Source organism: Adiantum capillus-veneris, chromosome 18 (assembly GCF_014529385.1).
Source record: "Adiantum capillus-veneris isolate H3 chromosome 18, ASM1452938v2, whole genome shotgun sequence".
Taxonomy (NCBI): Eukaryota; Viridiplantae; Streptophyta; class Polypodiopsida; order Polypodiales; family Pteridaceae; genus Adiantum; species Adiantum capillus-veneris.
In genome coordinates, this window is record NC_140948.1 from 30,814,659 (window position 1) to 30,886,747 (window position 72,089).

The 72,089-nt window shown below is 43.2% G+C and overlaps 3 protein-coding genes across 5 annotated transcripts; 1 reads left to right on the top strand and 2 right to left on the bottom strand.

The window, feature by feature from the left end:
* The first annotated feature begins 16,714 nt into the window (after positions 1 to 16,714).
* On the top strand, positions 16,715 to 18,612 carry LOC147435427 (ethylene-responsive transcription factor ERF055-like). Its single transcript, XM_086488492.1, has one exon. The coding sequence runs from the start codon at positions 16,861 to 16,863 to the stop codon at positions 18,079 to 18,081; it is 1,221 nt and encodes a 406-aa protein (XP_086344618.1). The 5' UTR covers positions 16,715 to 16,860; the 3' UTR covers positions 18,082 to 18,612.
* A 5,782-nt stretch (positions 18,613 to 24,394) lies between these two features.
* LOC147435428 (pumilio homolog 1-like) lies at positions 24,395 to 52,338 on the bottom strand. Of its 3 annotated transcripts, XM_086488490.1 has the most exons (10): positions 51,431 to 52,334; positions 50,218 to 51,352; positions 49,758 to 50,115; positions 49,531 to 49,672; positions 27,108 to 27,215; positions 26,796 to 27,008; positions 26,578 to 26,688; positions 26,275 to 26,469; positions 25,031 to 25,205; positions 24,395 to 24,936 (listed from the first exon to the last, which is right to left on the bottom strand). In XM_086488490.1, exons 1-10 carry the CDS (start codon positions 52,133 to 52,135, stop codon positions 24,908 to 24,910), a joined length of 3,171 nt encoding a protein of 1,056 aa, XP_086344616.1. In that variant the 5' UTR covers positions 52,136 to 52,334; the 3' UTR covers positions 24,395 to 24,907. The 3 variants fall into 3 exon arrangements, 2 of the variants coding, with proteins under 2 accessions (XP_086344616.1, XP_086344615.1); XM_086488489.1 differs by having other exon boundaries at positions 49,758 to 51,352; positions 51,431 to 52,337; XR_015185082.1 differs by lacking the exons at positions 24,395 to 24,936; positions 25,031 to 25,205 and having other exon boundaries at positions 26,333 to 26,469; positions 26,578 to 26,698; positions 51,431 to 52,338.
* LOC147435429 (uncharacterized) lies at positions 52,245 to 54,139 on the bottom strand. Its single transcript, XM_086488493.1, has 4 exons — positions 54,029 to 54,139; positions 52,978 to 52,995; positions 52,466 to 52,632; positions 52,245 to 52,382 (listed from the first exon to the last, which is right to left on the bottom strand). Exons 1-4 carry the CDS (start codon positions 54,137 to 54,139, stop codon positions 52,355 to 52,357), a joined length of 324 nt encoding a protein of 107 aa, XP_086344619.1. The 3' UTR covers positions 52,245 to 52,354.
* Positions 54,140 to 72,089: the final 17,950 nt, after the last annotated feature.

Sequence of the window (72,089 nt, forward strand, 5' to 3'; positions counted from 1 at the left end):
GAGAACCTTGTTATAGAAATACCTGTTAACAATTGGGACAATACTTTGAGGGTGATGAATCCAAAGCAACCATACCAATCACTACTTAACTATGAAGGGAATGCTTGATGGTGGTGTTGGGGTTAGCATTGTGACTAAAAATTGTTGGGAAACTATGGGAAGACCTCACCTTGCGACCACAACCATAGTAGTGAAGATGGCCAATGGGTCTATTGTTAAACCTATTGGGATGCTAGAAGATCTCAAGATCAAGGTCTTTGGACATAAAATAAGATTACCTTCATTATTATGGATTTCTCCAAGCACACTATGGCATCAGAGATGATCTTAGGATGTCCTTTCATGAGGGAAGCAAAAATGGTGCATGACTGGTCTAAAAACCATGTCTACTTGCAGTTCCAAGATTCTGTCATTCGAGTGGATCTGGTAACTGGTCGAGCACATCCTCTAGGAAATAGGTTCATAATTGATCATAGATCTTACACCACAATTCACTCGGCCCCATTGCAATATTGTTACATGTGTAAAGCGGACACTGATGTTGGGCAAGATTCTCCTTATATGGATGTTCTACTTGGGATGACTGAGTCTGACAATGTGGATTGGGTCCGCCTAGCAGCAACCATAGACACTTGGGGAAATACGGGAACGACCTGGGTAACACCTGAGGGGGATGAAATGCCCGTACCCTTAAATATGCTACAAGCAATACCTATAGCTTCTGACAAGACTCATCTTAATGTAACAAAGAAAACATACAAATGGGTACCTAAAGCGTCTTTACGACCATAGCTAGTGCTAAAAGACAGGAGCCTGGTAAGAGACGTCCCACTCGCCCCAAGAAATGTAAAAAAACATTGCGTTGGATTCCTAAAAATTTATTGGAAGCCCAAGGCTTCTATCAAGGAAATGATCAAATCTAGGTACGCATGTGAGCCCAATCTTGTAGCTCCAAAACAATCTGGGTACCCATGTGAACCAAGGTAATTGTGTTCTTACCTGTCACCCATGTGAGCCTAATCTTGTAGCTCCAAAACAAATTGATGATCACGCAAAGGAAAAAATCATGGAATGCTACACACCCGCTCCAGAGCTGTTTACGAAGAAAGAACGATTTGTTCCACCGAGCTCAGGAACAGGGAAATCAAATGAAGCTTCTTGCTCTTCATGTAGTTCATATACGGAAATAGAAGCTTCGACACAATCTCCACCTACAATAGTGGACCTCCATGAAGCTACAAAGGAATCCACACCTCCCACTGTTCAAGAATCACGTGATGAACCACTTCAGGTTAGATCCTGGGAAAGTACCTTACCAACCTTGCAACTCAATGAGGCATCTAAGGTAATAGAAAACTACTGGAAAAAATCCTCACCTATTACCAACTGGAACAATTGGTTTCAAAGGGTGATGAGAACATTTTCAAACAGTATGATCTACTCAAGGAAGGGGGGAGTGTTTGCTGGCATGCATCATTCACTTGCTTCCCTCTCAACCTTCTTCCCTAACCTCTCAATCTCCAATCTTAGGGAATGTATATATAAAGCCTTATACTCACAAAAACAAGATAAAAAAGTAAAAGAGCAAGAGCCATAACACAAAATCATAAAAACACATTATGCACAAAAACACGACCCTTGTAATATTTGCACTCTAACCATCATCTATTTGCGTGTACAGATATGGCTAGTACGCTAGAGTCATCCACTCCTGCCTTGGGTGAGAGGTACCCTCGTTACTTTTCACAAATGTTTTACATGGTCTTTCCGGTGCTTGCATGTGTGAATGGGATTTGGTAGGTACGCTAGCATGTGAGAGGAATTTCAAGGAGTTAGAGAGGCTAATACGTCTCTTGACCACGACTGATCCATACTTAGTAGAGAGTGTATCTCTCATTGCACAAGCCTATCCTTTTGACGAAGATGACTATAGGCGTCGAGTGACCTTCGTAGTAAACATTGGTGCCTCTGATGATGATGAAGATTTACATGATTATACAGATGGCACATATGGTCTCACGGATGATGACTTTGTTTTTCTCGATAACGAGGATAGGGGTTTAGCCTTAGGGTTTCCCCCCAATCTTTACAATATCCTATTCCCTTGACTCTCTAGGGGGAGTGCAAATAATTAGGTTAGGGTTCCTTATGTTTTTTAATTGTGTTCAATAAGTGTTGGTACCTTTTTCCATTGATGTGCCTCCTAGAGGTATTCTTTGTGTTTCCTAGTGTGTACAAGAACGTGTTGTTGTTGTTAGGATTTGGACCTTCATGGAATCTTTCTCTCGTTCACACTTCAAATCAAGCGTGACCATCAACACAAACAGGTGTTTCTTGTCCATTAGCATTGCCCCTTATCTTTTTGCATCCATGTTTGTCTGCTTTAATTGTGATTGGTAGCATAATATCCATCACATTTGCTTAGTATCAAACATTAAATTCAGTGTAATTTTTTGTCATAATCACTTATGTAGGTTTAAAAATCAAGTTGTCCGACTAAGTTAGTTTGACCAAGCTAGGCGTTAGAGATCTTCTCTTAATACCATGGGGAATGCCTTCCTAATAATCAATGGTTACTTAGGTTCTTAATCCGATGTAGGAAGCATTGTGTGAAATGTACTAGGGCTTTCTAGTGGGCTTAGTCCCTATTAACCTTTAGCTTAAGTATTATAAAGAGAGTTTACTAATGTGATGAGCCTGGGAAGGGTAACAGTGTTATATGACCCCCCAAAGTTACAAAATTAAAATGCTAAAAACGTACCAAAAAAAAAAATCAAAGTGCCACAATGTAAAATCTTAAGCTGGAAGATAAATCTCATCTTGATTTGGTACTTCACTCACATGTATCACCTATGGTACTAGAGCCCTAGAGGTTCCCAGTGTGGGCGCTTTTCCTTGAAAAGCAAAAAACCCAAGGTATACAAAATAAGCACACACATCAAAATTGAAACAATGTGAAAAGACTTTGGGGGGTCAAAGAAAAGGAAATAAGTCAGGTGATGATTTCATGAGCAATTCCTTTTACCGTAGCTTAACTACAAGGTCTTCTAGGTATAGCCTCTAGTCAGCCCTCGAACATGAAATACTTGGCTCTCGCGATTAAACAACTTAATTGACCAGAGAAAATTGAGAAGCTTGCCCATGGTATTAATAGTCAATCTTTAGTGCCTTTCAACCGTTAAATTAGCGACCCCATACTTGTTTAATTTTTTATATTTACAACTGTTTATGCGTTTGATTATATTGCAATTTAAAGTTTATTGCTGACAAATGGTTTAAAATTTTGTTACCAATCAAATTGTCTGCCTACAATTGCATATGCTTTTTAATTGTATATTAGAATGCAATTATTGTGCCAATGTTGTTTGATTTTTCAGTGATTGAAGAAGGCTAAGGACATTCATCTCAAATGCTCTTCCACCTCGACGAACGAGCTTCAACTCAATAGCTTCTGAGGATGAAATCTACATCAGGAAGGAGGGCATGTTAACCCTCACGCACATTCCTATCACCTAAGACAAACGCCGTATTATTTATTTGGTAGAGTCAGGTACCGGGCTTGCCGGTCCAATAGGAAAAGGATAAGAGTGATCCCCGATGAGAGACGCACTCTAACTAGAACATTCAAGGGAAACTTGGCTAAGCATGGGCGCCCAAGTGTGAATGGGGCGAGCTCATATAAAAGTCAACTAAACCTAAAATTCACTCATTCTTTCATTTGTGCAATTGAAGAGTGCTCTTGCTCCATCTCCATCTTCTTCTTCTTCATCTCCTTGTGTGTGTGTGTGTGTGTGTGTGTGTGTGTGTGTGTGTGTGTGTATGCGTGAGAGAGAGAGAGAGTGTGTGTGTGATCGAGCATTGCGACGACGGCACGGCGGCAGCGAAGTGGTTGAGCACGGCACGGCGGTGGCTCCTTCTTCTTCAGGGCGAGGAATCCTCCAGGACAGCAAGCGTAGAGCGGTGAGTGACACACCATCGCCATCTTTGAGCTTACTAGTTTAGGCTAGTTGCGTGCTTGGAGCCATTTGTGGCTCGCACACAGTGTATCGGCAAGCCCCTTGCATTGACATGTGTGATAGACGCGCACAGCAGTGGGAGGTGGCTTTGACATCGGCGATTTGCCATTCCGACACTGACTTCAGAGACATCGTCTCGACCTCAATCCATCAACCTCGACATTGACATTGACATTGACATCGGCGATCTTTGCAACACCTCTCATTATGGGGGGATTTTGATATGTGACCCGACGCTAACGGACGATGGTGCTCATGACATGCACGGGTGAGGTACCTCTATCCTAGAGGAGTGACACCCGGCATCGGCATCAACATCTGCATCTAGCGTAGCTATTGCCATTTATGGCATAGCTTTGGCCTCGACTTCTTTGGCGGCTACTCGACTAGCACATTTTTGTCCAGTGGTGGAAATCGGCACCACTCACATTCCCATTCTACACCAACACAAAGGTACAGAGGGGGTTTTTGAGCCCACCTACACCACTTTCTCCAAGTTTTAGACACTTACATGCACAGCGCCTTTTAGGCAATTTTGGCAGTCATTGTGATAGCAATTTCTCTATGGACAGATGCGTTGATACATGTTTTGTTTGAGCACACCTAGTGCTATTGAGCTCTTTTGAGAGTAGATATCCCCGCAAGGATCCTTTTTACTGCACGCAGCAGCTCTTGGTGCATGTTCGTGTGTCAAGTCACTCATGTACGTTGAGTTGCGGTTACTGTCTAGTGTACTTTGTGTGGAGCCATTTTTTGGCTATTTTGGTAATTTTCTCAATTGTTTACGAGATTCGAATCCGAAGAGCCCTTTTTGAGATTGTGGCTAGTCGTTTTGCGTCTGCTTTATCCTTGGGAGGTTCATTGCATGAGGTTTTCTTTGGGTTGGGGTATCGTATTTTCAAATGTTGAGATACCTTCTGTGATACAGGTAGTTGGATTTCCCCTCTTACGGTACCCTCGCCATAGGATATGTATCTGGACGATTTCTTTTGCTTTTGACGTCGAGTTGGTGATCACACGGCAATTGATTTTGAGCAGTTTATGCCCAGTGGTTGTTTTGAGAGCAGTTTATGCGCTTACTTTTGTCCTGTCGGGTTTGAGAGTTTGCTCCCTGTATAGAGGATATTTTGTCGGATTTTTCCCGCGAGTCCATTTTATGTGTTTTTGGCACATTTGGTTGTTCTTACATAGTGATTTTACTACATTTGGTTTGAGTTTTTGCTCATGTTATAGGGGAAACTCTGTCAAAATTATCGGGAAATTTGCCATATGTTTTTGGCCACATTCTCTTCAATCATGGTTGTGAGTAGTGCTTCCAAAAGTGAAGAGTACTACATCAAAAAATTTGATGCCACAAACTTTGTTATTTTGTGGCAGCATATGCAAGAAGTTTTTATCAACAAAGGCTTGATAGCACCCTTGCATGAAAGAAGAGAGAATGCATACACTGATGAATAGTGGGAAGACTTGAATGAGCATGCAATGGCGACCATTCACTTGCACATTGGTGAATCCATTTACTTCACCATAATGGATAAGACCAATACCAAAGATTTATGGGATGCTCTATGTGTAGCATGGGATGGCAACAATGCCTCGAACAAGGTTTTCTTGATGAAGAAGCTTATGCACATGAACATGAAAGAGGGTACTAATGTTAGTTCTCACTTGAACGAGTTCAACAACATCTTTTCACTGATTACTTCAAAAGGTCTCAATTTTGGTGATGAAATGAAGGCCATTTTCTTGCTATGTTTGCTACTATCATCATGGGATACCTTCAACACAGTCATAAGCAATTTTGCGCCTAATAGCAAGCTAGTTTTAAACGATGTTGCTAGTGTGTTGCTCACTAAGGAGATTTGACGTCAATCTCTGTTCATTGTGGCCATGAGATTTTGTTTGAACCCTTGTCAAATTATATGATCTTCAACATACATTATTTCTTTTCCACTTATAGTATGCCTTATTTGTAAGTGTTTATAGCAACATTTCATTGCCTCTAGCATAATGGCCACTGTCAAAATTAGACCAACGTTCAAAAGGAAGTGCCGCTTTTACCCATTTAAGCATAAGCAGCGGAGGGAGCTCCAAGGTTTGAAAGGAAGTGCCACTTTTACCCATTTAAGAATAAGCACTAGAGGGAACACCAATTATCCTATAACAAGTAAGTGAGTCATGTATTCCTTTCAAGTGAATGTGTATCATGGGCTTTTCCAAACGATCCAAAGGAATGAATGCATGTGATGTTGGGGATGGATGAAACTGGATCCTAGAAAGCCTCCAAGATTAACCTTTTGGTTTGATCCTTGGAAAATGGGGCCGCTCATGAACCCTTCCTCAGCCCGTGCATCCTCTCCCGCATCCAGTGCCGACTACAGAGAGAGAGAGAGAGAGAGAGAGAGAGAGAGAGAGAGAGAGAGAGAGAGATACTATAGAGAGACATCCTCTACTCTCCAACACCATGTCCACCTCACTCTGCATCGTTCTCTCTGAGTTGTGCATGTGTGAGGCTGTGAGCCCATAGGGAGTGCCACAGGGAGATAGCGAGAATGACCACAATGTTTCGTGGCCGAGATCAGGCATCACATAAGCATGTTGTCACAGGAAGGAAACATCCATCTCTCTCTCTCTCTCTCAACGGAGGAGCGAGCTTGAACCTGCAGTGCAACATACACCTCAAAATGGAACGCTTCCTGTCAGCACCAGAAAAAAAATTCTATCTTTCCGTACGCCTTCACCTGCACATGGAATCTCCTTCTCTCTCTCTCTCCCTCTCTCTCCTCTCCAGCTGCTGCTCTCGACACCGCATGCCATTCCCTTCAATCACTACGGTCCGCCGTCAAACACCTCAACCTCCACTTAGTCTGCATGTGGCGCCGCACACTTCACAACATGCCCCTGGTCTGCTGTTGCTACAACCATTTCGCACCGGCACGGACTGGTTCTAGTAGCAAACCAGTGAGAGTAGGTTCATTTTTAAAAAAAGGGAAAATTACCAAAATACCCCTATAATTTATCGAGATTCCCAATGTACCCCTCAAATTTCAAAAATTCCCATAATGTCCCCATTATTTTTGTCACAAATTCCCAAATGCCCTTCAAATTTTTCAAAATTCCCAAAATACCTTTGGTCCCGAGATAATAATAATTTTTAAAAAAAAGCTTTTCATAAGAAGACTGAATGTCTATCATTACAGGTAATAAACTAGAATTTGAGTTGGTTATGTAGGCTTTGGAGATGAATCATTTCATTATTTTTAGACATAATCGCCTTTTTGGGGAGGTAATTTGTGACAAAGTACATGCTAACCACTCAAAAACAGTTCTCAATTGTCAAAAAGGAATAAAGATCATTAGAACATCTTGAACAATCCGATCAAAATAGATACAAGGGTATTTTGCAAATTTTACAAATTTGAGGGGTATTATGGGAATTTTCACAAATTAGAGGGGTATTTTGGTAATTTTCCCTTTAAAAAATAACAATTGCCAAAATGAGTTGGATTTCGAATGATTTATCTTTTGATGTCATCTGTCTCACTCACACGGTCACACCTACAATTGTTGTGTTTTGCCCATTTGTTGCTTCCTGCCCATAGAATCATGCCCATGCAATCCGGCCCATGCTAAATATAAGACTCTCAAGGATGTGGGATCCTTGAGAGCCTTCCATGTAGCCATAGCGACAATCCGCTTCGTAGATTAACCAGTTAGCAATTCGTTCCACCAACAGTGTTTGAACACATGCTACAAATGAGCACGAACTCTATTCAACACATCTTGGGATCTGAACTAGGGTGGGCTACGAATAGTACGAACTTTGTTCAACATAAGTCGGGATTTTAACCAACACGCTCAATTTATTCCAACATGGTATACCCCATAGCGCTAATTACAATTCCGATATTTATCCTAAGTCACATACAACAGTACTGCGATAGATTGGAGGGATATTGGATATTAGTCACAGAGATCAGCATGTATGATGTAGAAGAAACCGTTCTATTGTATCTCTGTCTTGTGATGGTTGCCCTTGTTTATGTGTTGCTGCAAAAGATCTCGTAGGCTTTGGAAGTTGCAAATCACCATTCTGTGAGCTGGGACTAAAAGATTCTTTCAATATTGGCCTAGATATCCTGGGATTAGATGATTCTCTAGCTATGCCATGACCTTGGGTGTTTTTAACAGTGAGAGCGACACTCACAATATAGAATCTCTTTTCTTCACGAATTTATCTATGCATCCACCAACATCCAAATGCACCTAAGACTTGGGCCTTTCCTGTGCAGAAGAACTTGCATTTGGCTCTGGGTAGTATCGTTCCTGTCTACTGATCTCACAACAGACTTGTTAGCTAGGCAAGAAATTTTCCTCAAGGAAAGTGGTTCCAAAAGCAAAACGATCAAATAAAGCAACCTTTTGGAGATCCCTGCAAGGCACGTCTTCAAGCTTTATTTTATCCTTAAATTTCCAATTAGGAGGGCTGGGAGAATGAAGAGGCATCTTAGAAGCCAATGTTGCACTAGCTTCCAATGAACTTAAGTGAGACCAGAAGTCTTGACTTGACCTTTTGGTAATTAATGAATTGGAGCTTCAACTTTTGGTAATTAGTAAACAAGAGCTTGTCAAATTTTTTGTCAGCTATTTGAGAGGAGGTATGCCACGTGGAATTGAATTGCATATGTTTCAAATATGAAGAGATTGCTTGTGTCTCGGGTATTCAATTTTCATATTGGTTCTAAAATCTCATTTTTTTGTTGATTGAGTGTTATATTTGTGGTAGTGAAAGTAATGTGCATGGCATACTCTTTTCTTTCACCATTGTTGCTATTGTATCAATTTGCTTGAATTTGTCTTCGCTCAGTTTTTTGTGCTTGGTAATTAGAAACCCCCATAGTGGCTAGCAATTGTGTTTCTACCAACATTGTCATCAAAACACAATTTCCTCCGCTTTAAATGCTATGGATCCAGTGTTGTGTTAAAAAGCAATTCAAAATTCTATTAACCAAGGTCAATGACCAATACATGCCTTCGCAAGCATAGCAAAAGGATCGAGCTATCATTGGCATATCTAATATGGCATCAAAGGTGGATAAATTCAATGGCATGAAGGGCTATCTTATGCAAAAAAAAATTATGGAGTGTCGTAAAGCCGTTATCCACCGACGAAGCAGGTACATCGGCTGCAATTACCAGGACATTATCCACCGAGCAACAACGCAAGGACGAGCAAGCATTAGGTATTATTATAACATCTCTTGAAGATGATGTTATTCATTATCTGGATGACATGCAATCTGCCAACGCTGCCTGGATATAGCTAGAGAAGGTTTTTGGTGCTAAATCTAAGTATTCAATGATGAGTCTAAAGATGGAGTTGTATTCTCTTGCTATGCCTGCTGATGAAAACATTACATCTTTAGTTAACCGACTAAAGAGTATTAAAACTCAACTCATTTATGCCGAAGTCCCAATGCTAGAAGATGATCTCATAGTTGTTTTGTTAAAAAGTTTGCCTGATAAATTTCATTAGATTGTTACTGTTTCAAAGGAGAAAGATCCGCTACCCTCCTTGGCTGGTATCATCGATTCATTGTAGGAAGAAGAAAGAAGGGTCTCCGTACCAGTTCTCCTATTATTCCTAGTGCATATACAATCTCCAATGCAGTATCTCCCATCAATTTTTTTGATACTTTGAGTACCTATGCAGTCATTAATTGTGCTTCTACCTCAGCTTCATCTTGACCATCCATTGTTACCAAATCTTGTGCCATTTGTGGGTGCAACAATCACCAGACAAAGGACTGTTTCAAGAAGAATCCTTGTGTTCATTGTGGTAAAACAAATCATGCTTCAAATAGATGTTTTCAAAAGGGTAAAAATCAAATTCATGTGATGGAGGGAGACAACAAATCTCCAATATTTTTAGTCGACAATGAAGCTTTTAAGATCAACTCTTTTCATGTTTTCCCTAGTCAAAATAAATTGTACGGGCTAAAGAGACTGCCACACATGAGTGGTAAGACCTCCCACATTATCGGTTTTTGGTTCAAGTCCTATTTTGTTCTGCTTCTCATGAGGTTAATGGGTACACCTTAAACCCAAGGTTTGGAAGTGAACCATTGGTAGCTCATCTTTTGATTTACACCCTATCTGTTCAAGGGGGGGTTTTATTATCATAGCATCAGGTTATACTAGATACACCAAAATCCTTAGTTGTGAGAGAACCTAAAACTCACCGTTGACGAGTACACCAAAAACTTGAGGTATCGTGAAAGTGGTTTGTCTAGTGCGGGCTTGAGGGGGGATTCTTGGGTTTCCAAGTCCGTGGGGAATTACCCCTTGTGGAGCATGCAAATGAACTACACTCTTTTGAAAGCTTTGCATGGTTACAATTATTTATATATTGTAAAATATCTTAAACTAAAAAATATAGCGTGTATTTGTTTCCCTTGCAGTGTCGACTCTCTCTCTCTCTCTCTCTCTCTCTCTCTCTCTCTCTCATTTCTCTGCATCCTCCTTGCCATGGCACCACGCCTGCATCCACCTTAGCTAAGCCCTACAAGCTCATCCATGAAATGCATCCACCTTAGCTAAGCCCTACAAGCTCATCCATGAAACCAAAGGGTTGGTCCTCATGAAGATCTTCATGTGAACATCCAAGTGGTAAATTCTTGATAGTATCATTGTTCTCTCAATAAAAGACATCTCAGATATCATAGCCTCTCTCTAATGAGAGTGAGACATAAACTCCTCAACAAAATCTATTTCATCCACTTGTGACATAAGAGAATAAATCACCTATTAAGAACCATGAGTATTTTTCGAGTAGAAACCTGCTCATTATTGGTAGTTTTAGAGAGGCTAGAATCTTGGACTAGAGTGCGAACCCATCTAGGAGGATCCTTGGGTTTCACATGTGTGGCATAGTATATGATAGTAGAAGTACCACCAATAAGAATTGTCAGAGAGAGATGTGAGAATAGACAATGTAGAGGAAGAGGATGTCAATGATTTGGAGGGTGAAGAGGAACCAATAGTAGGTATAGGACGGGCCCACCCATCCTAGTACTATTTTGTGCATACATGCCTCATAGCTAGTAGGCACCATTGATAGGTCACAAGCTGGGCCTAATGTTGCACATTAGATCATATGCTTTTGAGGAGAAGAGTATCATTCGGGAATTTGAATTGGCATGGAAATGAGAACAAAGAGCCAAAAGAATGCTCAAAGAATATGAGGAAGCATATAAATATTGGCTAACGTCTTTGAGCCCATATACAATAGCATGTCATGGAAACTATAATTGCAACACATTGAAATCTATAAGGATGCATTCAAGGCACATTATGAAAGAAAAAGAGATTATATAGTCTTGAGTAAATTTCTACATTCTAGTCCTCTTGTATCCTGTAAAGGAAGCATAAACAATATCAGACGCAAATCAAATAGAAAATGCAGTTTGTCTATTTGTTGATATAAAAAATGTTGATATTAAGAATGAGAAGCATTACAAGCTAGCATATCACACAGTTCACCGGAGCATCGGATATTTGTAACATAAGTAATGGAACATCTTTGCATTAAAAAATGGGTTTTTCAAAATTGAGAGGCTTGCTACCATCTTCGAACCGCTTGTACATTTAACTTTGACCCACATCACCTTCTTTAACTTTCTTCTTGAGCATCCCCTGATGTGTCATGGTGTTCTTTCTTGTTTTCCTTAGTAGTCTTGCCCATTTATGTGACCAATGTGGACACTCCAATGACAAGTGACACATTTCTCTCCATGTATATCAATAAGCTTAGGAGCCTCCATGTAATCTTCATTCATATTTTATATCAAAAAAGAAAAACTTTCCATCTACCAACAAGTATTTTAATAGCCATGGGGCTAGTTTGTAGGTGAGAAATAGCCATTGGCTTGTTTCCCACGATGAGCCAAACTTTGGCTCAATCACAAATGTTCTAATTGGATTAGCCATGCACTTGTGACCGTTGTCTTGAAAAGTGTTTTGCATTCATTAAACCATTTTTTTTCTTGCAAAAAATTACCTAGGTGCTTGAAGAATAGTGGCCTTCTATCATTCAGCTTAGACCCATTCAATGTATCACATAATCTATGTGGCCAAAACAAACTCAAAGCTCATAGCCCGTATACCTAGAAATCACACACAAAAATGTCTCCATCAAGGTACATTCTGTGCATGAGCTCTAGAGGGACACATGGAAATGCATAGCTTCCCACACCAAGAATTACCTAGCATCAAACCTCACAAGATAGTAAGACTTCCTTGGCTTCTTCATTATAACCTGGCCATATGGAATATGCTAGGGTAAGAAGAACATTTTATTCTCCGGACCCAACTGTGATTGAGAACACAATTCAAGTCTAGCCTCCCTCTATTCCTCCACCTTGCACTGACATCAAGTGTGAGGTTGGAACATGCACGTGGAAAAGCTATTTCCTCTGGTTTGCTGATGTCTGCATTGCGAAGGATTGTTCAGCATGGCATGGGCGCGATGCGCAAGAGCAAGCCTTGCTTTGCCATATGCTGTGCTATGTGATGTGTTGCTATTGGAAACTGCAAAAAGACGAAAGTTTGCACGAGCGTAAGGGAGAGAGGGAGAGAGAGGAGCGATGGATAGGGAGACAAAGAGATGCAGCGGATGCCTGGGGAGCGATTGTGACAGCCTTCATTGGGGGAGGGAACGGGGGGCTTTTTGCAGGTCGAGTCATGGATTTGCACCATTGCAGACCGAGCAATGGTTTGTGTGAGGGGGGAGGTGGTGCCTGTGAGGCCGAACACGGACGGACAAACAGAGGGCACATCGACTCTAGCACGGCAGACAAGCAAGAAAGGGAGGGGGGGGGGGGGGGTTTGATGGCGACAGCTTGACTGGGTTTTTGCTTAGATTCTCCAAGAATCACGATCACTAATTAATTAATATATGCATAGTAGGTCCCTCAAATATATAGCACACAGCATAATTATATTTTTATCTTGCACAACTCGTCGAAGGAGCGCCAGCAAGGAGTCGGGGTGTGATGGATAGTGAGGAGTGTGGAGTATACTAATCATTACGTCTGTAGTTCGAGTGAACCGTCGATTGTGTTTTATTTTGGATTGAAGAAGGCATCCATGATTTCAAATAAATACCTGAAAGAATCGAATGAGGGGCCAATGATTTTAAATAAAACCGAAAGAGTTTAAGGAGATATCGACGGTTCAGCAGCATTCGTTTACTGGGAAAATTAAAGTGTGAAGGAGAAGGCCAGTCAACACAGATAAGGAGTATTGGGTGCGGCAGGGGGCGGCAAACAAGGAGGGAATGCGCAAAGGCGAGGGGTCATGGCACTGTGCATCAAGTTGGTGATAGTCTTGCATTATGCCAGAAGACATGCAAGTTTTTATATTGCCAATTACACTTCTATAGCTCATGTGATTGCCTTAGTTGTTATGGGAGTTCAGCATTAATCATATGTAAGGAGTGTGTGAGGTCGAGCCATGAGGATAGATTGTCTTTAAGATATGCACCACTGCCACGTGTTGTGAATTTGGCTAGATTACTTTGGTAGCTCAAGAAATCATATAATTTATAAACTTCTTTAATCTAGCTTGTCCGCAAATGAAGGAAAGCTCTCGAATGCTAGGTACACTCAACTACTAATTGATTACGTTTTTTTCATTAATGCTTAGGCGGCACAGAAAATACATTTTTCCTAACCTGTGAAAATAAGGGCAAACTTGAAATTCTCCCAAGTTTTAGGTCAAAAGTTGAAGCTTTTGTCGATAATTACACTTGAACATGTAATTTCCTAGTTTTTTAAAGGCAAGCAGCTCAAAATCTAATTGGGATTTTTACAATTTTAGTCGGTTAAAATACAATGGACCTTGGGTTTTTTTCTAACAGTGCTTAGGCCCTTGGTTGGGGTTGATCACTTGTTATGAGACACCATTTTACACTTCAATGAATGGCTACATATAGGAGAGTGAATGCTAGAGCCCTATGCTAATAATGGTACCAGCCACTATAGAACACTACATGGTATGCACTTGGGAGTTATTTGATAGGTTGGAAAGTGCCCTTCGAAGAATTTCAAAGACTATACGTGGAAAGCGCTAGAATAGTATATGCTAGGTGCCCTCGACTTGTTGCAAGCACCGATGGCTCTACTATAACAATCCCACACCGACGTGGAATGGTTTCGCCGACACTTGCGACAAGCTAGGGGAAAAAAAATTTCCATGATTGAAATTGGCTCCAAGTTTAGTTGCATGGGATTAGTCATCATGTGATTTGAGTTTGGTTGTGGGATTAGTTTTCAACAATGGAAAACTTTCTTGTACTTCTACAATTTGCTCTTAGTATTAAAGAATGTTCGAAGGGAATTGCTCGATTATTATGTTGCTTGGAAATACTCGCTCGCCAATTTGTATAACCCGCCACTATAAGCCCTAGGCCACCCAAATGCAGCGTTCTAAAACGCTGTGAAGAACTGCATTTTGAGAGGCTATGCAAACTGTCAACAAGTCACCCACTGCCTTGATCGTTTCAGCATGCAGATGGAGGTCTTTGCATGCACCACCAACTACGCCTTGACACTTGCGTTTTGAGATGCCAACCCAACCAGTCGACTTGCAGACCATCGCATAGGAATCGCCAGGGCTCTAACTGCGTGTTTTAGAACGCGCTTTGCAGGGCCGACGTCATCCACAATCGCATGTCCGCCTGCGAGCGTCTTGAGATGCTAGCCCGCATGTGGCTCGCCTTGCCTGCAGCACTTCAACAACGCCTTGATATGCAGGCAGCAGTGTCTTCCTTTTGATATGCATGCATAAGTGCTTGCCTGCGCGCGCCTGCTCTAATACCAGTGTAGGGCTTAGCTAAGGTAGATGCAAGCGTGGTGCCATGGCGAGGAGGCCGCAGAGAAACAAGAGAGAGAAAAGAGAGAGAGAGTCGACACTGCAAGGGAAACAAATACACGCTTTATTTTTTAATTCAAAAGCTTTTACAATATATAAAGGACCACGGGCTTGGAAACCCAACAGAGCTTGCCATTGCACCTTCATCTCCTACCACTATATATTCAGAGTCGCATAGTGCCATTGCTTTAGCGCAGACTTGTTGTTTGTGGTTGGACTAAACACATGGAAGTTTTATAACATTTTGTTCATGATTATACTGAGGCTGGTCGTATCAACTTGGAGTAATGTCCCACCATTGAAAATCTTGTAAATTTTCTCGCCAAGCCTCTATCTCGATCTTGATTGGATTACTTCTTTAACAATGTGGAGTTGGACCGCCCATCTCACGTTGAAGAGGACGGGTTGGAGATCTTTCTTCACTAGATGGTGGCATCCTAGCCTACATGTCATGGCATATTGGAGGAATCAACAACCTGCCTTTGGGCTCATGAATCAAAACTATCAACGATCGATGTCATGTTTGTGAGAAGATTAGGGGGAACTATTCACACTTATGGTGGATCCATTCCAATGAAAATGTTCCCTGCAACTTCCATCTCATCTTACTCACCTAAATGCTACATTTTGCACTCCATGTGTTAACACCCTATCTAGGTTGTGAGGACCATTTAGAATGTCAAAAGGCATTAGCAAAGATATGTTTGCCTCTCTTTGTTCTCCTCTACGATGGGTTCTTTTAGAGGTGAGTCACACTATGAGCTAGCGGAGGTAGTGTTCTTTAGAAATGGAAAATGACGAATTTGCTCGGTGAAAATAGAAACCTTGCTATGGTTTTGTTAATATCTTGAAAGTGAGGCATCATGCTATAACTGTTGGAGAAGCTCATCTATCCTCATTTGCAACAAAAACTCCTCAATGACAAAATTTATTGCGAGTAAAAGTCTCCTCACCTCCTCTCCCCACTCTGTGAGTGACCATGGTGTGAGTCTACTCTTAGCCTAAAACAAAGTGAGAAGTGATGCAGGAGTGATGTAGACCAAAAAGAACTCTAAGCCACGTCGAGTATGGTCTTATCTCATGGTTGCAAAACCTCAAAAAAAAAAAAAAAAAAAAAGCTCATTTTGTTTGGACTCTAAGTGGATCATGGATGTGAGGTTTGAGCCCATGGAACGATAATTAAACAAGGGCGCCTTTGGTTTGATGATTTCGATCCACACAAAAAATGTAGTTTTTAGCAAAAGGAAAAGCATAGCAATAGCATTTAGAATAATTTGAATTTAATAATTAATACCTAAATTGATGGTGATTTTTCAATCATGCTCAGGTTGGTTCATAAATTAATCGACACGAGAAGTCATCACATATCAAACTATTGTATACAATGTATACATAATGCAGCCCATGACGTCACTTTTGGACTTTTGGATAAAAGCCCGTCCCGGGAAATGAGTTTGACCTCCATGACCAATCAGCTTCTGACAGCGCATCAAAAGCTTGCGGCTGCAGAAAAGGTAAAATTTTGCTCGGAGGACACGTGTCCAGAAGGCAACGGGCAGCTGTCGGGAGCTCGGGGACACGTGTTGAACGATAAGAGGCGTAGAAGACAGTGATTGGACACGTGTCAATGAATCAGCGGCTGGAAAGACGATGAGCGTTCGGACACAGCTAACGAAGACAAAGATCTCCATCTTTAGGCCTTTCATTACCACACAGGAAGCACGCATACTGCATATAACCATCAGGTACTTAAAAGCAGCGGAGCATACACAACTGCTTAAAGCCATTGATCCAACCACCAGAGGATACACACACATACAAAGAGAGACGCACCATACACAAATATCTCTCTCTCTCTCTCTCTCTCTCTCTCTCTCTCTCTGTACACAATCAAAGTGCTCTGTTCCTGTACATGGCCCAATGCGCAGGTCCCTTCCCCTGCATATCCAATCTCACAGATTGGCTCTTATCCAACGATGGCCTCCATCCCCCTGGCAATGAGCTCCAGGATGCGGTTCGCCCTTACACCAGCTGCTCCTCTGTCCCCTGCCTCTCCGGCGTCGCTCCAACCAGCCCCGATTCCTCGTCCAGCAGCTCTTCTAGCTGTCTCAGCACAATTGAGGATGTGGGCTGCTCTCCTCACGGCCCCTCTTCTTGTACAAGCTCCACATACTGCAATGCCGATCAATTGCCCACATACGCTCTCAATGACATATCCCAGATCTACCTCAACTGGATTTCGTCCACAGGTTGCGACCGGATCTCACCAATGCCCCCTTCACAACCAGTGCAAGACCCCCGATACATGTCATATCGCGCGCCTGCTTGTTGGCTGAATGCATCGCTGAGCATCCCACCTATCTCTGCCTTTCACGGAGGTAATTCTGACCCAAGACTCAGCTTTCTCTCCTTGGGCCCAAAGGCTATTCCCATGAAACATGTGGATAGGAAACCCATGAAGCTATACAGGGGTGTTCGCCAACGCCATTGGGGAAAGTGGGTCGCAGAGATCAGACTTCCCCGCAACCGAACAAGGCTATGGCTGGGAACATTCGACACTGCCGAAGAAGCCGCCCTTGCATATGACCGTGCAGCTTTTAAGCTTCGGGGAGACCGAGCACGCCTCAATTTCCCTGCTGCTTTGCAGCGCACATCTGTGCCATTGAATGGCTTTGTGTTGAGTGAGAGCACAATAATCAATCTGGATGCCAAGCTTGAGGCGATAGTAGCCGAGCAAGCTACGAAAGCAAAAGCGAAGCATCAGGAGAAGCGGCAGCATGCTGGAACATCTTGCAATGTGTCAGACAAAGCCAAGGGTGTGGCAAAGCACAGAAATGGCAAGACACAAGATGCTATGGAATTGTCAGATCTGGATGATTTGGAAGAGGGTTCCATTATCCAATCCTTTGTGCAAAATGATGATTTTGTAGGCATTCCTGCAATTCTAACACCTCCCGAAGATAGTGGAGCCACAAGTTCTTCCATTGACGAAGCAGACGCCTTCATAGATTTCGAGAATTTGCTTAAACAGAGCTGGAAGTCTCCCCCTGTTCAGTCCACTCTTAGCTCGGCACGCAGTGTTGATATCGAGACCATATGGGATATCGTCTCGAAGTTGAATCCAAGTTTGTAACAGAGTAGCAATTCCTAAGCAGAGGATCATTTTGGGAACCCTAACTTTTTGAAGGGTGCCCAAAAGCCGTCCTCTTTTCGAAATGTTCATACAGAGCCTCATCTGTAGGATCTCCACATAGCCATGTGAATAGTTTACTCCTGTCGTAGTTTTCCGTCAGGCTAGACCACATGAAGATAAAATCAAGCGGCGTGTTTTTTTTTCTGCCCTTGGTTTCATCTCAATTAGAGTTTATCTGTACATCAGCATCCCAAATCCTTCATAGCAGCCACTGGTTCTGTTGAGTGTTTGGGGGAGTGAATAAATGGTTTATGTGAAACAGAGCAGCCATCTCTTTGTTACATGGCCCTGATTTTCATAGAGACGGAGTCACGGTGTCGATCTCTCAAGCACCGTTTTCCTGTAGCTCATCAGCTGTTTGAAACATTGTTGTGGCTGTGCTTTTTATTTCATGCCACACAATAACATCTTAACATCTCTGGTGCACTTGTAAATGATATATAATCAACCTTTCAGAGGTTATTTGTTTTTTATGCTCTCTTATGTTTTATGCATCATTGGCTTCACTTGATCCCTTGTTTTGCACTAAACACTAATCAATGAAACCGTGCTAGACGAGTAATCTCAAAATTCAGCTTCTCCTCATAGGACGGGATGTTGAGAGGAACACTACCATGCCTGATGCAGATCCTCTGGAATTGGATGACAAAATTATTGGATTGGCCAGTGAAGGGCATTGTTCTTGCCCCATCCTCAAATTAGATGAATTTTGTTTGCTCATGTAAAGTTCTTGCAGCTGATAAGATGCAACCCTAATTTCCTCCTTTGAAAACAACCTAGATATCATCTCGCTTTCCTGTTGGGACTATCCCTCCATAAGTGCACTTCAAGCGATGACATCCCAAACACAAAGCTCATTAAGAGCTTGTAAAGCTTTCATGAATACACTACACTTGGGGTCTACATGTTTGCAAGAGCAAGATATGCAATAGCCCTGCAAAACAAAAGCAAACTACATACGAAGTAGCAAGTACAACCGTGCATACCTTGCGGGATGCACTATCTACTGAAGCACACATTGGCAGGAGGAAGGAAAAAGTGAGAAAGAGAATGTGGCATGCACACCTCCTAGAGCAAAGTACTATGCAAGGAGAGTGGAGAAGAGTGACAAGAACACGATTCCCCCCCATACAGAAGTGAGCTTTTTTCTTTTACATGTATTTAGTTTATAGATGAATTTTGTAGCTCAAAATAGATACATTCCACTTTGGGTAAAATATAAGAATTGCCCTATATACAACAAAAATATATTTGTTCTAATAATTGGTGCACACCATCTGCAAAGAAGATATGGTTGTACAATGTAAACTTGAATCCATGGCCAACTCATCTTGCACTTACCCATTCATTGATCTGCTAAACGATAACGCCACATCATAGTATCGTAATAATTATATCAATCTTCAATGCACCATCAACGAAACCAAATCCAAAAAAACAATAAAAACATCCAAATATTCATTTTCACTACAATGTCAACCAAAGCATTGCCAAGCATGATGTTTTCTTCCGAAGAGTTCCTAACTAACAATCTCGTCACCTATCACCTTCTTGCATAATGCCACATGCCTTCAAGATGTAAGTATAGGTCATTGCATTGAGAGCCCTCTCTTTTGCATCCTTTGTAAAGTGCCTAGAGCTTCTTTGGGGTGATACCCGCCCATTCCGTCCATAATAAATAGTCCACATCTATTTTGTTCAGTTCTTGTAGGCCATACCGCATTTAATGAGAATCCCTAGCTCCACATTTGCTGAAAATAGCTGAGAGTTGTCTTCCCTAAACATGACCCCTCGTACCGCACCCTAACCTTATTGAGCATATCTTGCAAACATTGTATTCAACGAGAGTAGATAGCAAATGGGATGCTAATCAAGAGCTTCTGTGCTTTCAAAAGTATCCAAGGTTGATATTCTTGTGCAAAAAAGTATTGCTTCTAACTAACCACACATGTGATCACCCAAGAATAAGCATAGTTTAGAGGCCGCCACTTTGCATCCTCAATAGGGCATATGTCAAAGCCATATAGGTGGATGTAAAATGCAATAAGTACAATCCAAGAACTAAGAGTTGAGTCTCACATTGCTTTTGTGAGATTAATTGTTTTAGCATGTGAATTTACTAATTATGTGTCCCACTTGAAAAAAAAAAAAAAGCTATTGGTTGCACGTTTGTCTTCGAAAAGTAACTTTCCTTTTGAAAGATAAGCTATATGGAAACCATTGAACGCCGAATTCTCATTGGTTACACTCCCTATACAAAGGGTAATACAGAGAAAAACTCGTGTATGAAGGATGTTACAAGACTTTAAGATCTTGTCTCCTTGATTCTACTAATATGAAAGAAACTCAATGTGACCACTAAGTAGTAAAATCAAGTTAACGTTACAATTACCACAAATTTAATGCAGGTATCGGCTCTAACACGACGGAGCAAAGCAATCCAATGTAAATTACGATTGGTGTCGAGCTCAACATACACATCACTTACTCCCTAAGTATGGATTAACCCACTTTCATGAATAACAATTGCAAACATTTACTTTTTTCTCAAGAGTCCTAAACCTCATCATACTTTTTTTTGTCCACATAAGCTTCTTGCATTATGTCATAATCCTCCAAGAGGCCAGCATAAGTGGTTGAGTGTATATAAAAACCATCACTGCGTACTTGTAGTACTCTAGTCATTGTGCATATGTTCATCGTGGCATACATATTGGGCAAAGCAATGCCAACCACAAAACATTTTCCTAAGAGCCTTGACCAACAACTTTTTTTCCCGAGTCAAGTTCTTGCACAATGCCACATATCTTCAAGATGCAATCATAGTTAATCCCATTTACAAACAACCTCTTGCTTTGCATTCAACAAGAATACACTAGATCTTCTTTCCTCTTCTGACGCTGTATATATATTGCAACAAATGCAATTCAAGAGCCATTTTGGGTAGAAAGTACATGAGCTTGCCATAAGAATACATCGAATGTACGGGTGCCAGAAAATGCTTCTTTATTTGATCATCTTTGAGTTAATGTGTTGTTTGTGTGTCTGAGACCATGGACAATGGAGATGCCAAGAATTTATGGTTAAATCTACAGAAAAAAAGCACCGTCGATTTGGCTATTGATTGTGGAAGTGCAGTGTGTGTAAATGCCAAATAAAATGTGTTTGCATTGGCCACCTTTGCAGTTATTGCATCTTGTGTAGGCTCATAAGGTTATGTAGAGAAGCTATCAAATGCACTCGTGTGGGTAGAAATAAAGCTAAGTAGAATTTCTTTAAAAAATTGGTAGTCACGCCTTCTCAAGAATATTTGAAGACTAAAGTTGCAAACTTTTAGGCTCTCATTAGTTGGGTGATAATGCCCAAAGGAGTGATTAGAGTACATATCAAACCTTGAGAGCAATCCTTGCCACACAAATTGATTATGCACCACTTTGATCACTTATATGACAGAAAATAGAGGTATAACATGCACAAATGGCATAGCGGCACTACCTCCTCGGAGGTCGCACATCGGAGTGTTGTTTCTGTTTGGTCTAGCCAACTTGTGCAAGTCTTTTAGTTAGGGGACCACTTCTAATTCACAAATCGTCCCCTTAAGCCGTACTTGGTACTTATTATTTTCTTTGTCTACTCCTCTTGAGGTCTCTTGGTGCTCGGAAGAGTATAGGACAATTCTCCCTTGGCTCTTGTCTAGCCAATTTATACAAGCCTCATACTAAGGCACCATTTATGGGTCATAAGTTGAGGTTATCCCAGCAAGAGGCTCTCAAGCATGTGTCTTTCTCAAGTCACCCAATGTCTATTCTAAAGCCTTGGTACCATCTTTTTTCTTGTCCCGTCATAAATTTGTTTGCCCATGTCAATCTTGCATAATGCCACAATGTCTTTAAGATGTAAGCATGGGTGACTACATCTAGGGAAAGAAAAATTAACTCCATGTGCTTGGCACCCTCTTTTACTCTCAAATCTCAAAGCTTTGACTCCATTATACATAATGCAAGAGCCCCTATACCTGCACAAACACCATAGCTACCAAGACATTGGTATGTGCATAGTGAGAAGAATGAAAGATGGTGGAAGGAGGATACCTCCTCCTATATCACGTTGGTAGCAACAGTGCTACCACTACATAACATACAAATCCCATAGGGGGATCACCTTGTCAGTGCAAGATGAGGCAAAGAGCACGAGCTCAGAACAACACAAGCAACACATGTGCATCAATGGCTAGTGTTCATAAAAGGGTTGCCTAAGTTAAGCTGGTTTGAAATAAATCCCTCTTGGCCAATTTGGAAGAAAAAAAATGTGATTTATATAGGAAAATGGCTCAAAATTCTTGCAAATTCTGGCAATTCTCCTAGTATTTCAGTTTGTATCTTTACAAAGAGGAAAAGGACTTCCCAAACACAAATGCTAGTTATATTCTTCAAGGTTACTTTTCAATCTAAAGTTCACCTCTACTCCATTCATAATGCTATTGCAGTGCTATGCATATTTCTTAAGTTCCACCTCCGCTTGGAATTGAATCAGACATTACTATTATAAAATACAAAGCTTTTTTGCTACTCTTATGCTTGCTTCTGACAGAATTTGAGTTCTTTTTTTTATAAGAAATAAAGTGCATTGTTTGGACATCTTAATACATTGATTGCAACGTTTAAAAATTTTCTGACAAAAGACTTTACAAACCCCACAAGTGCCAACTTTGGGATGAAAGGCCTCCATTGCAAAAGGGTTCTGAATGTTTGTTCCAAAATGGAGCAAAGTCCATGAATGATGAGGAACTGTCTACTTATTATCTATAGGTGAATCTTTTGAGAGTCTTGCTTGACTTGCAAGGCAAAAACAAAGAATTTAGGCTCCATATTTTCAAAGTATTGTATGGCCTCCTTTCTTTTACTTGCAAAGGGGAAACATGGCACTCTCTATCAACAGCACGGTAGTGTATTAAACAAGATTTGCAAGATCTGACTATAAAATGGCTAACAATGTGCTTTTGCGCTGCTTTTTTCCAACCATTAATGGATTGCTGGTCATCTGTCAAGGGGAGACGAGAAAGATTGATTAGTTGTACGAGCAATATATTGTGGGGTAGGTGGGATTCTCTGTTTCTTTTTGGGGGGCTATTTAAAGAGAACCTCTGTATTGTTGAACAATGTCATTGTTTATTATATATTGTTAAACAATATGTAGTAAACAAGAAAAAACACCTTCAGTATGTGGAATGTTATCAGTAGGCACTTACTAGTAATAGGGAATGTAGGCATGGTTTAGAGTAACTCGGTGGGAGCTGCCATAACATCACTCTTGCCACTCCCAGCCTCTTTGCAGCATTTACTTCAGAGATCATCTGCTCCTTGCTGTTGAATGAGATAAATTTACTTGCAATGGTAACACCATAATACTGCCAATTTCGACAGTATCCAAGAATAAGGTGCACTACCTTTAGGACCAAATGGGATAAAAGGGAATCTTCACCGAAAGACCTTACCCATTGTACAACAATAACTGCCCAATAATTATAGCCCATCCTGACAAATCTTCTCGGCCCTTCAGCTTTCAGCCACCCTTCTTTGTACATACTTTTAAAGATACTAGATTTCTCCTACGTGCCTTTATGTAGCACATTTTGCAGACCACTACTTTGCATATATTGTCCCAGTGATCATGAAGAGCAAAGAGCGTGGTCATTCACCGTCAAACTCAACAGCATGACAAAAGTCAGGAAGCTTTATAACAATGTTGCCAAAGAGTTTCTGGCTCGCATTTCGGGCTCTACTAAGACTGGGCATGGTTGAAGGGATGGGACTGATAAATTGACAGCCTAACAAAATCGAGGTGGCTTTATGGAAAATTCCAAGCGATGCTACCAATGAGCCTCTGCTGCACCTTTTTGCGTATATCAAGACTGGACATGGTTCAAGGGATGTAGGAAATGGATTGAGATGAGACTATTCTCATTATCTTAGTGAAGAATGCACCATAAAATAGACCCAAAAACTTCTAGTGACTTGCCTTGTAGAAGCACTGTTCCTTGAATGTTTGGAGAATTCATACACAGCTTTTCGCACGCACTAGACTGTAATGGTAGTGGCACAACTTAGAGAAGCCTTTAGAATCAGCGTGCTGGCAGCTCTGGACCTCAGATAGATGTTTTGGTGCTTGAGAATAAACATCTGGTAAGTAGGTGTGATCCATGAAACAAAACTATGCCAACCTATATGCCTAATCTTTGCATCCATCCTACACAGATATGTACAAAAAACTCGTTGCATGCATGCAGAAATTTCAATCATACAAAAGTTACTGGAGTGGTAAAAGTCATATCATAAAAGCCTATGCTTCCTTCGCGGACACCGTTTCGAGTCTGTACAGCTAATCACAAATCCCAACTATCTGTACAATGCATCCATAGCCATGTTTTGCATGCCCACTACAAAGGCAGCAAATCTGACAGACAGGAAGGACTCAGAACATTCACTAAAGGATGAAATCCCACCCTCAGCTAACCTTGCTACATTTTACATGAGAACTGCCGTCCTAAAGAAAGATACATACCGATACAATCTGCAAAAGCACTCATCACTCGCACTTATTTTCTTCTACTTTACTTTGGTGTTGGGTTGTCGAAATTGCTTTGAGTTGAAGCTTCAATTTTTAACTGGGGAATCGAGAAGACTTGTAATGGCCACCACTCCCCTCCGGTATACTATGCACAAATTAGGTGAAACAACTTCAAAGGTAAGGTGTTCTGTTCAGTTGTTCAAGCTGATAGTTGGGCCCCTCGTCGTTCTGTAGCACTCTTCCAAGCAGATCAGTTAGATAAAACCTTACAGGACCAACACGCTTACGCTTACAAACCTTGAAACAAAACGATCCTGCTTACCTCCAGCAGCTACCAACTTCTCTACACGTGCCACAATATGCTTTCCATATGTATATTTCTTCAGAGCATGAAGGTGGACACGGATGCGAGATAGAAGAAGCTCCCGCTGCTGGTCGTCACATGTCTCTAGGACTTTCTGGACAACATAGTTGGCATACTGATCTTTCATCATTGCCTGCAATTCAAACAAGACAATCCCTGACAAAAAAGAACTTGCACAGTCTTGAAATATGGTACCCTGCTCCATTGCTATTGATACAAGCCAGATAGGGAAAAACGATAAACTCAAAAATTGCTTGGAACAAAGTACTCGTTCCTCAATTTTTCAAGCCAGTTCACAGTGCCTAGTCATATAAAATGTGGCAACGGATCTCAAACAGAAGTCTCTATGACTTTCTCGCCAACGTTGGAGTACTGTTCTTGCATCATTGCCTGTGATCCCAACAAGATACACCCTGATATTCACCACACACGTCTTACTGAAGTATAGTAATCCGTGGAAACTGATTGAGACCGTGAGATGATGAAAAAACAGAAACTCGACAATTGCTTGGAAGGAAAGCACCTCTGACTTGATGTCAATCACTCTTAGCTTGGGTTAAAAATACTCCATAAAAGTCGAGCATAAGCTGTCAAAGATCCTCAGGCTTCAAGGGAGAAATAAAGAGATCCTCTTGATCCACATACAATTGAAGGAGTAGCTGGAACTACTTGTACCTCAAAACCCCATCCGCATTTTCTAACAGACCCCTTCTAGCAGATTCAATACCCAACATTATAGTACCCTATTCGTGCCCCCGATGCGTGAGATAATGCAAACTGGATATAATTGCAAAACAAAAGACAAGATCATCTGTAACAGATCTTGGGTGCAATCACGAGGAATATACCCAAGCAGTACCACACCTTAAAAGAGTTATTTACGTGTCCATCACATTTACCAGCGACTATCATGAGGAACATACCCAAGGAGCTACAGAGCTTCAGCACCAGAGAAACGTTTAAGGTGGTCAGGCAAAAAAAAAAACTCCCTGCTACCGTCACTCAACCTGTTGTTACACCTTGGTAATGAAAAGCTTCAACTTCTTATCTCATTGTCACTCTTCACATCTTGAATCCTCATCAACAAAACTTAGAACAAGGTAATTCAAGCAACATGCTCATCAATTTTCTTTTTATCACGTGCAACTTTTAAGACAAAACTGTGTGAGCAAAACACCTCTCTCTTTTAAAGAAAGCACTACCTGCAGAGGCTCATTCTCATCCGTGTGACCAAGCATCTCACTAATCAAAATTTGTCTTTCTGTGGGACCTCCAAATTCTAAACATTTTTCGACTACATTTGAAGCGAACTTGTGTTGACTCATTTGTACAATCTGACCAGCTAGTTTCGTCATTATCTCACTCTTTTCATGGGGCTTCCCATGTTCCAGGACATGCTGTAATCAGAGATAACTTTTTGACTCAGATCTAGATGCATTCAACTTTTATAGCATGCCCCAAACAGGCACACAAAAGCTCCTACTTGTAAAACAGCCTTTACTGACCTGCACAACGTAGTTACCATACTGATCTTGGGCTAAATTACAAGCAGACCGCAGGATGTCTTCCATGATACCACCCTGTTTTTGCTCATCAGTACAGTGTTCCAGCACTCTCTGTTACCGACTAAACACAAGTCAGGCAGTATTATTATTTCGCACAGCTAGAGATAAATTGTAGAACCACTAAAAAATGGCAACAGTCATGAGAAAGTACACCCTGCCTGAATGACTCGGCAACCATAAGGATGTGTTGAGAGCATCACCACTTGTCCATAAAAAGCAGAGATGATGAATTGTATATGCTCAGGAGGAACACACTCAATACATTTTTGAATGACATGATTGCCATTTTGATCACGCACACATCGCATAACATGGCCATCAAGCTCTGAGACTATCAAAATTTGTTGCTCAAGACCAACAACTTCTAATGCCTGCAAAAAGGAAGCATAACACCAATAGTAAAACAGCCAGTAGGACGCACTTGAAGCCCATGGACGTTAAAACCTTGAGTGATATGTTCAAATAAGCACCTTCTGAATTACACGACAACCGTACATTTGAAGGCTGAGACTCAAAACATGGCCTATCAACTGTTTTGCAAGTTCCAACCTCTGCTCACGGCTTCCATGCTCAAAAAACTGCAATATAAGTCAAGCTTTAGAAGTAAACAATACATTCAAAACGAGCAAGGAAAAGGGGAGAAGACTAACGGATTTTTCAGTTGGAGCCTGGAAAGAAAAAGGGGAGGAGGGTCCATACGTACATACATATTCAATCAGTACCATAAAGTTGTATAGTACAAAGATCTACATGGGATTTTCTTTTCCTCTTTTTTTTTTGGGTATGGGGGCGCGGGCGGGGACCCGGGGGGGGGGGGGGAGGGGGGGGGGGGGTGTCACAAGGACATGGCAACTGCTAACCTTGGTTGTTGGTTTCTTTCCAATGATTTTTGTTTAATTTTTGAGCCCCTCTTTTTGAAGTTGCAAATGGTCGGACATTTTATGGCCAATGTGAACGGTAGTTTCACCCGCAGGCGGGAAGTTGGTCGCGGCACTGGAACTCGTGAAGTAAAAGGATGTCTAGGCTCAGTTCAAGATCATGTAGGTCCCCCCGTCGCACTTAGCAAGTTGGTGGATACTAGGAAGTGAACTCAATAAAGGCATAAAGTCACCAAAGGAAAGTATCCGACAGTTGGGCCACATTGCATTATTGGATGCGGTCCCAATGGGGATAGATGGTCAAAAGACCAGTGGGAGCCCAACGGAAGCATCTCCTAAAAATTAGGGAGCTGCCATTTTGGGCCATGAAATCTGTTCGCACCATTAGCTTCAAAATGACAAGGGGAACATTTTATTACTTTGCTGCGAAGTCAACTGATGCACCAGTTGAGAGATTTTTAAGCAGGAAGCCCAATGCGGGGAAATTGCATGTATGAGTGCCAAGTGGCACTTTTTTGGCCAATTTACCAAGTCTAGGTGAACAGAACTCATAACTAACTTTTTGGTGCACTTTTGGAGGCTGATATCAAACTGTGATTTTCAACCATTTGTCTCCATTTTTTAGCTTCCCGTAACTTTACCTAGGAACAAGGAGCTCATTTTCAGCATTGAGAGGCATCGGATGCATGTTTACAGGGTTGTTTTGCTACGTTTTCAACAATACGCAGGTTTTGGCAGACATGGAAATCTTCCCCTTTTTGCATCAATTTGTTCACAGATGCATTACAGGTCAAGGGCAGAAGAGGGGGCGCTCGATTTATGCTTGGGGGATGCTTCATTGAGAACCGGTCACAGGTTAAGAGCTATGGAGTGCTTTCTTTCTCTCTCATGTACAATGTGGTGCTAGGAGTGATGCCATGCACGCTACACACTGCTCTCTCTCTCCCCTACGTGCAATTATGTGATGCCCCACTAGAGGGCTCTTCATTTGACTGATGTACAGTTGTGTGGGTTCATGCTTTTGTGCGGAGGCAAGAGCCTCCTTGAGCAGGAACAGGGGTAGCTAACTGCTACTCCAAAGCAGGCACCAGTGAGGGTCATAACCTCACCATACAGGTGCGTTTTCAGTGCTGTGTATGCGCTGTAAATTTACTGTTTTTCAGCCATATGGACGCTAGAACCATTGGGAATAGTGCCCCACTGGCAGAGGACAATTAGGGGACTGTTTGGAACTGAAAACAGGGCAAAAATCAGTAAATACAGCATGCTGAATTCACTCTTTTTGGGCAGGAATCAGAGGGTTTATGCCAGTGGAAGTGAGTTCTAATAGGGGAATTAGTTTCGCGCAAGTTTTGGGGCTGTTATGTTGCCAAAATTTGGCCAAAACTGGTGGTATCTAGCTCGATACAAATAAAGGATTCCCAGGACTCTTCTTTGTAATTTACCCTCCTAAAGAATAAAGAAATACCGAAAGGGGGGCCAATTTTGGGGCCTACAAGTTGTCGGCGTCTGCTCGAAGCATTCTAGCTTCGGAGCCGTGTGTGTGCATAAGTGTTAATTCCCGTCGCAGGTTCCCTTTGTAAAGTGCACTGTTGTGTGTGTCTAAAGTAAAGAATTTCGAGTGAAAGCCAAAGCCTACTGCCCCACGGGCCGGTTTCAAGGTTCCATTGTCGGGACATCATTCACTTTTTCCTCAAGAAGTGAGCCTCGGTTATTTTGGGTAAAGACACAGAGTACAAGAACGCAGGACTATACTATGGTCGACAAAGGGAAGGGCATTATGGAAGAGGGTTCCTCTTCGCAAGACAAACAAGAAATTCCGCATGCTCGCCCTGCCAAAAAGTGGTCAAATTAGGGTTGATTTTTTGTTATGTTTTTAGGGTTTGCAAGTATGAACCAAGATGAGATAGGGAGAGGTCTTACGGTGGTAGATTGGCCACTAGATCTCCTGCGGGGGTGATGTGGGTCTGCTAAGTGGCACGCTGCTCGCCGATTCTCTGGGGCAATTGCTTGGATTCTTTGACGCATTGGTAAATCATCTTGAAATTTGAGCTTACTTGGTCGTAGGTAGTACCCTACAGTGTTGTGGAATTATGCTCGGTTGCAGAGGCAATGTCAGGTGCCGCAAAAGAGAATAAGGATTTTGCTTGGATCTAGTACTCCGCACACAAACACAAGGAACACTTTATTTCACTTGAAAGAACTGAACTGAACTGAAAGAAAGAGAGACGACGAGAGAGAGAAAAGAGACGACACGGGGATGTCGGGTCCCAACCCTCAAGGGCCCCCTTGCTCTATTGCCAAAGCAAGTACTTTCTTTATTCTTGCACAATGTTGCTACAATGACTAAATGCTGAGATGCTAATGCTAATGGGTATTGATGCTACCGATGTTGGGTACTGAGGTACTAAAGGGGTACTGAGGTACTGAAGGGGACTATGTCGAAGACGATGATGTCGACGACGCATACTGCAGGTTCTATGTCGAAGATGGGGAGGTCGACGACGAGGTCTATGTCGAAGACAAGGTACTAAGGGTCTTTGTCGACGACGATGGTGACTGTGACGATGACGACGATGATGTCGTCGCTAAGTCCGGGACTCAGACGATGATAGGGATCTGCGATGATGATGGCGATGGTGTCGTCGTCAAGATAGGGAATTCGACGACGATGACAATGGCGACGACGACGCCGTCAAGGCTGAAAACTAAAAACACTGGGCTGTCTACTGAAATCTGAAAACGTCAGGCTGATCTGGGTCTTCTTCTTCTTGAGAAAATGCTAGGGCTCCTGATGAGGTGCTACCTGCCTGCTGGGTGTCTGCCTCCTTGTGTCCCTGCTTCTTATGCTTCTATTGAGTGCCCAATGGGTTTCTTTGATAGATCTTTAGCAATTTGCCCTACCTACTTTTCCAACAAACTTACAAAAAGAATTCCAAAAGTCACTTTTAATAAAATAACTTATAAGAGGTGGTTCACGCGGTAAAATGCGTGCATGATGAAATGACTGTTCTTGTGCAAGAGAGGGTATGCATCTATGAGACCGGCCTAGACATGCACGTCCAGCTAGAGGCTCACAAAGGTGTCAGGCTCATTCCTAAGCTAAGACTCATGCTAGACTATGGTAGAAGCGTGTCCACGTGGCGCAGGTGAAGTGGGCACGTGACAGGCAAGAGCCTCTTGTACAGGTAAAAAGTTAAGGGACACGTTGCAAGATGCTATGTGGTGAAGCTCAACAACTATCCACCTATGGATGGAAAGTGGATGAAAGAGCATGAACTGTCAGGTCACCAAATGTATTGTAGCTTTACCTTGAGGTCTTTGGGTTACAGCCTACTTATGCCCCAACCCAACGTGTCCAAGGAGGGGTAAGGATAGAGCTAGCACATCAAATCTACTCATGGATTCAGTGCAATAGCAGTGTAAAGTTTGACAAAAGTATGAAGGTTTCATTAAGTCATTTGTACACATGTTTTGACAGTCTTTCTTGCGGATACATGCGATGATAAAAGAGTGCTAACAACACAAGATCATCAGTGGCATGTATTTATGGTATGCAATCAAGGACGTTTGCGATTTCAAGAGGGGGGTATGTCACGAGGACGTGGCAACTCCTAACCTTAGTTGTTGGTTTCTTTCCAATGATTTTTGTTTAATTTTTGAGACCCCATTGTATGGCCAATGTGAACGGTAGTTTCACCTGCAGACGGGAAGTTGGTCGCAGCACTGGAACTCGTGAAGTAAAGGATGTCTAGGCTCAATTCAAGATCATGTAGGTCCCCCCGTCGCACTTAGCAAGTTGGTGGATACTTGGAGGTGAACTCAATTAAGGCATAAAGTCAGCAAAGGAAAGTATCTGACAGTTGGGCCACATTGCATTTTTGGATGCGGTCCCAATGGGGATAGATGGTCAGAAGACCAGTGGGAGCCCAACGGAAGCATCTCCTAAAAATTAGGGAACTGCTATTTTGGGCCATGAAATCTGTTCGCATCATTAGCTTCAGAATGACAAGGGGAACATTTTATTACTTTGCTGCAAAGTCAACTGATGCACCAGTTGAGAGATTTTTAAGCAGGAAGCCCAATGCGGGGAAATTGTATGTATGAGTGCCAAGTGGCACTTTTTTGGCCAATTTACCAAGTCTAGGTGAACAGAACTCGTAACTAACTTTTTGGTGCACTTTTGGAGGCTGATAACTCTGATTTTCAATCATTTCTCTCCATTTTTGAGCTTCCCATGACTTTACCTAGGACCAAGGAGCTCATTTTCAACATTGGAAGGCATCAGATGCGTGTTTAAAGGGCTGTTTTGCTGCGTTTTCAGTGATACGCAAGTTTTGGCAAACATGAAAATCTTCCCCTTTTTGCATCTATTTGTTCACAAATGCATTACACGTCAAGGGCAGAAGAGAGGCGCTCGATTTATGCTTGGGGGATGCTTCATTGAGAACCGGTCACAGGTTAAGAGCTATGGAGTGCTTTCTCTCTCTCATGTACAGTGTGGTGCTAGGAGTGATGCCATGCACACTACACACTGCTCTCTCTCTCCCCTACATGCAGTTATGTGATGCCCCACAAGAGGGCTCTTCATTTGACTGATGCACAGCTTTGTGGATTCATGCTTTTGTGCTGAGGCAAGAGCCTCCTTGAGCAGGAACAGGGATAGCTAACTGCTACTCCAAAGCAGGCACCGGTGAGGGTCATAACCTCACCGTACAGGTGCGTTTTCAGCGCTGTGTATGTGCTGTAAATTTACTGTTTTTCAGCCATACGGACGCCAGAACCATTGGGAATAGTGCCCCACTAGCAGAGGACAGTTAGGAGACTGTTTGGGGCTGAAAACAGGGCAAAAACCAGTAAATACAGCGTGCTGAATTTACTGTTTTTGGGCAGGAATCAAAGGGTTTATGCCAATGGAAGTGAGTTCTAGTAGGGGAATTGGTTTCGCGCAAGTTTTGTGGCTGTTATGTTGCCGAAATTTGGCCAAAATTCGTGGTATCTAGCTCGATACAGATAAAGGATTCCCAGGACTCTTCTTTGTAATTTACCCTCCTAAAGAATAGAGAAATACCAAGAGGGGCTTGGGGCCTACAAGTTGTCGGCGTCTGCTCGAAGCGTTCTAGCTTCGGAGCCGTGTGTGTGCATAAGTGTTAATTCCTGTCGCGTAGGTTTCCTTTGAAAAGTGATCTGTGTGTGTGTGTGTCTAAAGTAAAGAATTCCGGGTGAAAGCCAAAGCCTACTGAAACCGGCCTGTTCAATCCAAAAAGGGCGGTAGACTTTACTTTAAACCTTGATTTAGCTTTCACCCATTATTAGTCGTCTATTTTACGTGTACTTTCAAGACACAACAAAGGGGAGAGGGATATAGGCTGCTAGATTGCACCTGTATGAGTACACCGACACCAGATTGGCCCCTAACTTAGGCGCCCCTTTCGGTATTTCTTTATTGTTCAAAAGAGGGAATAAACGTTGTGGATCCCTACAAGCTGCCCCGCACAAACTCGGCTGAATTTCCACTGTTCCAGCCCGATTTTGGCAACATAACTATACTAGGACACTTCACAATCAATATTCCCACGCATTGACTGACCTTCCCGACGCATACGGGCACTTTGCAAAACCTGGCGAGAATCTGCAGCACGCTGAATTCTCTGTTTTCAGCCCTGAAAATGCGCCAGATCGCCTGTACAGCGGTCCCCTTGCGTCCCCGCACCTCCTGGGGGTACTAGGGTCCGTTCAGGGCCAAAACACGTTCAGGGCCAAAACCCTAAACCTGCAAAAATACACAGCAGGCTGTAATTTACTGTTTCGGGCTCCGTTTCGCGTGCCGATCACATCCGTAGCAAGTCCTCGAGCTCCCGCACCTGTAGGGCTACTTGCCCTTTGAATCGGACGAGATTTTTGGCGTGAAACCTCTCCGAGTTCACCTATACCTGCGGGGGGATTAGCCGCTAGCTAATTCAATACCTGTGCAAGAGGCTCTTGCCTCGGCAATCGCGCATGAACCCACACAACTGTACATTGGTCAAATGAAGAGCCCACTAGTGGGGCATAACATACTGCCATAGGGGAGAGAGAGAGAGAGAGCAGTGCGTAGCGTGCAGGGCATCACTCCTGGCACCGCACTGTGCATAAGAGACAAAGCAAGCACTCCATAGCTCTCAACCTCTGACAAAATCTGAAAATGAGCCTCTCCCAGCTTAAAATTCAGCGCCCCCTTCTCTTGCATGAGGAAAGTGCACCAGAAGGTGCCACTTGACACATTTATAAGCATTTTCTTGTTTCGGGGTTGCCCCCTAAAAATCTCCCAACCGGTTGCCCAGTTGACTTCACGGCAGAGTAAGAAAATGTTCCCCTTGTCATTCCGGAGGTAATGACGCAAACACATTTTCAGGGCCCAAAATCCCTAAATTTTAGGAGATGCTGCCATTGTATCTTTCTAGGTAATCCGACCCTCTTTGTACACTGTGGCCACATCCAGAACTGAAGTGTAGCCTCTGTAGCAAAGGATTCCACTTTGGCTAGTCAATGACCCCACTTTGGCTAACCATAGTCCTTGTCCAACCTTAGTGCTCTCTTGCCCTCAAACCTGGACTCCCTATGGACAGTTCCACACTAAAAATCTCCCAACCGGTTGCCCAGTTGACTTCACGGCAGAGTAAAAAAATGTTCCCCTTGTCATTCCGGAGGTAATGACGCAAACACATTTTCAGGGCCCAAAATAGCAGTTCCCTAAATTTTAGGAGATGCTGCCATTGTATCTTTCTAGGTAATCCGACCCTCTTTGTACATTGTGGCCACATCCAGAACTGAAGTGTAGCCTCTGTAGCAAAGGATTCCACTTTGGCTAGTTAATGACCCCACTTTGGCTAACCATAGTCCTTGTCCAACCTTAGTGCTCTCTTGCCCTCAAACCTGGACTCCCTCTGGACAGTTCCACACTAGCTATGCAATGCACGGCAGTTAGATTTCCCGAGGGGTGTTTCCAAAAAGTGAAAGTAAATAGATAATAAGAAAGAAATCAACAAAAAGGATAGATAGTAGTCACACGTTGGTGACATACCCCCCTCTTGAAATCTCAAACGTCCTCGTTTGCATCTATGTCGTACATGCTCACAGTCAACACTGATGTATTCAACACCTGTCGACACATGTACGACACATACATGCTCATTGTCAACCCTCGTGTATTTAACACCTTGTCGACACATGTATTGCCTGCGTGTGAACCCTGTCCCAATGACATAGTGGTAGCTTCGCACTCTGCCATTGCTTTGAGTCACTAACTTTCCAATGACAAAATGGTAGCTTCACATTTTGCCACTGTCTTATAGTACACGTTGGATCCCATAACACTTTCGAGCATACCCAAACCGACAATTTAAGAATGCAGTTACACATGTACTCTTTAATAGAAGCAATTACTGTATTCTTGATAAACTGACAAGAGATACTCACTTCTATAGCACTAAGCAAACTTTTGGACATTCCATAAGAGCAATTGCCAAACCGACAATTTGTACAGCTCTAACATTCATGTAACAGGTATTTCATTTGAGCTCACTTTAAATACCATGTACATCATTTGTTTCAGAAGCCATTGTCACACTGACAATCCATGTAGCTTTGAAACTCAAAGGGTCAAGGTAGGTTGCAAACCGAAGGCTTCAAGGTAAAGTGATAACACAGTTGATGACTCTGCAAGTTCACCTTCTTCCATCCACTTAGCATCCATTGGTGGATAGTTTATGAACTTTACCAAGTAACGCCTAGCAACCTTGCCTTTCACTTTCCTTTCTTTGTGTGCCAAAATCTGTTCAAGGACCAAGATCCCGTCAAGTTCCTCGACTTCCGGCTGATCTTCAGCTGGCATATCTTCTGGCACATCACCCACATAGGGTCTGAGAAGACTCACATGAAACGCATTGTGAATCTTCCAACTGTCAAGCAATTTCAGCCTATATGCAACATCACTGATTATGTCGCACACTTGAAAAGGCCCATAGTAACGCATGCTGAGCTTTGGAAACAATCTTTCCTTGCCCTTCATCTTCTTTAACCTTGCCTTTTCAAAGCGTAAAAGCACCCAATCACCAAGTGAATATACCACTTCACGACGGTGACGATCAGCTGCTTTCTTTTGCTTTGCCTGAGTCTTCTCTAAGGCCACTTTGACCTTCTTGTACATTTCATCCATGTCCTGAACATACTTATCTGCTTCAAATATCTTGTCCTTTGTGTGTAGTATGGGAGGAACTTTCTTGCCACCTTCAACTATCTCAACAGGTGCCTTGCCAGTTGATGAATGCACTGTATTATTGTATGCATACTCCACCAATGGCAAATACTGCTCCCACTTTCCTTTATGCTTTGACACATAGCACTTCAGCAGATCTAGGAGAGTTTGCCTCTTCTGACTGTGCCCATATTCTCAAACAAGCCTCTCCAGAACAAACTTGTCATGCGTGGATCACGGTCGCTAACAATCGACTGTGGCATGCCATGATACTTGAAAATATTGCTCATAAACAAGCATGCCATCTGATCTGGTTTTATCTTCTTCCTGACAGGAATAAAATGAGCCTGTTTGCTAAATCTGCAAATAATGGTCCAAATACCATCGTTTCCTATCTACGTTCTCGGAAGATCAAAGATAAAATCCATAGCAATACTTTCCCATGGTTTATCTGGAATAGGTAGTGGTTGCAATAACCCTGGTGCCTTTTGCCTGTCAAACTTGACCTTCTGGCAAATTAGGCATTCTCGCACAAAGGCATCCACATCCCTTCTCAATGTAGGCCAATAGAAGAATGTCTCAACCGCTTTAACTGTAGCATCGATACCACGATGCCCTGCATACGGTGGGACATGACTCTCTTCCATCACTTTGCGTCGCAATGGCTTTGTGACACACAATCTACCATGCATCATCATGAACCCGTCTTTAAGAAGATAGTGTTCATGACGTTGTCCTTGCATTAGCTGCTCGAAGACCCTTGCAAAATCTTCATCATTTTCATACTGTTCTCTCATATCATCAAGTGCATGATGATAAGGAATTGACACAGCTGAAATTTGTGGCTTCCTTGACAAGGCATCAACCACAACGTTCTTCTTGCCTTCCACATGCACAATCTGAAAATGGAACATGGACAAGATATTTGCCCATCGCATATGCTTCTCAGATAACTTTGTCTGTGTCAAGAAGTATCGCAAGGTCTGATGGTCCGTTTGGACAACGAAATCTGCACCTAGCAGGTAGTGTTTCCAACTTAAGAGCGCATGAATCACAGCCAGTAACTCTTTCTCATAGACCTGCATGGTCATCTTTGGCCCTTGCAAAATTCTGCTCTCATAGGCTACTACCCTGCCATCTTGCATTAGCATTGCACCAATGCTACTACCACAGGCATCACACTGGACCACAAATGACTTCCTAAGATCTGGCAACACAATGACTGGATCTGAAGTCATCTTTTCTTTTAAGAGATTAAAAGCTGAAATCTCTTTCTATGTCCATCTAAAGGTGACTGCCTTCTTTTGAAGAGCATGTAAAGGTGAAGCAATCTCAGCGAAATTTCGGATAAACCTTCTGTAATAGGAGCATAGTCCCAAGAAGCTTCGGACATCATGCACCGTCTTCAAATCTGGCCATGACTTGATCGCTTCAACTTTTGCAGGATCCATTCTGACACCATCCTTTGAGACAATGTGTCCGAGAAAATGAATCTCTTCCAGAAAAAATTCACTTTTCTTTGCATTGATGAGCAATCTATGACTGCGTAACTCTTTGAACACAATGGCCAAGTGATGCCTATGCTCCTCTTCATTCTTTGAGTAGACTATCATGTCATCAAAGAATGTACCAACAAACTGCTGAATCAGCTGGCCTTTGCTTTGTAGGACAATTGTAAGCAATGTGGCCAGGCTGCTCACATATAAAGCATTTGTTCTTTGACCTCAGGACCTTCTTTTGCTCTTCAGACTTGGGAGGAAAACGTCTTTTCCATTTCTTCGCTGGTCCCTTTTCTGATTCAACCGAAGCTTTGCCTTTTCCTGCGTTGGCTGGCTCCTGAGTCACTTTAGGAACCTCCTTGGAAACATACTTCTTCGCTGAATTTTTCTTGGCTGATCCTTCCTTGACGCCAGTATTGAATTCACAATCTTCTCCCTTGAGCAAACCATTGCCAGTGTTTGCTACCTCGATGAGCTGCGTCAAAGTAGTGACTTTGGTCTTCGTGCAGTATTTTCTCAATCCTTTGGGTAGGCCATAACAATATTTTTCAATCTGTTCTGTCAATGGCACAAACCTATAGGAAGTTACTGGAAGTAGAGCTTTCCAAAACTTCCGATTGTAGTCATCCAGATTCTTGCAAGTAGCAGCATTAAGCTGATGCCGTTCTGTCATGACATCTGCTTCAAAGTCATCAGATAACCATGCTGCTCCAAAAATCTGCTTGAAGTAAATCCATGTGGACGGAGCTGCCCTTGAAGCAATAAAGTTGTCCACCATTGTCCCGCATTCCCTGTCAAGAAAGTGGCTGCCTTGCGGACCTTTGAAGCCTCTGTAAAGTTTCCCCCTGCATAGGCCTTGTCAAACTGCTGGAGGAATGAGAGAGCCTTCTTCCTGTCATCAAACCCTGTAAAGGTCGTGAATGACACACCTTTGCCACCTTCTTTGTACGGAGTTGGCCTCTCCAGCGGCGTTAAATTGTCATATGGAAGTGACTGAAACATGGGAACACTGTTAGGGTTCATTTGTGTTCCCTGACCGCAATTAAGTTGACCTGGAAACGCCACATTTGGCTGCTGATTTGTAATTCCAGCCATACCAAAATTTGCATGTGGCATTCCAAATTGGCCCTGAGTGCTCTGAAACCCTGGTAGCATGCCCGTGACACCATACATGGGGTTAGGCATCATCGTTTGAGCACCCCCGAACACTGTTCCTAGCGTGTAAAATTGATTTCCAGGTGCATGACCAGCCATGCCAAAATTTGTATGTGGCATTCCAAATTGGCCCTGAGTGCTCTGAAACCCTGGTAGCATGCCCGTGACACCATACATGGGGTTAGGCATCATCGTTTGAGCACCCCCGAACACTGTTCCTGGCGTGTAAAATTGATTTCCAGGTGCATGACCAGCCATGCTCTGGAATATCGATCCACCTCCAAAATAGCCAGGGTGTACTGAAGGTGGTGGGAAGACCTGTTGCATAGCCTGTAGGTTGCTTCCTTGCCCATTAGAACCAGCTATAGGCTGCTGAAAAGTGGCTAGCTGAACAGGTAGAGCTTGAAATACTGGCATCTCAGCCACCTGTTCTTGCACCTTAGGCACAGGTTGTGGAGACTGCATGTTCTCCGTCAAGTGTACAGGTGTTTCCATTGACTGAGCAATATGAATCACCTCTGCTCGAGCCTTAACAGACTTTTGAATATGATCCAGTGACCCAACTTGCTGAGACGGAACAGGAGGCTGCAGAAAGGCTAAAAACCTCGGGTTCTGCATTACTTGTGTAAACATAGCCACAACCGTAGCCAACTAGGTCCTGAATATATCATCATCCGTCTGTGGTGGTCTTGAGGACTCACCCACTTCATGTGTCTGTTGACCCTGTGAAGAGGAAACCTCTTCAGTCACATCATCTGGTCTGTCAGCCATAATTGCAATTCCCTGTGTCTGGTCTATGATCCCCTGTGTCTTCAAGCCCAACTAACCAAGGCTCACTTCTATGGAAAAAAGTGATTTAGTCCCGTCGATGGAACCATGAAACCGGCCTGTTCAATCCAAAAAGGGCGGTAGACTTTACTTTAAACCTTGATTTAGCTTTCACCCATTATTAGTCGTCTATTTTACCTGTACTTTCAAGACACAACAAAGGGGAGAGGGATATAGGCTGCTAGATTGCACCTGTATGAGTACACCGACACCAGATTGGCCCCTAACTTAGGCGCCCCTTTCGGTATTTCTTTATTGTTCAAAAGAGGGAATAAACGTTGTGGATCCCTACAAGCTGCCCCGCACAAACTCGGCTGAATTTCCACTGTTCCAGCTTGATTTCGGCAGCATAACTGTACTAGGACACTTCACAATCAGTATTCCCACGCATTGACTGACCTTCCCGACGCATACGGGCACTTTGCAAAACCTGGCGAGAATCTGCAGCACGCTGAATTCTCTGTTTTCAGCCCTAAAAATGCGTCAGATCGCCTGTACAGCGGTCCCCTTGCGTCCCCGAACCTCCTGGGGGTATTAGGGTCCGTTTAGGGCCAAAACCCTAAACCTGCAAAAATACACAGCAGGCTGTAATTTACTGTTTCGAGCTCCGTTTCGTGTGCCGGTCACATCCGTAGCAAGTCCTCCAGCTCCCGCATCTGTAGGGCTACTTGCCCTTTGAATCAGACGAGATTTCTTGCGTGAAACCTCTCCGAATTCACCTGTACCTGCGGGGGGATTAGCCGCTAGCTAATCCAGTACCTGTGCAAGAGGCTCTTGCCTCGGCAATCGCACATGAACCCACACAACTGTACATTGGTCAAATGAAGAGCCCACTAGTGGGGCATAACATACTGCCATAGGGGAGAGAGAGAGCAGTGCGTAGCGTGCAGGGCATCACTCCTGGCACCGCACTGTGCATAAGAGGGAAAGCAAGCACTCCATAGCTCTTAACCTGTGACAAAATCTGAAAATGAGCCTCTCCCAGCTTAAAATTCAGCGCCCCCTTCTCTTGCATGAGGAAAGTGCACCAGAAGGTGCCACTTGGCACATTTATAAGCATTTTCCCGTTTCGGGGTTGCCGCCTAAAAATCTCCCAACCGGTTGCCCAGTTGACTTCACGGCAGAGTAAGAAAATGTTCCCCTTGTCATTCCGGAGGTAATGACGCAAACACATTTTCAGATCCCAAAATAGCAGTTCCCTAAATTTTAGGAGATGCTGCCATTGTATCTTTCTAGGTCATCCGAACCTCTTTGTACACTGTGGCCACATCCAGAACTGAAGTGTAGCCTCTGTAGCAAAGGATTCCACTTTGGCTAGTCAATGACCCCACTTTGGCTAACCATAGTTCTTGCCCTCAAGCCTGACTCCCTCTGGACAGTTCCACACTAGCTATGCAATGCAGGGCAGTTAGATTTCCCGAGGGGTATTTCCAAAAAGTGAAAGTAAATAGATAATAAGAAAGAAATCAACAAAAAGGATAGATAGTAGTCACACGCTGGTGACACCTACCACCCCTCGGGCCGATTTCGGGGGGGGGGGGCTAGCACGTGGGTCACTTTTGTCTGGGGGTTAAGACACCTTATATTATCACAAATAAGTGCACATATAGTTTAGAAAGACTATATTGAGTATACAAAGAATTGTCTATAGAGTGACTAGTCACCAAATGTTCTCGTACTTTTTTCACACAGTAATTGTATCGAGTCTCTTCTAACATTCATTGTGTATGTCACAAATTGGTGCCATGGCAGGCTCCCGGACACACCCTGCAGACCTTCGTAAAATGCACCGATAGGCTGACGTGGCAAACTGTATGGACTCCCGCAATCTACATTGACTGCTGACGTGGCACTAGGCAAGTTCTCCGCAATTTCCATTGAGTTGCTGACGTGGCAGTACGTACAGATTTCCGAAAATTTACGCTGGCTGATTTGGCAGCTTTTGGGTTACAATTGCTTTTGAGTTTGAAAAGCTTTTGAGTTTAAACTTTTGGGGCTCTGCTTATGGGCATCCCTTGTAAGAATAAATAAGTCCAAGGGCCTCACTACTTGGGGCATCTGGACGCAAAGTCTGAGTGTGAGTTCCCGCGGACTCTCTTGTACTTTGCACACAAATTAATATAAAAAGAAATAACGAAAGGGGCGTCGGTTTTTGGGGCCAATACCTCTTGGCACGGAACTACGCCAGGCCGTGTCGTCTTTTGTGAACTGTTTTAAAGTGAATCTCTGCTGTGTTGCGGTAGAATCTCGACTTGGGGTGTCCAAGTTTGTTACAGAGGTATCAAAGCGCGGCCGATTTCTTTTCTACCGGGAAATCCGATCCTTTTCTCGCGACACTTATGGACTCCAAGAAAAATCAGTCGACTTCTTCTGCATCTGCTGATACGGAAGGAGATCATGAAGAAGATTTAACCGAATTAACTGAGAAACAGTACGGGTAACCTCGGCCTACTCAGTTCGAACTTCAAGAGATGAAACGTCGACAGCACGTTGACGAGTGCACAAAGCAGATGACTAAATTTGCGAAGGATCCTCAGTTTGCAAAATTTTTGTCTCAGCAATCCAGCGCAGAAGTGGCAGAAAGCCACAGAACCACCCCTCACACCGGCAATCAAAGAAACCTCCTTCTCCGAGGATGTTTAAGGAACAAGAATTACGGGAGGTGGTTCGGACACAGATCAGTTTGCTTTTGGACGTGAACAATCAATCCAAAAAGCAAGGCGAGAGAGAGAGAGTAGACACGGCATGTCGGGTTTCAACCACCCTCAAGGGCCCCCTTGCTCTATTGCCAGAGCAAATACTTGCTTAATTACTTGCACAAATGCCAATACAATGACTTAAATACTAGTGGATACTTGATGCTACTGATGTTAAGTACAGCTGAAGTGTTGATGGATACTGCGGTGCTTGATACCGCGGGTACTTGGTACTTGGTACTTGGGTACTGCTGGGTAGTGAAGGTGCTACTGAGGTGCTAAGGGGTGCTGCTAGAGATGCTTGGTGATGCGTCAACGACGACGATGATGACGATGACGACGACGAGGCTGTGGGTTGATCAGCTATCACTGGGGACAGCGATGGGCTGAAAACTGAAATCGTTGAAGAGGCTATGTGCTGAAAACTGAAAACGATGAGGGTACTGCGATGAGGACTGCAATCGCAAGGCTAGGGAAGTATGCTGAAAACGTTGAGGCTGGTGGCTAAAAAACGCTAATGGCTGTAGGCAACTCCTAAGAGGGTGCTGTCGATACTACTTCGTCTTTTGCCTTCTCTAGCGCCCAAAGGGCTTCTTTTATAGGTTTTTTTAGCCATTTGCCCTACCTACTTTTAGTAAATGTCATGTCAAAGTCACTTATTAATAAATGACTTAAACGATTGTTCATATGCCTATATGCTTAAGTGACTTAACTATGCAAGTGAGGGTATGCAACTATGACCTGCCTCATCATGCACGTCCTTCTAGAGGCTCACAAAATGCTACGCTAGATCCTAAGCTAACTAAGACTGACGCTAGACTATAGCAGAAGCTTGTCCACGTGGCGCGAGTGAAGTGCACACATGACACTTTGTTTGTAGTATTAACATTTTGGAGTGATGCATACAGGTATTTAACAAATCTCCAAGATGTATTCTAGCTTTAAGGCTTTTCAAAAAGAAAATTACACACCTAAGAATTCAAACCATTCCTTACTACGTACCGAACACTGCATACCTCCCCACTTTGGATTTGCTAGCCTCTTACGAGGAGGCCATGCAACTCCGCATCACTTTCTCACCTTAAACAAGAGGCCCGGGTGAATGTCATGGCTCTGTGTGTCACATGCACATGCTAAACCTACTTCCAAAAACATATAATGTTTATAGTTCCTAGGGATCACAAGACCTGCATGCCCACACCCCCTTGCATAAATGGCTTTGTACATGTGTTTGACAACCAACGTGTAGCTTAGGATAACTGTAACGCATTGGGTCCAGTTCCAATCTGTAGGAAAAGTCAATCGACGCGCTCCTTCAGACTCTTAGTACTGGTTTTTTTTTAAAAGAGAGGAAAGGCACTATTTAGGTTTTAGAGAGAGAAAAACTTGTTATAAGTTTTTCTATAGAGCGAGATCAATAGATTCTAGAGAGAAAATCAACGCTTTCTATATAGAGAAGAGAGAATCTAGAGAGAGAATGGGTAGCTGACAGGATTCTAGCTTTAACAAAAGGTTGGCATGAACCACCTTTCTAGAGTGAGAGAGAGTCTACTTAGCCAAACGAACGCAATGATCAAGGTGTGTCTATGACCTCGACACAAAAACCCTAACCCGAAAACTTGTCACATACAGCCTTCTAAAGTGAAAGCAATCGTCCTTGATTGCAAGATATTTCAAAACAAAAGAGAAAGTAATAAACAAATGTCCACACTTCTTAACATTTACACAATGTTTCCCAAGATTGAATCCCGCAAATGATCTTCTAGTCATGCACACATGTGCAGTGATGGCACTGTGCATAAAAGGGATAAGCTAGCTAGACACCTTGGGTGCATCTAAATTTATCATGTGGCTAGTATTATATAGACTATGCCTATGAAAGGACATTGGATAATGCTTGGAAATTGATCACACACCCAAAATCATCATAAACATAATCATAATCATAATCATCATTTGTCAGGATGTCCACCCGACTTCAAAGAAAGAAAAAATCATTTTATAAGGTGTTAAGAGAGTAAAGATAGAGAATTGGACGAACTCAAGAGTTCCGAAAATAAAAGCTATGCTTGCAGATTGACTTGCACACGATCTACTTCCCTTCAAAGGGCACCAACGAAGAAGAAGAAGAAGAAGAAAAAGAGTCACCTCTCTCTCTCTCTCTCTCTCTCTCTCTCTCTCTCTCTCTCTCTCTCTCTCTCTCTGTGAGAGAAAGGAGAGTGACTCTTTATCACTTGAAAATCTCCAAAAAACGCTCAAATGGTGCCTATTCTGAGGGCAAGTAGATACGATTAGGCACATGGCCAACGGGCAAGACGGAAGGCAAGGGAAAAAAACTCTCCTAAAGAGAATAAAAAGTGTTGTGGCAAGCTAAGTAGAGAATGTCAGTGGCTTCTAAAAGATATAAATCAAGGCATGCCCAATAAAACATCACATCCTACCAACTCCATAATCTAGAAATGAATTGGATCTACAATTGCCTCAACTTAAAGTCGAAGTGATACAATCAATGGTATCAATAATATGTAAGTCTCGTTAGCCTCGTTGCTTCAATTTGAGTTCCTTTGGCATATTCGTCAATGCCCAATCTTGCAGCTAAGAGTGGGCAAATAGAACTTTGCATGGATCCTGAATCAAAGAGAATAAGGACATCTTGATTCTAACTTTTCCCTTAGCTTTACATGGCAATTGGATGGATCACAGTATGGACACCTATCAAGTCAAAAATTAACCCAACTCAAGGTCGTGGCTTCTTATTTTCTAGATTATCACATAGAAGGGGTTATTTGTTGTTTGGTGTTGTTGGATAGTCCCAGTAAATAAGGCCATGAATGCCATGCTTGTAGCACCTTCCTTCAGATGATATGATGTGACAACCCACTCTTGCGGGTGACATGAGTTAATGTATGTTGGAAACCCCTTTGCCGATGCGATAATCGCACAAAGGAAAAGGCAAGCCCGCTCTCTCAAGCTCAATTTGATCGCAAAAGTAATGTCCCTAAAAGTGGTAACTGGTAGATAAGAGTCCCAAAATCTTTGGTTGTAGGTTGCGAATGTCCAAGGGGTACATCCTTTAGCACTAGTTTGGTAACCTAACAGGACATAAAAGTGTCCTTTCAGGGTTTTGGAAAAAAATCAAACATTCCTATCATACGTATGTGTTTGTAGAAATCCTTCAACTCAAAGCTAACACCACACTTTATGTGGGAAAAATAAGAAGCACTCACAACCCTTCAATGTAAGGTCATGAGGAGCTCTCAAAGCCAAAGGAGTGCTCAATTTGACCAAAAATAGCATATTTGCTAGGTAAACCCCATTTTACACAAGGTTAAAAAATCTCTAGACAACGAGCCAATTTTCCCCGAAAACATCAATGAGTTCTTGACCAAAGTCTATGGTTGTTATAGGCCCAACAAATTTCTTATGAACATAGAACTCAGTACAAAAAAAGGTGCATTTTTTGCATTCTACTGACCTATCATCAATGTTTCTATGTGTACACCCATCAATATCTTTATGAATGCTTACACTTTGGTTCTTTGCTTTCATATTCAAGCACAGAAAGCATCAAAAGCACCAAAAACATGTCTTCCTAAGACAAATTGGAACGCACCTATGAAGTACAAAAATTGCACGAATAAAAAAATTGGCTTCCACAATGTGGCCTTCCGTATGGCACATAACCTACCAAGTTGGCACCACTTATATTTGGACCTAAGCTTGAAATGTAACACGTTTGTTGAGTTAAATTTAGCGATTTGAAGACAACATGGTAGTAATTCAAAATGAGTTTGATTTTGGTAAAATTAAAAATCACTTTCGTCTTTGTGTTGTTTGCTATTTTGGGTTTACGTGCCCCAAAACACAAGGAGGAATTTACATAGTGAGAACTCCATAAAATCACTCAAAATTGCCTTTTGATTACAAAGACACTTTCAAAATATTCATCAAAACATGAATTCCATAAATGGGCCATAGCTTCCAATACATAGGCTTTTCATTTTTTAGAGGCATAAAAACTACCTATGCTAGCTACGTAGCACTTTAGAGGTCACTAACTTGTGTTTTAGGATGATCTAATGCCAATTTCATGAAAATTAGCAAAAAACAATGCACATTTTTTTGGCTTAACTTAGGTTTAAAAATGCTATTCAAACCCAACTGAACGCTATGGATTTTGCGCTGACAGTGCTAACATGGCAATTTTTTGCTGAACGCGTTGACAGTGCTTACGTGGCCATTGTACGGATTTCCGTGATTTACATTGGCAGCTTTTTGGCATTGCTTTTGGACCAGAAGCTTTTGAGTTTGAAGGCTTTTCATGTAGACTGCTTTTCATAGGCCAAGGGCTTTTAAATAGGTGCTAAGAGCTGGTTCTCTGGCATGCTTCTTGGAGAAGGTGCAAAATCTGGAGTACCTGCTTGTACTTTGATGATGCATTATAAAGAAATACCGAAAGGGGCACCAAGGTTTGGGGCCAATACTCTCTGGATTGGAATTCCGCCACTCCGTGTCGCGTGTCGTCTCTCTCTCTCTCAGTTCAGTTGTTATTGAAGTGCTAAAAGTTTGTTCAATCTGTTCTTTTCTATTGGCACGTGGTGTCGGTCTTGTGACAGTTCTCCTAAATCCATATGCTTGAAGATACCTCCCACAAACTACGAAACATCTGACGTGAAGAGGTAACAAGGGGATTATGAGAAAGGTGTTGGCATCGCAAGTGAATAGACCAATGTGATCCCAATATTTATTTTGGCTCTTAGGTATTTATTTTCCTTATTTGTCAAAGTCTAGGTAGAGCAATTTATTGAGGTGGGTATATATACAAACCATTGCCCCCATTGTATCGTGCATCAATTATTCATTGTGAAGGTTGGTTGGTTCAGCACTCTCTCTCTCTCTCTCTCTCTCTCTCTCTCTCTCTCTCTCTCTCTCTCTCTCTCTCTCATGCATTCTCTCCTTGGTCTCTAGAGTCTACGCTTCCGCATCGTCCACTTTGACATGGTATCAAAGCCTTGCTGGAGCAATTAGCACACGTTGAGAAGCTATGGAGCAATTAGCACCCCTTTGCCGGTTGCGCCATCCTCATCTTCTCTGCAACCGGCGTTCTGAAACGCTGGAGATAAGAGACTATCGAAGCCTCTCTGCCACTGCCCTTGCGTTTTGAAACGCTCAGCACTGCACCGTCCTCCATTGCCCCCTCGACGCTACGTTTTAGAACGCTCGTCGCTTTTGGTACTTGGCGCGATGGCGATTACAGTGATCCCTCCTTCCCCGCAACGGTTTTGACAATCCTTTGTAGCTTCCCCTTGACGGCGACAAAGGCGACACTTTTCCTTTCCTTCTGCACAAACAATGTTTTAAAACGCTGCTACGTTTTCCTCCACCCCCCACAGCACTATCTACACGGATATTGAATGAAGCGTAAATTTCCGAATGGGGACTCGTTGCGAGGATCCCGAGGCGGACGGACGATTGAGAAAAAAGTCAACGCATTGACACACGACCCCCCCCCCCTGGGTCGAGAACTTGAACTTGGGACCTCCTCGTTGGCAACTCGACGTCCTAACCACGCGCCCGAGTGGGGTTGCTTGTCCCCAAGGCGAAGCCACTCTCTCATAAAGTGAACTCGGACAGGGGCAAAAGTAAACACAGACCAAAAAAGTAAACATGGACAAAAAAGTAACAGGGACAAATTGGACAACGTCCAAGCTTCACGGGAAATGTGCTTTTCTTCAACGTCGTAGATCCCACTGCTTACACTTCATTCAATATGCGTGTTAGATAGTGTTGAGAGCCCCCCCCCCCCCTCTCCCCCCCGTTTTTTATCGGCTTTGGGAGGTGTGTAAGAGGTTCGCAAAGGGCAACAAATTTTGGACCGACAGCTTGCAAGAACCTCGAAGGTGTTTTGGAGCGGCTTGGAACGAGAGGATTTCTAAGCTCAAAATTTTCGAAGAGTTTGTGGAGCAGCTTGGACTTTGTAGCCACCCTTTTTGGGTTGCGAGGAGGAATCACTTCTAGATCTAGCAACTTCAACATAGTCCCCCCTTGCTCGAGCGCCAGCGACAAATTGAACGGCGATAACTACGCCCACTAGAACTTCAATATGCAACTCTGGTTCACGCGGAAAGGCTTATGAGACATAGTCGATGGCTTGGAGCCCCGCATTATGAGGGATCGCAACAATAGGTACACCCACCTTCAAGATGACGAGTATCAAAAATCGTGTGTCAATTGGGATGCGAGTAACGCAAAGGCAATGTCAACCATTGCGAAATCTCTTACACGGGAAATTTCTCCAACCATACAAACTTTGAAGACTACCAACAATATGTGGTTCAAGCTTGTCAGAATGTTTGATCAGGATTCTACGTTGCGAGCAGTCACCCTTCTTAGACAATTATTTGCCATCAAGTTTCCGACCGGAAGTTCCATGTAGTCATTTCTTATGAAGGCTAATGTTATTCAAGATCAACTATTGGCGATGAAAAGTGCATTGACCAATACTCAATTAACTGCTTTGGTACTAACGAAATTGCTTTAGGCATACGAAACGGTGTCTAAGACACTTCGGCTACAAATCACGAAAAAAAAGCTAGATTTTTCTGCATGCCTCTCTGAAATCCCAACTCAAGAATAGCTAGTACAACTCCTCAAGTAGAGCAAAATACACTCTCTTCTTTCGCCTCACAAGGCATCGGTAGGTAATCTAGTCTTTTGGGTGTGTGGTGTCCCCTCTCGTTACCTCTCTCTGTGATTTGACTCTAGTAGCCTCTCTACACTCATCATCATACTGGCTATTCTAAGACGTAGTGCCACTACCATGTCTCGTGCCACAGGTCCACAAGAGTGGGGAAAGGTTGTGGTAGGGTGTGTAAGTTATGTCAAAGACGCATGGGATCTTCTTACAAAAACCAACTCCATCAATGAATTAGATGATTTTTACAATGGGACAGGACTTTCTTATGTTAGCCCCAAACCAAGTAGTGCAAATTTGAATACTGAGCTCAAATTTGGGCATTCACTTGCAATACATAACTTCAACAGATTACCAAACACGAGATAAGCCTCACAAGGGCATCTAGACGTGAAACCTAGGAGATGGACCTCAAAATTCTGATGAGCTAAGGCTGTAAAACGGATATGAACCTTATCCCTAACATTCCAGGTCATCCCTATTCTTGGGTCCCCCTCCTGCCATCCCAAGCTACTGTCGATCGCATTCCAAGTTATCATGTGAAATTCACCTTTTCATTATTAGGCCATGGCATGGCTTAATCTAATCAAAGGTAAAGCATGGCTTGTTTTAAGAAAAGACAGGTTAGCTTCGCAATAGCATAGCCTTTTCCAAAGGGCGTTGAAACAGCTATGTATTGCCTACTGATCTCTTGCATTTTCCATTATCTCTAACTAGTAAGTAAACCTTAAAAATCAACAGTTTCTCCTTATTATGAAACTTGACCAACTTTCTCTCGTAAGTAGAACTTCCACAAATGAATCGAAAGTAAGTCCTGAAGATAACACTGGTCAAACTTCGTAAACAATCTTTGAGTGCCCATAAGGCCCAATGGAATCCATGACAGAAAACGCAACGGAATAATTACCTTCTGAATAACATAATTTCCAAAGACATCCGTCATCAATGAAAGAGCCCGGGGCAAAACCTCTAAAAATACCAGTGCTTTCTCTTCAAGAGATGCAGTCTCTAGCTTTTGTTGAATAAATCTGCTACCATGCTGATCAGCACTGCAGCCAGTATCACAGTCAATTGCTGCTAACATCCAGATATAACTGTCAATGGATGAGAGGATCGTGTGGAAGCTGGATTTACCTGAATTCTACTACATGTCCTGCAATGTCTGCGAGCTCAAACCTACGAGTTTTGCTGTTCTTCAGCTCCTCCAAGAGCGATGAACCTCTCAAATCTTCACCAATATCACTGGCTCGTTGACCTTGCCAGCTGGCATAAGCTCCTCCAGCTGGCACCCTGCTTGCATGATGTCTGAGGGACAGAGCACCAGGAACAACTGGAGAACCAGGAAGCACGGGACTTGAGAGTGGAGAGTGAGCATATGGCATGACAAATCCGACACCTGGTGGACTCCCATAATATACTGGGCTGGCAGAACCACTTTTACTTTGTATTGGAATACCGAGAGAACCACTTCGAGCAAACTGGGCCTTATGATCTGTAGGGTAACCAAGCATTGGGTTTAATTGGCATTTTTGCAGGTCAAAAGGGTCTAAATTTCCCCCACTAACAAAACCTGGAAGGAGTATGAGATCATTACCTCGCAAGTCTTCAACAGAACGCTGCTGTAAATAATGAAGATATAACGGATCTGGTAGCCGGGACTGAAGAGAAGTGCCTGCCTGACTTGTGTGTTTGAGGTATTGTTGCATGTCTAATCCTGTCCGACTTGAGGGTACCGTTGGAGGTGACCGAGAACCTACTCCTGTAGCTACTGCAGCAGCTGCTGCTGCTGCTGCACTCTCATATGGAACTGAAGAAGTATAGTTTGCCATCATTCCAGGCAAAAGAGTGGGGTTGGAATAACTACCAAGTCCAAACTGAGGAGCATACAAGTTTGCTGCCTGCAAATTTGAATAGTAAGGGTTCCCAGCAGCCATGTAGGACATGGCTGCAGCTGCCGCAGCTGCTGCATACATATTATTTCCAGCCCCAGGTTGCAAGGGAGTATTTTGAGACTGAGATAGAAAACCGAATTTACTAGGTGTGTGACCCTGATCCAAACCAGGAAATGTTTGCTGCTGCTGTTGAAGAGGATGAGAAAGAGGCTGGGAATGCGTAAGTTGAGATGGACCTTGAAAGCTTTGCAATATATGGCCATGGCGTTGCCCGTGTTGCATTCTTGCAGAATGAGAATGCTGTCGTGTCTCCTGCTGAGAGTTCAAAGAAAGGCCCAAGTGATCCTGTTGTTCAGCAGACATTTCTTGCCTGCTGGATAAGGTTAATGCTTGCAAAGCAGATTCAAGATCTGCACCTACAGATGCACCAGAGCTTGAGGTTCTTATCCCTGTCTTCGACGGGCCATTTGCTCCAGAGATATCATCCACAAAAGCTTCATTCAAACTCGAAGGCTCAGGGGTAGGAACCCTTGCAATCAGGCCTGGAGGCCCGGACAAAGCTCCCATGGAGCTGCTCCCCATTGTGTGCACTCCCACCTGGCTTTGTGTTGGCAGGAGAGAGTTTAATGGGGCAGCTGATCGAGAAGCTAGGGGTATAGGAGTAATGACTGAACGTGAGCCCAGTAAAGCTGCATTCAATTCTGCTGCAGCTGAAAAAGAGGAATCTCGCAGCAATGATTCTCTTCCAGAAATGCTATCAGCCCCCTCATCATTTGCTAGACGACTCGAAGACCGTGATTGGTTATACACAGGAGATGGTGTTCTTGGAAAGTCTTGCTGCAAATCAAGAACTTGGTTTTCATGTTGCAAAGAAATTATATCTCTTGAACAGCAAACAGAAAGTGGAAGCATTACCTGTATAAGATCCACTAAACTCTTCGGCCGTGCACCCAACCCATAGAATGATCTGGCAGATAACACATCGCCTCCTTTCTCTGCCCAGTTCTCTGATACTTGCCTCAACAGATTCCCCATGGGAGACTTCTCATCTTCAGAAGACTCGGTCTCCTCATTATGGGTAGGAAGCACTGGTTGAGCTGAAAACAGAGACCTCTTGTTGCTGTCATCAAATGACTGAAATTTCCTCTTATCTGAAAAGTTGTTGCTAGCAAGGCGTTGGGCAAGTATGTAATTATCACGGGAGATGATTGGAGGGGGTAGTCGAGGGTTAAAGTTGATGTGAGAATAATAATATGCAAGGTACGCAGGGTCAGACCGAAGCTCTTGCTCTGAATCAATAATATCAACTCCACTGCCAGACCCTGAATTTGCAATGGGACTAGCTTCAAAGTCTACACCTGCCGGCAAGAGGCCTCCAATGGCAGCTAGAGACCCTTGTACACTTGGTGGGGCACTTCCACTTCTGTGCGGTAGTGCATCCTTGTGGTTGAACGTGCTATCAAGCCTGTTGTGACTCCTCAAGAGCATTCCAAGCTCTTGTGCCACCCCTTCATGTGCTGGGGAAGAACTTAGCCCACTGGCACCTGAGGATCTGATACTCTCATTTAACGCAATGCCCCCACTTGTAGTCATCATCCTCATAGGATTCTCTGTCGCCATATTTAAACAACTGCACACTTCTGGTCAAATGTGGGATTTTTCAAGCTTCATTATCGATCGCAGACTTCTCATTCCTCTTGAAAACATGGTGCATAAAGTGAGCTTAAACTGAATTGGCAAATGATCCTTCAGAGTCAGATTCTCGGCAATTCAACCAGCCTTGAGGTACTTCTTACAAAGAATAGTCATGTATCAAGTGCAATTCTGTGTACACCATGGTTATCTTAAACCCCACCAATTTCTGCCTCTGTGAAAGGGACCATACCAAGAACAAATGACCTACCAGAGAGAGCATAATTAGTTGTTTGAAAGAAAAACTGTCTTTGGTACCTTGTCTTCTCGCATGAAAGTGAAGTAAACGAGCAAAGTTTGTGTCTGGTAGATCGAGGCATGGATCGAGCTCCCCTTTCAGAAGTCTCGTGTAGGTTTCCATCATTGAGGACTCCATGTGCGCTCTTCATGAGGCAACCATTCCAAGAAAATGGACGCATATAACTCTGAAAACCGAGCGCAACACAACTTAAATAGTGCAAACAAATAACTTCATTTCTGCAGAAAAGAGACTCATAACACAGTAAGCTTCCACCCAAGCGGCAGTTACACAACTCAATTAAGACGGAATGACCGCAAAAAAAAAACAGAAAATCTGCTCTTCAGCAAAACAAAAAAATTGCCATTGAAGAGCTCAAAATGATGCACAATTATACAGCAGAAGGATATGGCAAACATAATGCGCCCAAAAACGAAAAGCTTATGCTCTCTACGAATGGGGGGGGAAAATGAATGCAGCCCTGAAAAATTTTCCGAATGTGGGCTTGTAGAGGAGTTCAAAGAATCTTAACCTTTTGGAGAAGGCGGTGCTGCAGGGGCAAGAGAAAGCGGAGCAGGGGATCGCAAGCTCCCAGCAAGGAGAGACAATTTTTGAAATTCAAGACTTGTAATTTTTTTTAGCGGGAAAGGAGAGAAAAAACGAGCAAGAAAATGCGAGAATGGCAAGAACCCATGTAAAATTGAAGTTCTTTCTGCAAAGCTCGTCTTCACCAGCAGAAGAGCGCACAGAGAGAGAGAGAGAGAGAGAGAGAGAGAGCAGAGAAAATCAGAGATGGGTGAAGACAGAAAAAGCCCAAAAGCTAAAACCCATTCCCTTAGTGTCGTAAGTCCAACAGCTCGAAGCTTTTCTGTCTACGGAAGCCCAGAAGCGATCGCAGCCGTCGAGTATCCACTTTCGACGATTTGGATATGTTCTAGGGTTTCTCGGGTCAACCAGCCGTCATGACGGCCCGTCAGACTTGACGGTTGGCCCAACATTGATCCGGAGTAAAAAGGAATTGCAATCCAAAAGCATTTATGTGGATAAACTCCACGTCACGTGTTTTGGATTTTTGCTTTTGTTGGTACCTTTAGGCCTGATAATTATTTGTGTTTTGCCTGGCTCGACACACATTGTTCTTGCTACCTTACAAAACTAGTAAAATTGCATGGGCCCTCTTACCTTCAAACCCCTTGCTCTTAATTAGCATCTCTCTCTCTCTCTCTCTCTCTCTCTCTCTCTCTCTCTCTCATTCACACACACACACACACAACTCTTATGATTGGCCTGTGTCCATTAATGGTGCACTGGACAATGGAGAGCCGCCCGTTACTCACTATGAGCAAATGATCCACAGCAATAATAAATATGCCGCTTGCATCTGGGAAGAAGCGTCTCTCTCTCTCTCTCTCTCTCTCTCTCTCTCTCTCTCTCTCTCTCTCTCTCTCTCTCTCTCTGTGTGTGTGTGTGTGTGTGTGTGTGTGCACGCGCAAACTCCAACGGCGAGGTCCTAAGAAAACGCTATCAAGAGTTAACAAAGTTGGCCGGATTGAGAATTTTGCACCACGTTTCAAAAGACTCACTTTGTGCATTATATGGTGTACAGCGTGTGTACAGTACAACGGTGCTGCCTCCGACAATGCTATGTGGTTGTTGTCGATGTCCCTTAGTCGGGGGACATGACAATTGTCCATTGCATGGAATGATGCTGCAGAATGATCCACGCATCAGGTATTGCAAGTGTGTAAGAACTACATGCAGTTCAGGAGTTGGGGGATGGCGTTGCTTCCTCCATGTCACCTGTCAACATCCATTGATGGGTTGTGTACCCATGACATTGGTGCACATGTAGTCACTACCGAGTATGCTTGCATGTCGAGGTGCACTATGTAGGGTAGGAGGAAGGGGTTGTTGGTCAGGAAAATGTTTGTCCGTGCTCTTATCAACCTCGGCAACGCACACTCTGGAGCATGTTGTGGCTATGCCAAGCATCGAGCACAGACTGTCTAGGGCTCCGAACGTGCAAGTAGTGGTAGCCACTGCTAGGGTGCTAGGGAGGTTCGATGAGCTTGGGCATTTTGTGAGGAAGAACTGAGTTGGTGGATCATCATAGAGAGCTTATTAATTCATGCCTTCACCTTATGGTTTTTTGAGGGAGTAAGGTAATGTTCATGTTCCACCACATGGCTATGTAGCTCGATAACGTAGATGAAGGGCAAAGACATGCAAGGGATGTATGCCATCTTCCCATGGGTGGAATGGTTTTTTCACACACAACTTGTAGAGCCAACGTACGTAGTTGTGGAAGGCACATCAGATGCTGCAAAAAGTGGGAAGGCTCCTTAGTGTAAAAACCCGAAAAAATAACCTAATTTTTTGAAATCTCCTCTTGACAAAGTCAAAGAAAGGAATTTTGTATATTTGGCAAAATGATTTTTCCCAATCACTGCACACAAGTGACCCTTGCCGCCTGTCCCTTGCCTTCATGAGCATCTTGGTGAGCACCACATGATGGCAGATTGTGAGCCACCAGAAAAAAATGGCAGCACAGATCGAGAACGCACGCTCTCATACACATACTTATTACTAAGGCGCAAGCAGCTCGCAGCTCTCTCTCTCCGTCTCTCAGGAGTCACTAGTCAGCTCGCACTGCGCAAAAGTTCTCTCTCTCTCTCTCTCTCTCTCTCTCTCTCTCTCTCTCCTCTCTCTCTCTCTCTCTCTCTCTCTCTCTCTCTCTCTCTCTCTCTCTCTCTATTTTGGGCCGGAATTTCCCCTTTTCCCCTTGCTCTACTTCAAGATTATTAACACGAATCTTTTGAATCCTTTTGAGATTTGCAATGCCCCTTCTTTTCCAAAGCAAAGGATGCGGGCTTGCCTGGACCCTACTTGCATTGACTCCACTGCATCGAGTCCAGTGTTCGGGAAAATTTGTTTTTCCAAATATACATATTTCCTTTCCATGAAAATTAGGTTATTTTTTGGGTGTTTACAATATTTTTCTTTATTTTGGGGCGGAATTTCTCCTTTTCCCCTTGCCTCCACTGGCGCTTTGAAATTGGAAACGGCACAATATTAAGTTGAACATATTTCTCGAACATTGCTCTCGGTCCGAGACACACACTATGTGCGGAGAGAGAGAGAGAGAGAGAGAGAGAGAGAGAGAGAGAGAGAGATGCACTCTCTAGCAATTGATAGGAGAGAAAGGAGATGCTATTTTTTTATTTTTAACACTTGTGGAAATTTTCCTTTTTCCCTTGTCCTCAAAGCGCACGATATTAAGCTGAGACAGATTTAACCCGAACACTGGAGCGAGCTCTGCTTAGTACTTAGCGTGAGGCGAAAGGTATCTGGTCCTCCAGGCTCCACCTCCCTCCCTACATCTCTCTGTGTGTCTCATGCAGGGAACACTCGCCTGCAAGGCACCGGACCGGAATCCCTCTCGCTCGATGTCACTGTTCACGCAGGCCACCCTACCTAACGTTGCCCGAAGCAAGCAGGTGTTGCCATGTGGCAAGGGGGGCAGAATCCCTCCCCCTTTTATTATAGTATAGATGAACTCTATGTAAAGAGTAGTATCTTTGTCACATGAGGAGTAGTCGTCTGATTGGTGGCTACTAAGGGTTGCAATGCATTTAGGCAATTCTAGAGCTTTTGATGTGGCCACGTGGGCACTATTTTGTTTTCTAATGCTTACCGATAGATGGCAATTCACAAGCGAGTCATGGGAGGCCACGATTATAACCCTCCTCCACATGCACACAGCTTCGTTGTAGAGTACATTTTCGTAGCCTATGAGAGCCTCTCGCAGATCGTGTTGGCTATTGCTCGAAGCACATATGATTATTGAATGCATCTCCGATTACTATTGCAACTATGTCAAAATTGACATAGTTACAATAGGCTTTGCATAGTAGTATCGAGCCCTCTATGTGACCACGAAAAGGGGCACAATTATCAATGAGGTAACCAATAACTATTCCTCACGTAACCATTGCCTAAAAAGCCCCTTGCCCAGAGTGGCACATGCCATGGGACTATAATGCATCAATCGATTGAAGCATAAATGTCGATTGCTTTATCAAATAACTATGCCTCATGCATGGTCTCAAGTGCACCAATTATTTGTGATACAATACTATGCAAGTCTTTTTGTAACTTTATGGAATTGTAGCTGCACTAGTTATATATAGCATAGAATCGATGCTTGCATGACCATGTCCCTATCGACACATTAATGTGACGAGTGCACGTGTGCGCGGATGCGTGTGTGCGTGCACAATGTGGTGCGTGCAAGGAAGGGGGAAGAGCACAGGCCGGTGTGGGTGGAGCAGCCTCATAAGACTAAAGATGAGGAGCTCCTTATTCTCATATGAATGAAGAATAAGGGTATGTACACACGTGGGCGAGCGATCGGACATTGGACGTTTGGGCGGGCAATAGGCGGAGGGCCTTTACCCCAACAATCTCCCACTTAAAGGCGATGTGCCAATAAGCGAGGCATACTAGCTAAACTACTAGTATGTACAAGAAACTAGGTGAGAGACTCTCTCAACCTAACGCCCACTAGCTCACTCTATCGATCTACACGCAGTCGTATCGGCTCTGGTAGTAGGCGAGTGTGCGTACCCACACTATAGCCTGCATGTAAATGCCGCAGACAACTTTGTATGGTCTGCAAAGCTCCACGAAGCGTCATGCTAGTGTCAGCCACCATACGGCTAACAATCCCTGCTGCATATACTCCCAATGCAGATGCTAGGTCAGGCCTCGACAGTAACAAGTCGAACATGAGACGCCCGAACACTGACGAAATCTGCGCAAGAGTAGCTGTACTCGCCTCCCTTGTGCTATCTGCAATCATTGCATCCTCAAGACTATCCATCGCGTATGGATGTGTCAACATCGACACTATGGAAGCTACGTCCCTCTCACCCATATGCAAAACTGTGCATCCTAGCACCAACTGATCAGTCTCTAACATGAGCATGTCAAAAAACTCCAAATCTGTCAGCTCTGTGTGTGTCTCTAGGGAGCAGACCTACTCTACCTCTGACTGCACAAAGTCTGACAACACCTATTGTGTCTCACTAGAGCACTACCGCTCTAATGTCTCTACAGATTCTACTAGCATGTCCTGCACAGCTAAACGCTCTGTCTCTTCAGCATGATGGAGATCACTGGCGAAAAAGACACATCTCGTCTCTCGCTCAAAGCATACTAGCGACAAAATCGAGACTATGTCGTCTCGAACCTCACACATGCATAAGATATATCAGGCTGTTGCGGGCTCCTCTGGCAATTACTAGTGAACCGCAATGCATCTGGAAAGACTGCTCTCTAAGCAGTACCTGACAACCAAAAGCTGACAATTGTCTCACTAAGATCAAGCTCTGTCTCAGTTGAGGAACATAGCGCACATGTCATAGCGTGTATGACACACCATTGGGCAATGACAAACAAACATCTCCTGCACCCTCTATGTCAAACGCCGAACCATCGTCCAAGTGCACACAACCAAGTCTCCCACTAGAAAATGTGCTAAACAACTCATGACATGGTGTGACGTGGAAAACTGCATCGCTATCTAGTAACCACTGTGGAGAAAGTGTGCTAACCATAGACAATTTACAAGAGGTACATTGGAGGCAAGCGTGACATCACCGTCACTGACATAGACTACCACTGCAACTACCTCTCTAACATCTATCAAAGTTGTATCTGCATCTCGCATACATCTCCGATGATGTCTCATATGTCTGAAACAACGGCGTCTAATGTGCCCTGTGTGACCGCAATGCCAACAACGCATGTATTGACAAGAACGAGACCGCCGTCTCTCAATGTCACACATGTCTGCTGCCATAAGTGAACTCCAAAATGGCAACAAAGTGGGAGATCACTCGACCACTACGCTAATCAAGCATAAACCAATCAGTAGCTCAATAGTGAAAATTTGTAACTTCCATGCTGTAGTCTCACGCTTGGAATATGCGTCGATGTGAGAACATGAAGCAAAATCAAAGGAAACCTGTAACCACTATGAGCATACCATAAATGTATGGCTAAGAACCAAAGTATGGCGAGAAATCTGGGAAAATATGACAGAATCTCCCCTGTAAACTGAGCAAAACCTCAAGTACAATCTCAACCATAAACCATGCCAAATTGGCAACAAAGTGGGAGGTAACTCGACCACTACACAATGCTCAAAAGCATGATCAATCGCATCAAATCTGATGCTAACTGTTAACCCTCACAGCTCACGGACACCCTATCACCTACGACGGACGTTCTAATCTACGGCAGACATTGTATTATTTATTTGGTAGAGTCAGGTACCGGGCTTGTCGGTCCAATAGGAAAAGGGTAAGAGTGATCGCCGATGAGAGGCGCACTCTAACTGGAACATTCAAGGGATTAGTTGGCTAAGCATGGGCGCCCAAGTGTGAATGGGGCGAGCTCATATAAAAATCAACTAAACCTAAAATTCACTCATTCTCTCATTTGTGCAATAGAAGAGTGCTCTTGCTCCATCTCCATCTTCTTCTTCTTCATCTCCTTTGTGTGTGTGTGCGTGTATGCGTGAGAGAGAGAGAGAGAGTGTGTGATCGAGAATTGCGACGACGGCACGGCGGCGGCGAAGCGGTTGAGCGCGGCGAAGCGGCGGCTCCTTCTTCTTCGCGGCGAGGAATCCTCCACGAAGCAAGCGTAGAGCGGTGAGTGACACACCATCGCCTTCTTTGAGCTTACTAGTTTAAGCTTGTTGTGTGCTTGGAGCCATTTGTGGCTCGCACACGGTGTATCAGAAAGTTCCTTGCATTGACACGTGCGACATACACTCACATTTTTTGCGCCGTTGCCGGGGAATGCCATACATTAAGCTCGAGTAGCACTCTGTGCTTCTCCGTGTTGCAATTTCTATTGTAGGAAAGGTAAGGAAGGAGGGTGTGTGTGTTGAGAAGAGGGATTTGGTGTTATAGTGTGTGTTTTTTTGTTAATGGAGTTTTCAAAGGTACTGTGTTTATTCTCTGTATATTAAGGTTGTTAGTTTTCTTTGTTAATGGAGTTTTCAAAGGTACTGTGTTTATTCTCTGTGTATTAAGGTAGTTAGTTTTCTGTGTACACTAAGTAAGAAGTAGATCTAAGAGAGCTAATAGAGTGTGTTAGTGTGTAACAGTAGGTGTATTAGTTAGAAGTAGGTAGATAGAGTGTGTGTGTGCTCTCGCGCAGGCCGCGGCGACCTTATCCTTTAAAATATATATATATATATATATATATATATAAATTAATAAAATTAAATTAAATGAAATTAAAGATAGGACCGGGATCGGGAATATCTCCCAGACCCAAGCCCAAGCTCACGCTCAGGCCTAGGCCTCAGTCGCCTTTTAAAAAAACGAGTTTTAGCTTCACACGTAGCTAAAAATCGATTTTTTGAGGACCAACAGAACTTCAGATGCCCGAAAATTGTGCTGTAAAGCACACATCGACCCTCTAAGTGATACGCTCATTTCGAGCTATCACACACTTTAATAATTTTAAAAAAAACATTAAAAACGTAAAAAAACACGAGTGAAAACGGACGCTTAAAAAAGGTAAGCGGTTAACCTTCGAGGTCATTCGCCGACGTTTGTAGGGTGCCAAAGGCACATGCATCTGCGCTCTGGTCGTGTGCTAGAGACGGAGCAACTAGAGAGAATTTCGACTTACGCGAGTTCTCAATATCCACCTACTTTAGGTTCTGGACCCTCAGCGGGGACCCAAGGTAGTACAAACCAAGACCCGCACATAGCGGCTAGTGACTCTTTCTCTGACTACAACGTCATCGAGGGTTTCCCAATGCCTAATCATGATAGCTCAAGCCAAGACATGCATGCCATGGGCCCGCGGTCCGGGCCGAGTGTGCTTAGCCGCCTGAAGGAAACCTTTAGTAGAGCCACTCGCTCCGAACATGGAGCTAATGATGCAAATCAGGGGGGTGGGGAAGTAAATTCTCCATTCATGACAAATGTAGACCTTATACCGTTAGAGAATGTTCATGTGAATACTTCATTCACTGCACCTCCCGACTCTTCAGAGTTATTTCCCTCCGAGGTCATATTACCCGATGGTAGAAGCCTTGCTGAAGTGCAAGAGGTTGAGCGATATATCTTTGCAGCGAGGGAAAAGAAATCGAGAGCTTACGTAAGGCGGAGCAACGAAGTGAGTTAAAAGCGAAATCCCCTATGTCAATATCCTTGCTAAGAGAGCAATCGAGTGCTCTTGACTTAGCAACTGCTAAAGGGCAACCTCTAGAAAGCAACATTGCATCTAGCTCAAAGGACACCCCTAGCACCTCAATCCTAGATAGAGTGTTCCTAAATGAGAACTGGGAGTACGAATTACAAACAGAAACTCTGAGCGACCTATACACAGGTCACACCTATCGCGTGGGTTGGTTAGATATCCTACAATCCACAATGGGTTCTACTAGTGTGGAGGATCAACAACAAAGAGTTTGTGAGGTCATCCATAGGGTTATCGAGTTAGAGAGACAGAACAAGGGGATCAACATGCCTTCAACGGGTCTCATGAGATTCTTGGATACAGGGAAGGCTAAACAACCGACCTTATCGCAAATGGAGACTCCCTCGGTAAGTCCGATGGATCCCCCATATGTTGTTTCTCCAGGGGTCTCAGTGCAATCTGAGCCCACAAGTGATAGCTTCACCTTTCCAAGTCTAGCTCATCTTTCCCTTGATGACACCACGGCTACCATGCCTACCCCAATGATGGGCATGCCGAGAAACACGCCATGGACCTCATTTGTTAGTAAAGCACCACTACATGGTAGCTCAATGCATGCAACAGTACCTACAAGTGTGTACCAATCGTATGCACCTATGCGTCATCGCACTCGTGTAGTCTCTAACCCTCCCATTGTTTCAACTACCTATGCTCCACAACCATGACACCCAAGTTCTTATTTCCATGGGACTCTACCGGCTAGCATTAGCATGTCACATCCGACGTCTGCTATGCCTAGGGCCACACATATGAACTTTGGACCACCACATGACACAACATCGTACCCAACATGGAACGTAAGGGCTTCCTATGTGCCAAGCCCAATGCCAATACCTACTCCACATGTAGTCTCTGGAGCACCTCCACCCACGGTGCCTGCTCACTTAGGTGACTTGTCAACATTTGCTCAAGCTATCGGTCGATCTATTGCTGAGAATATGCGTAACACGCCTGATAGAGAGCCTAGAAGTAAGGCAGTACAAATAGCCAAGCTCATACAAAAATTTAGTGGAGATGGGGATGTGAGAAAGCATATCGAAGTGTTTGAACAAAAGTGGAAAGGCTGGGGATTGGTATAGAACCCTAAGGGTGGAAGAAAAAAATGATTTACCCTACTCTTAGGAGACTGTTCTTGAAAGAATACATACGAGAGGGAGTACTTTGGGGTGTAGCCTCTCAGCTCCAGAAAGCCCAAAGAGAGGAAGGAGAGTCGGTGAGAGACTTTATTAGTCGCTTGAAGCATTTGAATTCTCAATGTAATCCAAATGAGCGCTTCAACAATAACCAATTGCTTGATAGATTCATTAGGGGATTACGACATGAGGATATCTACAATGGCCTAGTCATTAGAGGTATCACCACTTGGGAAGCAGTCACAACCAATGCGATCCAATTGGAGGATAATTTAATGATTCAAGGAGAAAGAGTGTCTGTTGAGTCTAAATCTATTAGCTCGCAAGCATCAGGGCATCAGCCAATGACCCTAAAGCCTATTGCTAAGGAGCCAAAGATATCTGAGATGACTTTAGCAGATCTCACCAAGGCTATTCAAGAGAGTCTTAGAGACAATCGTGCTCCGCAAAACAATCATATGTATCCAAGATGGGAGCAGCAATGGTGCTCAGTATGCTATGGACCGCATAGTACCAGTGAATGTCCTACTTTTAGAGTAAAATTCAATGGGAACTGCAATGCATGTGGAAGGTATGGTCATCAAGCTGAGGATTGCATAGTATTTAAGCGCGCGATGGCCAATAGACCAACCTTAGCATGGACAGACACACCTCGAGTACCTGCATTGATGTCGGCCCCACCTCTTAAACAAACAGCACAACACATGGTCCCTAGGGCCCAAAATGTTGTTCAAACAACACCCTTACCACCTCCAGTGCTAGGACCGCAACCACCACATCCGAGAATCACTTCTGTGAATCAAGTGGGTTGTGAGTCATCTATTGCTTGTTTGGAAGGCTGTGAGGAAGATATAGATCCTAATATTGCCTATGGGATGGATGTGCTTGAAGAAAGTCCACAATACTACATGGAGGACTATTGGGGACAAGTAAAACCTGTATATCAAGTAGCTGCTCTTGCGGCAAGAGGCCAAAATATCAATTACACTGCTAAGAGACCACCTCTTCAATGCTATGAGTGTGGAGGTCCACATCGTGTAGCCGAGTGTCCTATTAGGCTACAAAAGAACGCCACACTAATGCAAACCAATCAAGCGAGCATGTCTACAATGCCGATACTCATGTGTAATCGATGTGGCATAGATCATTTGATTGCCCAATGTCCAAATAATCCAAATGCACCGAAGATCATGCCATTAAACTTGATTGAAGTTACCGAGGAGCCATCACCAAGTACACCCGTGGTACCAGTAAAAGTACTCACACGATCGATGCTCCAAAAACAAAATTATATTCTTGAGGAAAGAGACACGGCATCAATTGCCCAATCTCAGAAAAAGAAGAAAACACGAAGAAAGAGATCGCAAAAAGCAGCGAAGTCAGACCCTAGTTCAAAGACCAACATAGGGACTGGTGACGACCCCGTATATATGAACGACGCTAAAGAAGATTCTGATTCAGGTGAAACCATGGAGACCAAAATGACCACTAACATAGAAACCAACAAGGAAGATCTTCATGAGCCACAATGGCCAGGATCCAAAAAGAAGATAAGAACTTACCCAAACCCTACAGAGGAAATTGAGTGAGTCAAACAATTAAGGAGTTTGGTAGAAGATACCCAAAGGGATCTAGAACCAGCACCTAGGAAGATCTAGATTATAGACACCGTGTTCCCTACGCAACAACAGCCTCACCAAGTCCATAGACCCTTGGATATACCTAGTGTCATCCAAGAAGAAAGTGACTTAAAGTCATGGGAAAGTGGGCGTACTCACTTCTTGATGGAAAGAATGTTTACAGAGGGACTACTTGATCCTATCGAAGAAATGGAGATCCCATCTTTCCCACGTCAAGGGACTGAGGTCCAAAAGGTGCCGTTAAACATTGCCAAATTGATGGATTTCATGTCTTCAGAAGTTAGAACCACCATCATGTCCAAACTATATAAATACCCTGAGCTAGTCTCAGCTCTTCGAGCCTTCCTCAATGGAGAACTGAAGTTTGGGCTACCACAATTTGCACAGATGGATGGAGCTAGGGAGATGCCAATAGAGGAGGAATACATAAATCCACAACCCAACCTAGATGAGAACCTTGTTATAGAAATACCTATTAACAAGTTGGGACAATACTTTGAGGCCGATGAATCCAATGCGACCATACCAATCACTACTAAGGGATTAACTGTGAAGGGAATCCTTGATGGTGGCGCTGGGGTTAGCATTGTGACTAAAAATTGCTGGGAAACTATGGGAAGACCTCACCTTGCGACCACAACCATAGTAGTGAAGATGGCCAATGGGTCTATCGTTAAACCTATTGGGATGCTAGAAGATCTCAAGATCAAGGTCTTTGGACATAAAATAAGAGTTACCTTCATTGTTATGGATTTCTCCAAGCACACTATGGCATCGGAGATGATATTAGGATGTCCTTTCATGAGGGAAGTAAAAATGGTGCATGACTGGTCTAAAAACCATGTCTACCTGAAGTTCCAAGATTCTGTCATTAGAGTGGATCTTGTAACTGGTCGAGCACATCCTCTAGGAAACAGGTTTATAATTGATTATAGATCTGACACCACAGTTCACTCGGCCCCATTGCAGTATTGTTGCACGTGTAAAGAGGACACTGATGTTGGGGAAGATTCTCCTTATATGGATGTACTACTTGGGATGACTGAGTCAGACAATGTGGATTGGGTCCACCTAGCAGCAACCATAGACACTTGGGGAAACAGGGGGACAACTTGGGTAACACCTGAGGGGGATGAAATGCCACCACTCGTACCCTTAAATATGCTACAAGCAATGCATATAGCTTCTCGCAAGACTCATCCTAATATAACGAAGACAACATACAAGTGGGTCCCTAAAGCTTCTTTAGCGACCATAGCTAGTGCTAAAAAACAGAAGCCTTGTAAGAAACATACCACTCGCTCAAGAAAAGTAAGAAAATGTTGCGATGGATTCCTAAACGACTATTGGAAGCCCAAGGCTACTATCAAGGAAATTATCAAATCTGGGTGCCAAAACGTAGATTGTGTTCTTACCTGTCACCTGACCCATGTGAGCCCAATCCTGTAGCTCCAAAACAAATTGACAATCGTGGAAAGAAAAAAATCGGAGAATGCTACACACCCGCTCCAGAGCTAGTTTGGGTACCAAAGAAAAAACAATTTGTTCTACCTAGCTCAGGAAGGGGGGAGTCCCATGAAGCTTCTAGCTTCTCATGTAATGCATCCATAGAGGTAAAAGCTTCTCCATAGCCTCCAACCTACAATAGTATTCAAGAATCATCTGATGAACCACTTCAAGTTCGATCCTGGGAGAGTACCTTACCACCCTTGCAACTCGGTGAGGCACCTAAGGTAATAGAAAACTACTGGCAAAAATCCTCACCTATTATCGACTGGAACAATTGGTTTCAAAGGGTGACGAGCACATTTCAAACGATATGATCTACCCAAGGAAGGGGGGAATGTTTGTTGACAGTCATCATTCACTCACTCCCCTCTCAACCTTGTTTCCCTGACCTCTCAATCTCCCAACCTTAGGGACTGTATATATATAGCCTTATACTCACAAAAAACAAAAATAATAAAGAGCAAGAGCAATTAGCAAACGAGTATGCACAACAAAAGTCAAAACATTGACCCAGACCTACACATTCACATCTGGTACACTGAAACAGAAACCTATGTCATAAAACACCTTTAATCCTCATCACTCGAGTGATGGAGTGTAGGTAGGATTAGTACGATAGGAGTGTTTCTGTTTTAGAGTTGAGTGATTAGCAAAGTTCTTTCTTCCAACTGATGTGCCTCCTAGAGGTATTCTTTGTGTTTCTTAGTGTGTACAAGAACGTGTTGTTCTGGTTAGGATTTGGACCTTCATAGAATCTTTCTCTCATCCACACTTCAAATCAAACACGACCATCAACACAAACAGGTGTTTCTTGTCCATTAGCATTGCCCCTTATCTTTTTGCATCCATGTTTGTCTGCTTTGATTGTGATTGGTAGCATAATATTCAGCGCATTTGCTTAGTACCAAACATTAAATTCAATGAATTTTTTGTCATAATCACTTGTCTAGATTTAAAAATCAAGCAGTCCGACTAAGCTAGTTTGTCCAAGTTAGGTGTTAGAGATCTTCTCTTAATACCATGGGGAATGCCTTCCTAATAATCAATGGTTACTTAGGTTCTTAATCCGATGTAGGCAGCATTGTGTGAAATGTACTAGGGCTTTCTAGTGGGCTTGACCCTATTGACCTTTAGCTTAAGTATTATAAAGGGAGTTTACTAATGTGATGAGCCTGGGGAGGGTAACAATGTTATATGACCCCCCAAAGTTACAAAATTAAAATGTTGAAAATGAACAAACAAAAAATCAAAGTGCCACAATGTAAAATCTTAAGCTGGAAGAGAAATCTCAGCTTGATCAGGTACTTCACTCACATGTATCGCCTATGGTACTAGAGCCCTAGAGGTTCCTAGTATGGGCGCTTTTCCTTGAAAAGCAAAAAACCCAAGGCATACAAAATAAGCACACACATCAAAATTGAATCACTGTGAAAAGGCTTTGGGGGGTCAAAGAAAAGGAAATAAGTCGGGCGATGATTTCATGAGCAATTCCTTTTATCGTAGCTTAACTACAAGGTCTTCTAGGTATAGCCTCTAGTCAGCCCTCGAACATGAAATACTTGGCTCTCGCGATTAAACAACTTAATTGACCAGAGAAAATTAAGAAGCTTACCCATGGTATTAATAGTCGATCTCTAGTGCCTTTCGACCGTTAAATTAGCGACCCCAGACTTGTTTTATTTTTTACCTTTACATCTGTTTATGCATTTGATTATATTGCATTTTAATGTTTATTGCTGACAAATGGTTTAAAATTCTGTTACCAATCAAATTGTCTGCCTACAACTGCATATGCTTTTTAATTCTATATGAGAATGCAATTACTGTGCCAATGTTGTTTGATTTTGCAATGACTGAAGAAGACTAAGGACATTCATCTCAAATGCTCTTCCACCTCGACGAACGAGCTTCAACTCAATAGCTTATGAGGACGGAATCTACATCAGGAAGGGGGGCATGTTAACCCTCATGGCTTATGGACACCCTATCACCTACGACGGACGTTCTAACCTACGGCGGACATTGTATTATTTATTTGGTAGAGTCAGGTACCGGGCTTGTCGGTCCAATAGGAAAAGGGTAAGAGTGATCACCGATGAGAGACGCACTCTAACTGGAACATTCAAGGGATTAGTTGGCTAAGCATGGGCGCCCAAGTGTGAATGGGGCGAGCTCATATAAAAGTCAACTAAACCTAAAATTCACTCATTCTCTTATTTGTGCAATAGAAGAGTGCTCTTGCTCCATCTCCATCTTCTTCTTCTTCATCTCCTTGTGTGTGTGTGTGTGTGTGTGTGTGTGTGTGAGAGAGAGAGAGAGAGAGAGAGAGAGAGAGAGAGAGTGCAATCGAGCATTGCGACGACGGCACGGCGGTGGCGAAGCGGTTGAGCGCGGCGAAGCGGCGGCTCCTTCTTCTTCGCGGCGAGGAATCCTCCACGAAGCAAGCGTGGAGCGGTGAGTGACACACCATCGCCTTCTTTGAGCTTACTAGTTTAGGCTTGTTGTGTGCTTGGAGCCATTTATGGCTCGCACAGGGTGTATTAGCAAGTTCCTTGCATTGACACGTGCGACATACGCGCACACTAACGTATGCCTAAAAGCAACTCCACAATCTGCAAACTCTACAAGCATAAACTGGGACAAACTGCTCAACTGAGTGTAAAGCACATAACCATATACGCAAGTAGAGAGCAAACTCGCTCAAAACGCATCCCACGAGAGAAACTGCATGCAAAATTTTTGCAAAAATCTATGAAACCTGTGATGGTCTATTTGTAGCCACACAAGCATACACAATCACAATCCTCACTCATGTGATAGTGGGTACAAGAACAACAAACCGTGTCCAAACTTGACAAAACCTCTCAAAATCTGTCAAAGTGAGAGTAAGCACTTGATCACAGTGGGAATATATCGACCAATGTACGAGATGGCATAACACTACAAACTTTTATGGCGAGAAGATGGGGAAAAACAAAGAGAATTTCCTTTGCAAAACAAGTCAAAATTCAATGCAAACCGCAAGCCAAAAAACTACAGATAACTATCAGAGTGGGAGTCAACTCGACCACTACACCATCAGAGAGCAAACTGTGAAGGTGCAAACCATGGAGAGAATCTAGGAAAAATCTGACAGAGTTTCCCTTGGAAACTGAGTAAAAATTCAAAAAATCTCACCAAATCGCATGAAAACTAGACACACAGTGTCTCAGAAAACAAATCCACAAATGGTCTACATACGCTGCCAAAAGCATGGCAAACTGGCTTACTCCTGACCGAGTGGCTCTATGGACGTGTACCTGTCCATAGAGCCACCAAAAACACCTATAAACCTGTAAATCTCCTACCTGCGAGCTATACCTAGCTCAAGTTGTATCCACATAAGCATACATAGCCTGAAACTGCACCAGACTGTGTGAAAATTGCTCTCTAGTGCTCCACATGAGTTGCACTACAACCTGTGAGCAAAATCGTTGAAAACTGGCAACTACTACCTCATCGATCGGTAAACACGTTGATCGGGAAAACCTGTAAAGAGCTGTGTGCGCTCAAGGGAGAAATCCACTATGGAATGGTCCGTCAGAGCCGTATCTGTCGGTATGTGCCATCGAAGCCAAAACTGGAGATGATCGTTGACGTCGTAAAGTCGAGGATGGCCGTTGAAGCCGTCTTCCGTCGTCGGGTGGAAGTGCCAATGCTATGGCTACTTGTGCTTGAAGTTGAGAAAACGCTTGATGTCGGCTTCCATCGCCGCATGAAAGCGCACTAGTCGAATAGTTGCAAATCGTTGTCAAAACCGATGCACCAAGCCGAGCCGTCAATGGTCGTAGACGATGCTAGAAGACCGAACTCAGACTGATGTCGGATAACGCCGGGCTTACTCGCCTGCACGTAGCCAGTGTGTTTTCACATAGTTCACTTTCTCTCAATCTCCTTTCACTCTCCAAGCAGTTGTACACCAAATTGTCTTCAAAAACACAGTCTCTGTGTTTTGGATTTTTGACCCACCTGCACTTCAAATCAAAAGACGATTTCTTCTACAAAGTTGTAGATCTTGAAGAGATCTACGTTTTGATAAAAAAAGTTCTCAAAACAAAGCTTCTTAGCTAGAGTTATGGTCAAAATATTGAACAATTGTCAAGCTGCCAAACTTGAACGACCTGCTTCTCAGTGTCCCTAGCTCACAAAAATCTCTCTCTCTCTCTCTCTCTCTCTCTCTCTCTCTCTCTCTCTCTCTCTCTCTCTCTCTCTCTCTGCCTGGTGGAGTGTAAGCTCCTATTACCTTGATCTCTGAGGTCTACTTTCCGAATCCGTGTCGAACCGCCTCTGATCCGACGCCGCCAAGCACTGAACTCCGTCGCCACCGAGAGATCGCTGCTGCCGCCTAGCTGCAGCTCTGATACCAATTGATGAGTGCGCGTGTGCGAGGGGAAGAGCACAGGCCAGTGTGGGTGGAGCAGCCTCATAAGACTAAAGATGAGGAGCTCCTTATTCTCATGTGAATGAAGAATAAGGGTATGTACACACGTGGGCGGGTGGTCGGACATTGGATGTCCGGGGGGGGCAAAAGACGGAGCGCCTTTACCCCAACATAATGGACAAGAGGAATCAATGGGCCCCAATTAAAAAATGTGGCTGGTTGATCAAGTTTAGAATGAGAGCACGTTGTATTTCCATCGCTCCCTTTAGAAGCTTGAGCCCTACACCCTTTAGTTGGGAGGCCCTACGTAGCGTTGTCACATGCGATTAATCATTTCCTTTTTGGGAGGTGTTGGGATCAAATGCGCACTGTGGATGTAAGATTAATCCCGAAGTGACGCCAAGGAATCAAATGTAAAGCTCGTTTAAAGTGAACGCAAAGGAGTACCCCAAGTGATGCTATTAGTGTATTATCTCATCACAAGAAGTATACAATTCAAGATAGGAAGATTGTAGATCAACAATCAATGAGGAAGCAAGCCCTGCTACTAGCGCGAACTGATTTCAAGATGGGGATGGCACCACCACTGGCGGCAACGGATCCGGGCAGTGTTGTTACGGGATCGACAAGTGGTGTTGCAATAGATTGTTTGTGTCTTTTTTTAAATCGCCTTCTTGGTTAAACTGAATCACATTTACATGCAAACAAAACCCCTAGGCATGTTGGAGGAGCTCGATAGCTATCAAAACTATGGGTTGCAATAGATTCAAAAAGCCCTCATGTGGTCTTGATTTGAAACAATTTAAAAGCTTCCTTGGCCACTCCTTGCTAGAAATTTGGTCCTAAAAGTGAAATCGATGATAATGCATTTGGAGGGAGAGAGTTGCACTATGTTTGCAAAAAATTACCCATAGTTCCCTAGACCTACCTTTGTTGTCCTACCTTGCATTCATGCATTCCAAGAGGCTACATCCTAGGTATGACACTCTTTGTAAACGCATTGGTATTTCATATGGCTCTAATTAGTAGTCTTATTATAACTAACCTAACTCACAATTGGTTTATCGTTTACATGTTCTAGGAATTTATGATTACTTTTCATGTTTCTAAGAAATTCACATAACTTCAAATGTTTCCATGCCATCTAACATTGTACACATGTTCTAGGAATTTATGATTACTTTTCATGTTTCTAAGAAATTCACATAACTTCAAATGTTTCCATGCCATCTAACATTGTACAGTAACTTATGTTTTTAGCCATGTTTCCTTCCCTCCCCACTCTCTCTTTTTATCATGTGTGTGTGTGCGTGTGCGTGTGCGCTCAGAATAGTCCCTTGCTCGGAAATAGTCGCTTGCCTTACGGTAAGATTCCAATGCACGGGGGGGAGATATCCTAGTGAGGGAAAAAATGCCTTCGACAGTCCTAAGTGTGTTCACGTGCATCACTACCACATATATGGTAATAAATCTCCCTTGGGAGTGATGCGGTGAACAAGAGCTAGCACATAGTGTATAAAGAAGTGCCATGCCCGCATGACATGATCAATCCACAAAGGGAAGCAAGCCCAAAGCTTTGTGAAAAGTTTCAAACTTCTCACGAGGCAATGCCTTTGTGAACATGTCTACAAGGTTGTCTTGTGCCACCACATATGCCAAGTTGATCTTGAGAGTCTATGTTTGACATAGTGATAAGGCACCTCAATGTGCTTTGACTGTCAATGGAGATGATGTTGGTAGTTTCCTATCCAACACCCAAATCAGCCATGAGGCGTGTGAGCCATACACACTCAATCGTAGCTGTGAAGACTGCCCTGTACTCAACTTCACAACTAGAAGTGGCTATAGTAGGTTGCTTCTTGCTTAACCATGATATGCATGAATTGTCGAGCATGAAACAAAAACCACTTTGTGGACACATTCGTGTCATAACAACCATCAATCTGAGTCCAAAAGAGCATGTAAATCTAGCGGCAATGATCCTCTCTTAGGATAGAACAACCCAAGATGTAAAGTACCACTCGACAACCTGCTAATGCTTAGACCCTGTGCTATGCATAAATCTGCTAACCTGTGAGACTGCAAATTGAATATTTGGCCCTGTATTGCATACATAAATAAGGCATCCAATAGAAGCTTGATAAAGAGTGACATCGACAAGATCACTGATATCACGAAGACTCAATTTCAAACTTGTTTCCATTGGAGTAGCAATAGGTTTGTAGTCCTCAAGTCCAAAATTACATGATTGGTTTGGACTAGTTTCACGGTGGCCAGGGTTAGAAAAAACTGGGGTCCAATGTATTTTCATAGGTTGAAATCCTAAAATCTGGTTAGATTTTGAGCTTGCCTTGAAGAAAACTTGGATATTTTCAGTACTTACCGAAAAAAGCTTCAAATTTTGACCTAAAAAAAGGGAGAATTTCCAGTTTACTTTGGTTAGGAAAAATGTGTTTTTATAGCCCTAACCAAGGCCATATGCTTGTATTGCTTACTGGAGACTATTTTATTAAAAAAAAAAAGTAAAAAGAAAAGAAGCCTATAAGGTAAAGGGAAAATGGCCAAAATACCCCTCTAATTTGTGGAAATTCCTAAAATACTCCTCAAATTTCAAAAATTCCCAAGATATTCTTCTATCTTATATTTTGGTTGGATT

Excerpts from the sequence above, each read along its gene's own strand:
- LOC147435427 (XM_086488492.1), top strand. The coding sequence starts at position 16,861 with ATGGCCCAATGCGCAGGTCCCTTCCCCTGCATATCCAATCTCACAGAT.
- LOC147435428 (XM_086488489.1), bottom strand. The coding sequence starts at position 52,135 with ATGGCGACAGAGAATCCTATGAGGATGATGACTACAAGTGGGGGCATT. Across the intron at positions 51,353-51,430 it reads GTTTAGTGGATCTTATACAG|CAAGACTTTCCAAGAACACC; the intron begins GTAATGCTTCCA and ends CTTGATTTGCAG. Across the intron at positions 25,206-26,274 it reads ATGAGAATGAGCCTCTGCAG|GCAATGATGAAAGATCAGTA; the intron begins GTAGTGCTTTCT and ends TTTGAATTGCAG.
- LOC147435429 (XM_086488493.1), bottom strand. The coding sequence starts at position 54,139 with ATGGACAATTGTCATGTCCCCCGACTAAGGGACATCGACAACAACCAC. Across the intron at positions 52,383-52,465 it reads CTTTCATGCGAGAAGACAAG|AGGCAGAAATTGGTGGGGTT; the intron begins GTACCAAAGACA and ends TCCCTTTCACAG.